Genomic DNA, 72,089 nt, shown 5'->3' with positions numbered 1-72,089 from the left:
TTCCTTCCTTCTTTCCCCTCTTATTCCCTTTCTCATTCGTCTTCCCGGTGATGCAGTGGTCAGAATGCAGTATTGCAGGCTAACTCTGCCCACTGCCATCAGTTTGATCCTGACCAGCTCAAGGTTGACTCAGCCTTCCATCCTTCCGAGGATCCAGATTGTTGTGGGCAATAGACTGAGTTGGTTAACTGCTTAGAGAGGGCCATGAAGCACTCTGAAGCGGTATATGAGTCCTAGTAATATTGCTATTGTTGTGTGTGAGACTAAGTCTGCCCTATTATCTCCATTACAGCTTCTCAGCAAGGCCTTTGGATTTATCCATGCATGTTGCAACCCAGGGGCTGAAATGACAACACAAGATCCACTGCTTTTCTTACTGAGTTCTCTTCATCTCCACACAACAGTTAATTCAGCAGCGTACGTTGGATTTTTGATGTCAGCCACTGTTGCAGTGGCAACCAGCCATCCTTCCCTTAAAGTCTGTAAGGGTATTGCATGGCCAGTGTCCAAACGGTGTCAGAGACGCTGACACAAACTTGTAGCTTCATATCAATAAATATATTTAACATCAATATTTAGAGAAAACAAGATAGCCGGGTGCATCACTAACATCATGAGGTAAATCACAGAGCCCACAGAAGAAAAAGGCGGGAAAAATGGGAAACTCCCCCTCCACACCCACAGCAGCCAATCACAGCACAGATTGCGTCAGGCAGGAGCCCAGACTTTGGTACTAATCAACCACAATTGTGTGTCTGGCTCACATTTGTAGTTGGTCGCCACAATGTAGAAAAGATGTGGAGACTCTAGAAAGAGTACAGAGAACAGAACAAAGAGGATTAGGGGACTGGAGGCTAGTTTAATGAAAAGAAGGACTAGGCGAGACATGATAGCAGTCTTCCAATGTCTCAGGGATTGCCACAAAGAAGAGGGAGTCAAGCTATTCTCCAAGGCACCTGAGGGCAGAACAAGAAGCAATGGGTGGAAACTAATCAAGGAGAGAAGCAACTTAGATCTGAGGAGAAATTTCCTGACAGTTAGAACAATTAATCAGTGGAACAGCTTGCCTCCAGAAGTTGTGAATGCCCCAACAATGGAAGTCTTTAAGAAGATGTTGGATAGCCATTTGTCTGAAATGGTATAGGGTTTCCTGCCTAGGCAGGGGGTTGGACTAGAAGACCTCCAAGGTCCCTCCCAACTCTGCTATTGTATTTGTATTTGTACATTTAATATCTAAGTTTAGAGAAAACAAGATAGTCAGGTGCATCACTAACATCATGAGGTAAATTACAGAGCCCACAGAAGAAAAAGGCGGGAAAAATGGGAAACTCCCCCTCCACACCCACAGCAGTCAATCACAGCACAAATTGTGTCAGGCAGGAGCCAGGACTCTGGTACTAATCAACCACAACTGTGTGTTCTGGCTCACAGAACATCCTCACTGTTCCAGCTAATAAATGGAAATATCTTAACAAAGTCCCCTGTTCCAAGTGAGATGTAATGTTTCTCTTCCAGTGGACATCATCTCTCCTAGCCAACTATCTTTTCAGAAGTTGTAAATGCTCCAAAACGTAAAGTTTTGAAGAGACTGAAATAGGATAGGATCTCCCACTTGAGCAGTTGGCTGGACTAGAAGACCTCTGACGTCCCTTCCACCTCTGTTATTCTGTTCTGTTCAGCATCCCTATGGTCACATGATCAAAATTTGGAGGTTTGGCAACTGACTCATATTTATGACAGTTGCAATATCCCGGGGTAGAACGATCACTTTTTTGCCGCCTTCTGACAAGCCAAATCAATGGAGAAGCCAGCTTCAATTAACGACCGTGTTACTAATTTCACAACTGCAGTGATTCAACAACGATCGTGGCAAGAAAGGTCATAAAATGGGGCAAAACTCCTTCAACAGCGGCCTCGCTGAGCAGCAGAGATTTCGGGCTCAATCGTGGTCATAATATGTCTCTGTGTTATGCCCACTGGTGGGATTCAGCTGGTTCGGACCACTTCGGGAGAAGCGGTTGTTAACTTTCTGAGCAGTTTGGTGAACTGATTGTTGGAAGAAATCGTTAGGATGGAGAACCGGTTGTTAAATTATTTGAATCCCACCACTGGTTATGCCCCACATCATCACCATTTTCATTAAAAGACCTACAGATTCTGCATCTGTAGTTTTGATCCCTCCAAATCTTTAAAAAAAAAAACACCTCTTAAATTATCCTGCTATGAGTTTTGGGTTGCTTGTTCTCTTTCTCTATCCCAATTCTTCCTGACCTTTTCTCTTCTGCTAATTATCAAAATGCATTTTTGATGCAAGAGGCAGGTCTGCATCATTTTAAGCTTTGGATGACAGGGGAGGCTTAAGGGCTCATAATTGTGTATTAAGTCATCCCCCTTGAATGCATGACCTTATTACTTGGAATTATTTCACATCAGGCCCATTATCTCTTTTACTGGTTTGCTTTAAATAACAGGGAAGGAGAGAGAGAGAGTTTTTGGCCAGCCAATACTTGCTAATGGAAAGGGTCAGGGATGATGATGTGGAATGTCCATTTTAGAGGTGGCACCTCCCTGAGTCCTAGCGGCTGGGGATACAAGTGCAAGGAAAATTTAGTCTAATTGTGCTTTGCTTCTAAGGGGATGAAGAAAAAGAAGAAGAAGAGGATGGAGTAGAAGAGGATGATGAAGAGGGTGAAGAAGACAATGAAGAGGATGAACTATAAGAGGTGGCGCAGTGGTTAGGGTGCAGTACTGCAGGCCAGTTCAGCTGACTGTTATCTGCAGTTCAGCGGTTCTAATCTCACCGGCTCAAGGTTGACTCAGCCTTCCATCCTTCCGAGGTGGGTGAAATGAGGACCCAGACTGTGGGGGCAATATGCTGACTCTGTAAACCACTTAGAGAGGGCTGAAAGCTCTATGAAGCGGTATATAAGTCTAACTGCTATTGCTATTGCTATTGCTATTGCTAAATACGATGATGAAGATAATGATGAAGTGGATGAAGCAGAAGATGAAGCAGATGAAGAGGATGCGTAAGATGAAGAAGAGGGAGAAGAAGAAGATGGTGATGAAGAAAAGGATGAAGAAGAAAATGAAGAGGATGAAATATAAGAGGACAAAATAGGATGATGAAGATGAAGTAGATGAAGATTGTGATGAGGAAGAGGATAAAGTAGAAGATGATGATGAAAAAGAAGAAGAGGATGACATAGAACAGGATGAAGAAGAAGAAGAATAACAGAGTAGGAAGGGACCTTGGAGGTCTTCTAGTCCAACTCCCTGCTCAAACAGGAAACCCTATACTATTTCAGACAAATGACTGTCCAATCTCTTCTTAAAAACCTCCAGTGTTGGAGCACCCACATCTTCTGGAGGCAAGTCCAACATTTCTCCTCAGTTCTAGATTGGCTCTCTCCTTGATTAGTTCCCATCCATTGCTTCTTGTCCTGCCTTCTGGTGCTTTAGACAAGGAAAGGAGACCAAATGTGCATTGGCTTTTGATACAGATTGGAGAGCTTCAAAGGACAGATTAGGTATGAATTACATGCATACTGAAGAGAGGGGGAAAAATAAGTAAAAATTTGGATTTCCATGGAGGATGTTTACCTGGATTATGTTTTTTTCTCCAGTTTAGGATCTCAAATGTATTTGTCTTTCAGAGTTTTGCTTTAAATCTTAAAAATAGAAATGGACCTGAGATAGCTACAGAGACAGAGAGACAGGCAGAAAGAGACAGATGACAGAAATATTAGATAGATAGATAGATAGATAGATAGATAGATAGATAGATAGATAGATGAAAGATAAATGGACAGATGATAGACACACACACACAGAGAGAGAGAGACCTACAGACACAGACAGACAGAAGACAGACATGAAAGAAATTCATAATATTTCAACTGCAATAGTATCGGATGAAATCATCTTTTTTTCTCAAATGAAAGAGTATAATTTTTATGTAGGCAACTTTTCACGCGAAAAGAAAAGCAGGCTGCCTGCCTTAATACAATGTTCATCATAGAGAAGACAAGATTAAACAAAATAGAGTCCTTTCTCATCTGCTCCAATGGGGCACGTGGTTAGATGATTTGCTTTAATAAAGTATGATCTGATTCTGCAGAACGTCACAAAAAGAAAATGAATTTTTTATCGTAATAGGGAGAGAAGGATGGGTTCATTTTGCATTACACAGTATCTCGCTGGCCAACACTGAATTCCACTGATAAGCTGCAAAACAAAATCTCTCTCTCTCTCTCTCTCTCTCTCTCTCTCTCTCTCACACACACACACACACACACACACACACACACACACACAAAGAGAGAGAGAGAGAGAGAGAGAAACAGACAAACACACACACACACACACACACACACACGTGTTTTACCCCTGCACTATGGACACAGTGATGACAATATCGGATTGCCCATAGTGTTCCCAAAATATTGCATTTCAACATCATTTATCATAAGGAATTTATCTGCAGCATTCAGGGCAATGCAATTATTTTATTTGATTAGTTTCAATGCCTAGAGATAGGGACTTAATCAAGCATTTATTTATTTATTAAGCAACCCTGGGCAGCCCTCAGCAAACAACTATGCCACAGGACTTATGTATGGACGTATTTATTTATTCACATATTTAATTTACATCTCACCTATTATTTTTATAACATGCATGCGGGTGCGACCCCCGCACATGTGCCCCCGGTGCATGCATGGCATAGACACAAAAATTAGCTGGCCGGCATGTACAGTGGAGCTGAGCTGGGGCAATGGCTTGCATGTCTGCAGCGAGAGCTCTGCATGCCACCTGTGGCATGCATGCCATAGATTCGCCCTCATGGTCCTAGGCTCTCTCTGTCAGCGTCTCCTTCTCCTTTAAAACGTCAGTATGCGATAAAGTCTTTGGATGTTCAGAGCAGACGTACCGTATTTTTCAGAGTATAAGATGCACCTTTTTCCCTCAAAAAAGAGGATGAAAATCTGGGTGCGTCTTATACACTGAATACAGCATGTTTGGCCTCGCACCCTTTGCAAAAATGAACATGCATAGCCTTTAGGAGGCTTATAGAGTGCTCCTGGGGGCTGGGGAGGGCAAACGTGGGGGAAAAACAGGCCGTTTTTCTCCCCCTCAGCCCCCAGGACCACTTTATGAGCCTCCTAAAGGCTATGCATGCCCTTTTTTTGATAAAAGATGGGCCCGCTTTGATGCAAAATGAGTCGGGTTTTTTGCTCGTTTCCCCCTCCCCAGCTCCCCCAGCCCCCAGGAGCACTCTACAAGCCTCCTAAAGGCTATGCATGCCCTTTGTTTGACAAAAAGCATAGGCTTTCCAAGCAGAGGGAAGAGTGCAAGGCCAGGTACTGGCTCCCCTCCGACCCCCACAAAAAGACCCCGAAGGGGGAGACTCTCTGCAGCAACACAAGCGTTCATTGCATGTATCCCTCCCAGGGGCCGTAGTTTAAGGACCCCTGATTTAGTGCAATATAAAAAATGCAAATAATTTTTCTAGGACCACCAAAATTTTGTCTCGGATCATCAGTGGTCCACAGACCACCAGTTGGTGACCGCTGATCCAGAGGCCAACTTAGACCCTCATTTTCCTCCAGACTTTCTTGAACACACCAGTCATTTATACAATACAATACAATACAATAAAATAGCAGAGTTGGAAGGGACCTTGGAGGTCTTCTAGTCCAACCCCCTGCCTAGGCAGGAAACCCTATACCGTTTCAGACAAATGGATAACCAACATCTTCTTAAAGACTTCCAGTGTTGGGGCATTCACAACATCTGGAGGCATAGCCTTTAGGAGGCTTGTAGAGTGCTCCTGGAGGGGTGGGCCCCCCCAAAAACGAGCAAAAAAGGTAATTTTTTTGCAAAAATGGGCCCATTTTTGCCCTCAGAAAAAGGGCATGCATAGCCTTTAGGAGTGCTCCTGGGGGCTGGGGGAAAAAGTGAGCATAAAATGGCCTGTTTTTTGCTCATTTCTGCCCTCCCCAGCACCCAGGAGCACTCTGGAAGCCTCCTGAAGGCTATGAACGGCCATTTTTGTGAAGGGGACGGGGTTTGGAGAGGCCAAAAATGCTGTATTCAGTGTATAAGACGCACCCAGATTTTCAGCTTCTTTTTTGAGGGAAAAAGGTGCATCTTATACTCCGAAAAATACGGTATTCGGTCAAACTGTACCGTACAGTACTGGTAGGAACCCACCCCTTGTGGCAGGCCTGGGTCACTGCCAGTTCCAGCGACCCAGGCCGCCAAATCACTACCGGTTCGGCTGAACCGTTCCGAACCGTTAGGAACCCACCACTGAAATGGGTCCCTCCAAGGAAAGAGGCCGGGATCTCGTCACAGGATCACAGATCTGAAGATCCGCCGAACCCAGATTCTGCAAGGGACCCACACATAAAGAGAACAAAGCCATTTTTTTTAAAAAAAAAAATTAAGCTGGAAACCACTTGCAGAGAACTGAACTGTCTGTGTGCACGAAAGCCTAGAAATTTAGCAAACAATTAAGAATCCTCTCCCACCCCCCCAGAAAAATCGATCAGGTTAAATTATCTGCCACAAGAGAAGCTGATCTTAATGGGATTTTTTTGCTGTGGGCTGCCTTGCTCGTTCGTTTGGGGGGTGGGGGGGGGGTTGGATAGAGGAAACATCTCCAGAATGGGAAAGGCTTCATCCAATAGAAAGCTGTTGCAGAAATAAATGTCACGTCGGGATGCAATTACAAAGCCAACATTGATTGCTGCAAGTAATCAATAAGAGACACTCAAGTGTTTCCCCCACTGCAGGACTCCGAAACAATAGATTGGATTCACAGAAAAAATAATCCTCCAATACAGAAGACCCTGGTTCCATTTTGAGAGGGGATTTTTTTCATTCCATACACAGGTAGTCCTTGAATTATGACTGCAATCAGGACGGGGAGGCCTGTTGCTAAGTGAGACAGCTCTTAAGCGAGCTGTGCCCAGTTTTATGAAGTTTTTGCCAAGGTGGTTAAGTGAAGGACATATAGTTCTTAAAGGTAAAAGTAAATGTTCCCTTGGCACATATGTGCTAGTCGTTCCTGACTCTAGGAGGCGGTGCTTATTTCCGTTTCAAAGCTGAAGAGCCAGAGCTGTCCGAAGACGTCTCTGTGGTCATGTGGCTGCCACGATTCAACGCCGAAGGTGAACAGAACACTGTTCCCTTCCCACCAAAGGTGGATCCTATTTTTCTACTTGCATTTTTACCTGCTTTCGAACTGCTAGGTTGGAACAAGCTGGGACAAGTCACGGGAGCTCACTCCATTACGCGGCGCTAGGGATTCGAACTGCCGAACTGCCAAACTTTTTGATTGACAAGCTCAGCATCTTAGCCAGGATGTCTGATGCCTTGAGTTATTTTTTAAAATATATAAATAAATTCAAATAATACAAAATAAATAAAATTTTAAAAATTCTTGGAGTTGAAGTCTGCACACCTGAATAGTATCTTTGTTGGGAAAAATTACTTTAGCACAAGAGCATGATGCATTCATTTAATTTCACCCCCTTCCCTATTTTGGAATGTTTATTTAATGTTTATTAAACATGAAGGGACTTGGGGCGGCTAACAACCAAACATTCTCTGCTGTAGCATCTTCAGTTAATAAATGCTTGGTATTTGATAAACATTTTTAAAAGCCGAAAAGCACGGTACCCTTGTGTAAAATTTCTCAACTAGATCAGTTTTTTCATATGTCAAGGAGACCATGATTAAATTTCATTCAGATTCAAAATGCACTGTAGCAATTAATTAAATCTTACAAATTGATTTTTCAGTTGATTTTTTTTCTTTCTCTGTGGCAATTATCAAATTCGTGATGGAAGAAACTGGGAAGGCAAACCTACTTCAGATTCTTTCCTGGATTCCTTGGTAGATGATGAAAAATAAAGGAAAAAGGAAAAAGGAAAAAAAAGAAAGAGAGAGGGAGGGAGGAGGGAAGAGGAGGAGCAGGAAGAGGAAAGAAGAAAGCAAGGGAGAAAGAAAGAATGAAAAGAAAAAATGGGAAGAAGAAAGGTAGGGAAGTGGAGCAGGAAGAGGAAGGAAGGAAGGAAGGAAGGAAGAAAAAATTGAAAGAAGAAATCTGACTTTGCGGGTCAGAAGTTCACAAAAGCGGAACACATGACCCCAGGACACTATGACCGTCATAAATATGAGTCAGTTGCCAAGCGTATGAATTTTTATCACTGACCATGGGGATCCTGCAACGGCCTTTAGTGTGACGTCTCCGTGGTCATGTGGCCGGCATGACTCAATGCCGAGGGCGCACGGAACGCTGTTCCCTTCCCATTAAAGATGGTCCCTATTTTTCTACTTGCTATTTTTACGTGCTTTCGAACTGCAGAAAGCTGGGACAAGTCACGGGAGCTCACTCCGTTACGCGGCGCTAGGGATTTGAACCGCCGAACTGGCGACCTTTCTGATCGACAAGCTCAGCGTCTTAGCCACGGAGCCACCGCGTCCCTGGGTCACCGATTAAAAGTGAGGAAATTTCAGCCCTTTTGTTGTGGTGCTTGTTTTTTTGTTTCTTTTTTGCATTCATGACAAATTCAAACGATTGGACAGTTGATTGGCGTGCTTCCAGATTAAATTGCTTTGTTTCCTCAGAGACATTCACACCACGCTGTTTTCTCCATCAGCGTTTATATACTACCAGGGGCTCATTTCTCAGCATGGTTGCATTGTGCGGGCACATTCTCCCCACTCGAAAGTGTATGCTAAGTGCCTAAAAATTAATGCAAAATTACTTGGCATTGGTCTCCACAGAGTCCCCGCATCTGAAAACGGCTACCGGATAAAAACAATGCATGCAAAGAGAAATAAGGCAGGATTAGCACGACGGGGGCCGCAAATTTTCTTCTTTCTTTTTGTTTTCTTTCAACACAGCGTGATGGGATGGCCACATAGACCGAAATAAATGAAATATTTAGCAAGAGAAAATGGAAAGAGCCAGTTGTCAAGAAATAAGAGAGGTCATCGACAACACACAATATAAGGACTGTAGCAGCCACTATGTAGGACAAGTAGTAAGCAGAAGACTAACAGGGTGCATCCATGAACACCAGCTAGTATTAGGAAGACACACTGAAAACTTCTTCATCTGGCAACACATGCAGAGATTCAGTCATAAACTGAAAAACTATGAGCATCCTAGACCCAGCCAAGTCCAAAAATACGAGAGAATCCGTAGAGGCCTGGCACTCAGACAAATCAGCCATCAGCAGGCACACAGAGATAAATGACGTGTACACACTATTCAAAAGAGACAATCAAAAAGCCAAAAAGAAAACACCCCCTCACCAGCATTCAACAACCAGATGAGCAGAATTTACCACAAGTAATACCACATCAACAATCAAGCCATAAACACTACCCAAATCAAGGAATTGCCAATTCTGATAATTAAGCAGTAACAACAGCCTAATGAATGAACTACCAAGAAGAAAACAAAACTCGGACCAACACTGACAATGCAAGCCACTGATTATAAACAGAGATCAAACCCACTCCTTTCAGGCACTGATGTTGTTACCTAGTTGGGTAGGGAAACATCTGCAAGAAAACCACCAAGCTCAGAGAGCACCAAGGACCCCACAGTTCTCCTCCTCCTCCTCCTCTCTGCAAACCACATTCCCTTCAGTGTTTCCTAATTGGGTAGTGAGACATCTGCAAGAGAACAACCAAGCTCTGAGAACACCAAGTAGCCCATAGAAAAAGAAAAGTAGGCCACACAGAAATCAACAGAATGCTCAGGAAAGATTATTCAATTTTGTTAAGCAGGTGGTTGTGTGAGACGCAAGAAACCAGGATAAAGTAGTAGTAGTAGTAGTAGTAGTAGTAGTAGTAGTAGTAGTAGTAGTAGTAGTAGTAATTCTTCTTCTTCTTCTTCTTCTTCTTCTTCTTCTTTTTCTTCTTCTTCTTCTTCTTCTCCTCTTCTTGTTCCTCCTCCTCTTCTTGTTCCTCCTCCTCTTCTCCTCCTTCTTCCTCCTCCTCTTCCTCCTCTTATTCTTGTTCTTCTCTTATTCTTGTTCTTCCTCCTCCTTCTTTTTCCTCCTTTTCTTTCTCCTCCTCTTCTCCTCCTCCTTTTCCTCTTCCTCCTCTTTTTTTCCTTTCTCCTCCTTCTTTTTCCTCCTTCTCTTCCTCCTCTTCTTGTTCCTCCTCCTCCTCCCCTCCTCCTCTTCTTCTTCTCTTCCTCCTCTTCTTCTTGTTCCTCCTCCTCCTCTTCTCCTCCTCCTTCTTCCTCCTCCTCTTCCTCTCTTATTCTTGTTCTTCCTCCTCTTCTTCTTGTTCTTCCTCCTTCTTTTTCCTCCTTTTCTTTCTCCTCCTCTTCTTCTCCGCCCTCTCCTCTTCCTCCTCTTTTTCTTTTTCTTTCTCCTCCTTTTTCCTCCTTCTCTTCCTCCTCTTCTTGTTCCTCCTCCTCCTTCCCCTCCTCCTTCCCCTCCTCCTCCTCCTCCTCCTCCTCCTCCTCTTCTTCTCACCCCCCTTCTCCTGTGTTGGAGCACCCACAACTTCTGAAGACAAGCTGTTCCACTGTCTAATTGTTCTGGCAGTTAGGAAATTTCTCCTTAGTTCTAGCTGGTTAGGGGCAGCCGTGACAATGGCAGAAGCCACTCAATTAGGCAGCAAGAAGACTTGGGGGGGGGGGATTGTCTTCCAAATATAGTTAAGAAAATGCTCATTCCTCCCCCCCCAATCCTGCTCTCTTCTAACAGAGAGGTCAGCTTTTCTCCCACAGCTTCGCATTCTCTCTTTCAGAGACAGATTCTAAAGAAGGCCACTAGGAAAAATTTCCTCTACCGTCGAAGTCTCCTGCATATTTTGCTTAGATGTGGAGCGCTTTCATCTTCAAGCGAGAAAGGCGGGGGGGGGGATGTCGTGTTTGACTCTCATCTCTGGTCTCCATAGTTATCGCTTCTTTTATGCATTTGTCTGAAACAAAAGGCGGCTCAGTTATCGTGAATGAGATGCCTTGCCTCCAGCGGGTCTGAGTTCCTTAAAAGTAGCCCATTCTTTTTTTTTTTTTTAATTAAAGATTCTCCATCCTCAGTTCTCCCAAAATAAATACTTGTTCCCCGAGAGAAAAGGCTTTTTAAGCCGATGATTCTTAGGTCTGTCTCTTCCTCCACATTTATTGCATTCAGAATAACAAAGTTGGAAGGGACCTTGGAGGTGTTCTAGTCTAACCCCCTGCTCAAGCAGGAGACCAGTGATATTTTTTGTCATCGCACGCCAAAAGTGCAACCCTCCCACACCCCATTTTGGGCCTGGTAGGCCTCCCTGCAGCCTCCTGGGAGCAAAAACAGGCCGTGTGGGGTGCGCTACCAATTCTGACCCCCTCCTCCGTCCAGTAACGAATGCCGAGACAAGCTTAACTGGAATTTCACAGCACTTTAATTAACAGGGAACATAAACTTCGGTGGCTGAAAGCCAAGCACAACAAACAGATAAGAACCTTGGCAGCAACTCCGACTTCGACAGAGGCAGATAACAGCTTCTCCAGCGTTACGAATGAAGTTGAATCCTGCAAATCAGACTCCTCCCCGAGTCCCTCCTTAAATACAATCTTGAGAGGAGCCTAATTACAACCAGCTGGGTCCAATTATCTTTTGTAACTGTGTAGCTGTTTTCTATGTTGATCTGCCCAGCATTGCCGGGCATCCAGGACCACCTCCCTTGTCTCCTCGTCACTACTCCAAGGACTGACATCATGAGCACCCTCCCTTTGACCCTCACCACTGCTCCATGCCTCAGGCGCCTCCTGGTGGCCAACCAGCCTTTCTGTGCCATGCTCCAAGTCGGAACCCTGTCCAGGGTCCTCCACCTCTTCCAGAGCTGACTCATAAGGCCCCTCACTATCGGAGTCTGTTTGCAGCTCCAACGGCTCCTGCTGGGCCACAACAGCTACCCCTCGCCCTAGGCACATGAGTGTGCTACCCCCATGCATGCACCCTGCCCCCCTGCATGCGTGGCACAGAACTGAAAACCAGCTGGCCGGCAAAAGGCACATGCACATGTACAGTGGAGCTGAGCTGGGGAAACGGCTCACATGCCCGCAGAGAGGTTCACCATCACAGGCCTATACCATTTCACATGAATGGTTGTCCAGTCTTTTCTTAAAGCACCCACAAATTCTGGAGGCAAGTTGTTCCACTGATTAATTGTTCTAACTTTCAGGAATTATTTCTAGGTTGGTTCTCTCCTTGATTAGTTTCCACACATTGCTTCTTGTCCTGCCTTCAGCAGCTTTGGAGAATAGTTTGACTTCCTCTTCTTTGGGTTAGCCCCTCAAATATTGGAAGATTGCTGTCAAGTCACCCCTAAATCTTTCTTTTAACTAGACTAGACATATCCAATTTTGCAGTTCTCCTTCAACCGGCCACAGACTATTTCATATAACAAATTAGATTAAAATTAACTTAGCACATTTAAGGAACACGTAGATTAGGTCTTTGTTTGGCTTGGTTGAGAAGGTTGGTTGAACGGGGTTAATATAAGCTTCTAAACATAACATCCACATTAGTAAAACACACCTGCTGTTTTAATGTAGCTTACTTCGCCCTCCAAAACACAATCGGATTAATGTTTAATGCGAACCACACAATTTGCAAAAGTAATGGCTGCCTCCACGCAAACACCTGCGTTTTAGACATTACCATAGTTTCAATTGGGAGACGGTGAGCATCTTAAGTCCAAAAGTGCTAGAAAATTCCTGGAAGCTTGGCACTCAGATAAATCAGCCATCAACAGGCACATAGAGATAAACAACAACTACATGCCTGTCATTCGAAAAGCTGAAAGACCACAACTCCTGACCAGCAATCAACACCCAGATAAGCAGAGGTTTAATATAAGATTAATACTAGACCAACAATCAAGCAATAAACAATATCCCAATCAAGGAATGCCAACTCAGACAAACAATCAAACAATAAACAACAGCCTAATCAAGGAACCATTAGCAGCACTCCCTCCAACACTAACAGGGCAACCCACATAAACAGAGAGAAAACCCTACTCCCTCCTAGCACTGATGATGTTACGAAATTGGGTCATGAAATGTCTGCAAAAAAACTGTCAGAGTTTGTTGCAGCAATCACATCCAGAAAGCTGATTCAGCAGGCTTCATTAACTTCTCTTTATATGTAATATAACACATGAAGTAAATATACAATACCAAAAGCAGGTTTTCCAGCATGGTAGCAAATACAAGCAAACACAAGAACAGGAGAGAACAGTTTCAGTTTCAGTTCAGAGCAGCGGATTAGTTTTTGAGCTCAGCACAGACTCAGAGTTTTCGTACAGAAGTTAAGCTAAGCCACACCCAGGCTCCTTGCGGTCTCCTTGTTGCTCACACAGCAAATACCGTTTCCGTTTCCAAACAGTCCCCATTGGCTGATCTGTGGCCTATTCCAGTCTATGAATATTTATAAACTACAGAGTTCAGGGAGCACCAAGGAGCCCATCGACCCCTGAAGTACAAATTATCCCCCTCCCTCAGTTATCCCCTTGCAATTCGCTTCCTAGAAATACAAGGTGATGCCCAGCCATTTGAAGCCGCTGGATAAAATAGAAGAAGATCCTTCTTCATGAAGGAAATGATTTATAGAGTCCATTCTGACAAGAAGCGATGATGGGAAAGAGCTTGGAGAGATGAACGTGGATTCATCAAATTAAAGGAAGTGGAAATAGCTATCAATAGTTCTTAGTCATGATTCATGAGGACTCTGTCTTCTTCATATTCTAATTGTGGAGTTCACCCCAAAAACTGACTGGCCTCCGTAAGGAACAGAATGATGGATGAAGTGAGCCTTCGGCCTGATTAAATAAAGTTCCTCTCTTCTTCTCTTCCTACATGGATTGAGGATGCTGTTGTAATGGCTGAGTTTAAATGGCTTTAAAATACTCCCCTCAGTCAAACTCAACTGCACGTGGATATCTCAATAAAGGAGAATATTTGTAGCTCGGAGTCGAATTGTGGCGTCCTTGGTGCTTGGTGGTTTTCTTGAAGACGTTTTGTGACCAAACCAGGCCACATCATCAGTACTAGAAGGGAGTGGGATTTGAAAGTGGAAAAAAGAGGGAGGGGGAGGAGGAAGACCGTGAGGTCATTGGTACTCTCTGAGCTTGATAATCCCAAAGTTGCTTTTTTTTTTCCCAAGAGGCAACTGGACTTTCTGGTTTTTCTCTGAAGACATTTCACTTTTCATCCAAGAAGCTTCTTCAGCTCTGGCTGGATGGTGGGGAAGGGAAGGATTTATACTCCTTGCAAATGACACCTGGTCATTTGCATCCTTTTAGAGAGTCGTTGAGGCCACCTGGAGGTTGGTCTGTGTCCTCCGGGTCACCTGAGTGGTGCCAATGGGCGTGGGGCCTTCTTGGGACTGTTAAAAGGACTGTGTTGTAGACTGGAGATAGATGATACCGTATTCCCTCCCCCGCCCCCTGTTGCAATAGGGCTATTCAATTTTGAACATAGATGGCCTTTTTGACCCATCTTTCAAACCAGCAATCCTCTCTGACCAAAATATGGACTTTGTTGTCTTCAAAAGAGTGGCCTATGTCTTTTAGATGCAGATGGACTGCTGAATCTAGTCCCAGTGTGTTTGTTCTCCTATGTTGTGCCATTTGTTTATGAAGTGGTTGTTTTGTTTCCCCAATGTACAGATCTACACAAAACTCGCTGCATTGTATTGCACATAAACACGTTTCTCAGTTTGGGTCCAGGTGCTTATCATTGGGGTATCCTCTGAGCTCGATTGTTTTCTTGCAGACGCTTCATTACCTATCTAGGTAACACCATCTGTTAGGAATATAATCTAACGGTTGGGTTGGCAATATATAAATCATATTGCAATGCTGTACCTGTTTCTTTAAATCATACTGTAAAATGTGATTGGTTGCTGTTTTTCCTCTATCAGCCATAAGAGGGAGCCAGAATGACTGTTAGCTCTCTGTTTGTTAGATGCTGGGCTGATCTGATCTGAGTGTTTTGGAAACTGGCTGTTAGAAAGTGCCGTGAGCTATTGTAAGTTTTGCAAGTGCTAACAAACTTTGAGTACCAGACTGTTTGTATGATACTGGACTATTATTTGGATTATCCCTTAACTGAAAGACATTGATGACTGTCTGTCTTATCCATGTATGGCTTGGACTGTTTGATGGACTCTGATACCTCTATTTCCATGAAAGTAAAAGCCTATTTAAACTGCTGTGGCTCTGTATGCTGGTTTGTGTGTTCTCCAACGCAACTCTCACAACACTTCTCTGAACACACTCGCTCTCCCAATGGGGAGCTTACCTAATACCACCAATGCTAGAATGAAGTAGGGTTTGTATGTATACAAACAGAGAGTAAACCCCACCAGCTTTATTTCAAATAAATACACTTAGAAAAAGCAGCAGAATAACAGTTGGAAGGGACCTTGGAGGTCTTCTAGTCCAACACCACCACACCCTGCTCAAGCAGGAAACCCTAAACCCTTTTAGACAAATGCTTGTCAATCTCAAACAAGTCATTCCGCTGATTAATTGTTCTAACTATCAGGAATTTTCTGATCGTTATAATGGCACTAAGAAAAGAGACTTGTGACTGTTTTTCACACTTACGACCGTCGCAGCAGGATCCCCATGTAACAACCGTGTTACTAATGTAACCACTGCAATGGTTGTCTTAACACCTGTGGCAAGTAAAGTTGTAAAATGGGGCCAAATTCACTTAACAAATATCTCGCTTAGCAACAGAAATGTTGGGCCCAATTGTGGTCATAAGTTGAGGACTACCTGTATGGTCAATATTCTATTCCCCCTTCCCCACCAGCCCCCATAGATAGGCTTGGCTGGAGGCCCCCAAGGCCAGGTGAACCAATTCCTTCTTATATTTCTGCATTGTGATTGTCAGGGTCCAAATAGCACCCAAAAGTAAATCAGAGTCCAAGGCAAAGTATTGTTCAGAGTTCCAATTGATTAAGAGAGCCATGTTGGCACATCTGGGGAAACCCAAATCTGAAAGCTTCCCGGTTTTCCACACCCTGTTGAAAGTTCAAGATCTTGCCCCTTCACTCATAAGTCCATTGCATGGTCCAATTTCCCACTGCCATGCTGGCAGCTTCCACCCATCCAATTCCAGTCAGGTGCAAGGACAAAGGATGACCTTGGCTTTCTAGAAAGAATGTTCTTATGGCTACATAGCATCTAACTCCGTACAATCCCCCCTCCCATTTTCTCACAATAGAAAAAATGCATAGTGGAATAAGAGGAACTGTGGCAGGCCAAAGATCCGAAAGAAAAGGTGGCTGCAGGGCTGACAATGATTTTATCTAGGAAACAAGAAAATGGGACAGTAAGACCTGCTCTCATAGAATCTTTGATTTTTAGCAACTGACAAAATGTCACAATATCTCGCTTTTCCCCAGCAAGTTACACACAATAGGATTTAAATTTCTCTGCATGGTCTCATTAGTGGCCTTTTTATTCTTCCCCACCACATACCTCCATCACACCACAATTCAGTATATTAGTCCCTGATTGACTTGATATACACGCATTTAGATGAATGGCCCAATGATTGCATTTCGCTTTTGTTGAGCGTGTATGTGTGTTCCCCTCCTCCTCCCGCCCCCCCAGCCTGTGCAACACACCACTACATTTGCTGGCTCTCCATTGTCAACATCCTTCTAAAAGCATTTTGGAGAGCGAAAGGGAGGTGTGTTGATTGCGACGACAAATCCATTTGTCACTTCGGTAGAAGAAACAAGAAGTGGATTTGGAAAAGATATGAACAATAAGGAATTCAACTTACTCCATATTCGGGTGGATAGGGAATCTGTTGCATGAAAAATATCGACCCTGTAAAATCCCCATTTCCTCCAGATCAGCTGGGACTCGGGGGGGGGGGCAGAGAATAGATGGGGATGGGGCCAGTCAGACGTACTATTTACCAGTTCTCAAAATTTCTGCTACCGGTTCTCCAGAACTGGACAGAACCTGCTGAATACCAACCTCTGGACTAAACCAGGGATGTCCAAGCAATTTTAAGACTCATGGACTTCAACTCCCAGAATTCCCCAGCTGCCAATTCCCCAGTCAGAAGAGTGCTGTGAAAAAGATGACTTGAAGAAGCAGTTTGAGCTCCTGAAGGAAATGTGAAATACTGACATTTATCCACACTTAGACAAATAAATAACATTCTCTAGATTTTGATTGTAGTCCAAACAGTGAAATTCCATAAATTGCCAGAAGTCTTGCCACTCTTTCTGTGGCTGCAACGCACAATCCCTCATGCATGTTGCTATAAATAAAAACCTGATGGTCGGGGAAAAACCATTCCTATTAAAATAATGAGCATTTCCTTGGAGGAAAAGGACAGATCTGCTGAGACATATGCGCAGAAACCTGTGCAATCACACTTCCAGCAGGAGTAGGAAATGCAAGGCACATTGTCAACAAACATCAGTAAACGAAACCATTAATTTTCTGGACATACTTATTTTTTTAAAAAAATAATTCAAACAAACTCCCTAGGAAGGGTGACATTGACTGACGCCTATCGGAACGATGAAATAGAAACAGAAAGCTGCAGCCAAAAAGAATGTCAGAGGTCATCATCAAATCAAAATATTCCCGGAAATGATGCCTCTGTTCTGATGCCTCTGTTCTGAGTAATGCTGTTGTTGTACTCTAACTCAAGTAATTGTAGGAGAAGGCATGGCAGAACCTGAGGGTGGAGTCAAAAGAGGAATCAGCCTAGAATCCCTCTGTAGCCACAAGTGAAATACCGTATTTTAGGGACTATAAGACGCACCTTTTTTGTCTCCCAAAAGGGGGTGAAACACTGCCTTTGGTAAGTTGGTTATACAATGAACGGTTGCAGGAACTGGACATGGCTAGTCTAGTGAAGAGAAGGACCAGGGGAGACATGATAGCAATGTTCCAATATTTGAGGGGCTGCCCCAGAGAGGAGCGGGTTCAAGCCATTTTCCAAAGCACCCGAAGGCCAGACGAGGAACAATGGATGGAAATTGACCAAGGAGAGATTCAACCTGGAAATAAGGATAAATTTTCTGACAATGAGAACAATCAACCCATGGAACAGAAGTTGCCTTCGGAAGTTCTGGAAGCTTCATCACTGGAGGCTTTCAAGATAAGATTGGACTGCCATTTGTCAGAAATGGTGTAGGCTCTCCTGCTTCAGCGCAGGGTTGGGCTAGATGACCTACGGGTTCCCTTCCAACTCTATTAATCTGTTAAATTCCAATGCCTGTGAACTGACCGTTTCCAGAAGGGACTTTGCAGCATAGACAGTTGCTTTCTGCAATATGCTGATGGCGTTAAACGTGAAATAGAGCAGACAAAGAGAACAGTGGCTCTGTCAAAAGTGACAGAGCTTTTCAAGGCCAGAGAAAAGGACAAGCGAATTTGAGCATCACGTTTCCAATAGCCCAGCCGTTGCCAGGTTTCCAGTAGCAACCAAATAGTAGCCAGGATTTTTATTTTTATTTTATTTTTTTGCATTCAAAAGAGAGATTTGTGTCTGGGGATACAACAGGATTAGCTTTTCCTAGAATGCTGGACACCTTTGTGTTTTTATAAAAAAAGCTCTCTTGAATTTTTATTCCGAGAAGGTTCCGTGCAACTAATGGATTATTCATCCACAGTTGATTGTTATTTTATTTTATTATATGGTTGATGCTGGTTTATACCAAGCTGTGAGTTTCATTGGTATGTTTCTATGCTAGGTATAAGGTAAAGGTTCCTGTCGCATATATGTGCTAGTCGTTCCTGACTCTAGGGGGCGGTGCTCATCTCCGCTTCAAAGCCGAAGAGCCAGCGCTGTCCGAAGACGTCTCCATGGTCATGTGGCCGGCATGACGAAATGCCAAAGGCGCATGGAATGCTGTTACCTACCCAACAAAGGTGGTCCTTATTGAAACATAAATTGAGTTTTGAAATATTTCCATTTGGCTTCCATATTATTTCTAGCGTCTTTCTCCCAGCTCAGAACTGAAGCAGAACTGAAACAGTCAGCAACGCCCGGGGTTTATATCAGAGACCAAACTTTATCTGGGCAATTTTATTCCTGCGATTGAAGCCTCGCGGCAGACCAGATAGAAAGCAGGGTGCCCAGCATGATTCGCAGCATATTAAAAGGACCTGTCATGTTCTTGACGTAGGAAATCTGTATTGGTTTTTTTTTACACGAAGAGACTGAAGTTTTACTCCGTTCCTTTAATAGCAATAGCAATAGCAATAGCAGTAGACTTATATACCGCTTCATAGGCCTTTCAGGCCTCTCTAAGCGGTTTACAGAGAGTCAGCATATTGCCCCCAACAATCTGGGTCCTCATTTTACCCACCTCGGAAGGATGGAAGGCTGAGTCAACCCTGAGCCGGTGAGATTTGAACCGCTGACCTGCTGATCTAGCAGTAGCCTGCACTGCTGCATTTAACCACTGCGCCACCTTGGCTAATTAGGAGCAAAAGAAGAGCTTTGGTGGCACAGTGGTTAAATGCAGCACTGCAGGCTACTGCTAGATCAGCAGGTTAGCGGTTCAAATCTCACCGGCTCAGGGTTGACTCAGCCTTCCATCCTTCCGAGGTGGGTAAAATGAGGACCCAGATTGTTGGGGGCAATATGCTGACTCTCTGTAAACCGCTTAGAGAGGCCTGAAAGGCCTATGAAGCGGTATATAAGTCTACTGCTATTGCTATTGCTTTGCAGACGCCGGGTCCTTTCACAGCAGGGATTGTAAACAGATCTCTTGACAGAAGTAGGAAACACTCCTACGGGCTCTTTGAGAATCTCAGAGTTGGAAGGGACCTTGGAGGTCTTCTAGTCCAACCCCCTGCTCAAGCAGGACACCCTTGACCAGGGATAGCTGACCTTTTTGTCCTCGTGTCCCAAAACCGTGTTCATGTGAGAGCATGTACGTGCATGCCTACACCCATAATGCAATGCCCCCTGCACATGCCCCCCCCTGTGCTCCCCCTGCGCATGTGCACGATCCCCCTGCGCTCCCCTCCTGCCTTGTTTTGGGCCTAGCCGGCCCCCCTGAAGTCTCCTAAAACCAAAAATGGAGCATGGGGGGGGCACACTTGTGACTTTCAAAGTCCCTTCGAACTCTGCTATTGTATTGTATTATTGTATTAAATAAGGCAGTGGAATGTGTGGTCCCTGAAAATTAGTCTCTAGACTTCAGGATGCTCTTGAGCCTTCATTCTGAACCAGTTCTATCCCCGTCACTTGCAAATTTTAATAAGACCTCCCTCCTTCTTCCATTATATATATATATATTTTAAATCCAGCTTTTCGGTGAGAATTGATGAGAAAGTGTCTGTTGCTGCCCACTAAGGACATGCCTTCCTCCCATTTTTCAAGAGAGGGAGAGAAGATTTCAGATGAGTCCATGATTAATGTTATTGTTGTTGTCTAAAAGTCAGGGGCCTTTTTGTAAATGGATAATTTTTTTTTTATTAAGAGAAGGTTTCATAAGTCAAGTGTTGACTCCTGATGACTCCCCCCCCCCTTGCTGTATATTGGGGTCATTTTTTTTTCCAGAAGAGGTTTGGTTCTCCCCAGGGGCGAGAGAGTGGGACTGGCCCAAGGTCACCCCAATGGCATTGTGCCTAAGGCAGTGTTGGCAAACCTTTTCGGCATAAAGTGCAAAAACAGGAGCGTTCACATGCACACATGCTGTAAACCGGAACACTGCCCCCCCATGCGCAAGTGCACACCGGACTCCTGGTATTCCAGTTCCTGTCACGCATGCGTGCGCAAAGACCAGCCAGCCTTTACACGCATGGGAGCACTGGAAACTGGAAGAGCAGCCACTCGGTGTGCACGCGATGATCTCTTGGTTTCTGGTGAGCGGCCAGCTGGTCTTCGAATGCGCATGCATACTAGAAATTGGAAGACCAGATGGCCAGTGCACATGCACGCGCACTAATAGAATCACAGAGTTGGAAGGCACCTTGGAGGTCTTCTAGTCCAACCCCCTGCCTAGGCAGGAAACTCTATACCGTTCCAGACAAATGGCTATCCAACATCTTCTTAAAGACTTCCAGTGTTGGGGCATTCACAACTTCTGGAGGCAATTTCTGTTCCACTGATTAATTGTTCTCACTGTCAGGAAATTTCTCCTCAATTCTAAGTTGCTTCTCTCCTTGATTAGTTTCCACCCATTGCTTCTTGTTCTACCCTCAGGTGCCTTGGAGAATAGTTTGACTCCCTCTTCTTTGTGGCAACCCCTGAGATATTGGAAGACTGCTATCATGTTTCCCCTAGTCCTTCTTTTCATTCAACTAGACATACCCAGTTCTTGCAACCGTTCTTCATCTGTTTTAGCATCCATCCCTAATCCTCTTTGTTGCTCTTCTCTGCACTCTTTCCAGAGTCTCCATATCTTTTCTACATCGTGACAACTAAAACTGGATGCAAATATTCCAAGTGTGGCCTTACCAAGGCCTTATAAAGTGGTATTAACCCTTCACCTGATCTTGATTCTATCCCTCTGTTTAAGCAGCCTAGAACTGTGTTGGCTTTTTTGGCAGCTGCTGCACACGGCTGGCTCCTATTTAAATGGTTGTCCACTAGGACTCCAAGATCCATCTCAGAGTTACAAATTCAGTTTCCAGGGATCAGAGATTCTTTTGTATAGATGGCAACATTAAAAAAATAAAACCCATCATCCCTAGCTCTTATCTCCTTTCTCAACTTGGTTTGCCTGCAGGAAACTTATCTTCCCTTGAAACATAAATCCCTGTATATGAATGCCATTTAAAAAAAAAAAAAACCAAACCTAGAATCAACTTTGGTGCTAATGTCACCGAACACAACATTTTGCAATTCCTATAATACTCAGCGCCTTTTTGTTCGCCAATTCCCCTTGTCCATAGCGAAAGGAAGGCAGGTGCTTATTTAATATATGAGTTCCATTTTGAAACGGCCCGAACTGTCGCCTGAAGGCCTTGTAGGGATAAAAACAAAATCAATATGAGGTGGCAGAGAAAGCTAATTCGTGAAGCTATAAATTGCACATGGAATGAATGAATAGTCTCTCTCTCTCTCTCTCTCTCCCCACCTCCATCCTCTAAATTGTTAGGAAAGTTTCCCCCCCCTCCATTTCTGTTGGAGCTTTATATTTATGATTGGTGCCTTCACGGGCCTCCCTGAAGTTCCAGGAGGCAGGAAATGGGCCCATTTCCTTCCTCATGCCTGCAAACCACCTTTTCTTTGGGACCTTAAGCCTGCCACACTTTCGATTATTCTATTATTCTACTATGCATTTTCTATTGTGGGAAAATAGGAGGAGGGATAATACGGAGTTAGATGACATGTAGCCATAACAACATTCTTTCTAGGAAGCCAAGGTCATCCTTTGTCTTTGTACCTCTGCACCTGACCGGAAGTGGATGGATGGAGCAGCCAGCATGGCAGTAGATGATTGGACCATGTGATGGACTTGTGGGTGTGGGGGCAAGATCTTGAACTTCCACCTGGGTGGGGAAAACCGGGAAGCTTTCAGATTCGGGTTTCCCCAGATGTGCCAGCATGGCTCTCTTAATAAATGAGAACTTTGAGGAATGCTTTGCCTTGGACTCTGATTTAATTTTGGATGCTATTTGGAAGCCTGATACTCTGGAGGGCCTCCAAAGCCCACGGGAGGGAGTTTTCGCCCTCCCAGATACTCGAGGGAAAGCCTCTGGAGCTTTGGGAAGGCGAAAACTGGGGGGGGGGGGCTCCGCCATAGTGCAGAAGGCTGACTAAGCCAAGCCCACCATGGCTGAAATTTTTGAAGCCCACCCCTGGGCATCTGTCTCTTGGCCATTCCCAGACTTTAAACGTGGTTAAGATTCTGCTCTACCTTCTTTTCAGAAAGCAGGTTGCAAGGGCACCCAGGGGAAAACCATTTTTTATCAGTAGCGGAACACATTTGGGCTGGAAACAAAAGAGTCTTTCGGCAGTCCAGGGCCAGCTCGAACACAATTTAATACATTTCCTTGGGCAAAGCAAGCGACTCAGGGATGTAGCACCATATAATCTCTTCTCTCGAGGGTTAGACTGAAAATTGTACGTTCAATATATTTGAATAAAGGGCCAAAAATTCACTCTCCCATTCAGATATTTTAAATAAGCACCTGGGTAGAAATCGCCATGGGCCACTCACTGCCATCAATCTAGTTTAATGAAAAGAAGGACCGGGGGTGATGCAATAGCAGTGTTCCGATATTTGAGGGCCACACAGAAGAGAGGATCAACCAGAGGTGGGTTCCTACCAATTTGGACCAGTTCGGCTGAACTGGTAGTGGTTTGACGGCCTGGAACCAGCAGCGATTCAGGCCTGCCATGCCCCTGAACAGGTTCTCTTGGCGGCGCCGTAGGCTCAGCAGAAGCATCTCACTGAGGACTAGGATCATAGGCTTTCCAAGCAGAAAGAAGACCTGCAGGAGTGCAAGGCCAGGTGCCGGCGCCTGGAGGCTCAGCGGGCTGAGATGGTCAGCCAGTTCCAGGCCATGATGCAGTCCCACTGGAACGAGGCCCTCCGGCTCTTCGCCACTAGCGGCTCTTCCCTCCAGCCTTCGGCCAAAGCCCCCCACCAGGAGGCTGAAGCAGACCCCAAGTTGGAATTTCTGCCCCTCTCCGACCCCCACAAAAAGACCCCAAAGGGGGAGACTCTCTGCAGCAACACAAGCATTCATTACATGTATCCATCCCAGGGGTCGTAGTTTGAGCAGCCCTGATTTAGTGCAATATAAAAAATGCAAATAATTTTTCTGCGGACCACCAAAGTTTTCTCATGGATCACCAGTTGGTGATCACTGTTGTAGAACACATGGAGCAACAAGAGGTTAACCAAGGTTTAAATCAATCAAGCTCTGTGTGTTCTTTAATTGACCTGGTTATGTACTTTCTGCTTGTGCGAACACCACCATAAAGTACTTGTTCTGGTGCTCAGTTTTAGACTTTGTCTAATTCATCAACGGGGCAATATAATTATTCTCAGAAACCCAGATGCACTCATTTACTCTGAGAGCTCCTGATTGACCATGACTTTGCAAGGCTGATTCCCCTTTAATGGTCCAGAACGCATGATTGATGTTTCTTTTATGAGCAAATTATTCAGAGGTAGCTAGGATATCTATATTCATTTGAAAACATAGTCAGCCTGATGTAGGTGATATGGCAAAGGAAGGAATGGCCGAATCTGGGGGTGGAGTGAAAAGGGGGAATCGGTCTAGAACCAGAGGTGGGTATTCAGCAGGTTCTGACCAGTTCTGGAGAACCGGTAGCGGAAATTTTGAGTAGTTTGGAGAACCGCTAAATACTACTTTTGACTGACCCCGCCCCACCTATCCTCTGCCTCTGAAGCCCCAGCTGATCGGGAGGGAATAGGGATTTTGCAGTATCCTTCCCCTGGAGTGGGAAGGGAATAGGGATTTTGCAGTATCCTTCCCCTGCCATGCCCACCAAGCCATGCCACGCCCACCAAGCCACACCCACAGAACCGCTAGTAAAACTTTTTGAATCCGACCACTGTCTAGAATCCCTACATAGTCACAAACGAATTACATCCAACATCCCCTTGCTGGCAAAAATGGTCTTTCTTTCTTCTTCTATTCTTTTTAGTCTTCATTTTTTTTAAAAAATCTCCCTTTCCCCCACTCAACTCCTCTTTCCTTCATTCCAAAAATGAATGCTGCCCTAAGGCATAACAACAGGGTTTATTTTAATTTTTCTTTCTTTTGCATCTCCTTAAAAACAATTCGGGGGGCTCGTTTTTCTATTTAATGGCACCCTTAACGTTAATTAAAACGCGTGCTGTTCAGAATCGTTTGTCAGAACAAATCGAGTTTAATACAGAAGACCTCACCTGGGTTAAGGTTTCCTATCGGTTCCAAAATTGGACTAGAAACGCAGTTCCCACTGAACTGCTTGGAGTAGGTAAGCAACTGTTTTCTTTTTCGACTTACAACCGTTCATTTACTGACCATTTAACGTTGAAACGGCACAGAAAAAGGGGTGGGATTGAAACATTTTAGCAACCAGTTCTCTGCCGGGTTGCTGAGTGGGCGTGGCCATGGTGGGTGTGGCCTACCTTGCCCCCTCCTCCATGGCAGGGGGGGGCATTTTTGCCCTCTGTAGGTTGCTGAGCAGAAGTGGGTTGCTGCCGGTTCGGCCCCAGTTCGGCTGTACCGGTAGTGGAATTCAGGCCTGGGTCGCAGAACCGATTCCCTTGCGGTTGCAAGGGAATTTTGAACGTTAGTGACTGCACGTGTGCAGTTCCCTGTAAATTAGCAATAGCAATAGCAGTTAGACTTATATAACGCTTCATAGGGCTTTCAACCCTCTCTAAGCGGTTTACAGAGTCAGCATATCGCCCCCAACAACAATCCGGGTCCTCATTTTACCCACCTCGGAAGGATGGAAGGCTGAGTCAACCCTGAGCCGGTGAGATTTGAACAGCCGAACTGCAGAACTGCAGTCAGCTGAAGTAGCCTGCAGTGCTGCATTTAACCACTGCGCCACCTCTGAGCCTGTGCTGAGCTCATCTGGCGTGTGTGCACGCATGTTGCATGCGGGTTGTTGGCAAACAACCAACACCTCTGGCCTAAGGCAGGACTGGAACTCCCCACCTCCTGCTCTCTAGCCTGGTGCCTTACCCATTAGACCAAACTGCTTTGGCCACGCATTGGCACCACCCCAGAGTCTTTGAAGGTTGAATCTAAAGTCTCCTCTGGGTCTTGAAAAGATTGCACGGATCCACACATTTTAACGTCAGAAAGTAAACTGAAAATTTAAATCATAAATCTACGCGTAAAGTCCTTTTATCCTCTCCAGTTTACCCATCATTTTGAGCAGCAACATAAATTATATAATTTTGGAGATAACCTTAAAATATTTCAAGGTTTTCTCTGTTTCCCTTCCCCGTCTTGTTTCTGACCTGCTTCTGAACATATCCAAAATATTTATATGAACTCGATATACAGATGATGTACTGCATGCCTCTCTATTACTTATTAATAAAAACATAATCCCCTTGGCTCAATAAATTCCATTCTAAATGCAGAAAGTGATTAACAGGCTCTGTTCTCTGTGGCTATTTGAAAATTAAATCCTCTTCAGCTTTGTTGGAATGTTTTGAAGTACATATTTCTTAGCTAGCTCAAATACCCAAAGGCCGGCTTTTGTGCCCAGTTAATTTATTACGAATTTATTTATTACCTAAATAAATAGACCAATCTCTGGGTCTCAGTGTGTGAATTGTTTACCAACAAGTTAGATGGAGAATAATCAGGACTGTCCCTCTAAATTATTTTGCCTTGAGGAATCGAGACCCTATTTGGTATAGAGGTGAAGGTAAAACTAGGAGCCTGAGAGTTCTAGTCCCACTTACGCATGAAAGCTGGCTGGGTGACTTTGGGCCAACCACCAGGAGACAGTGAGTTCTAGTCCTGCCTTAGACATGAAAACCAGCTGGGCTACTTTGGGCTAATCACCAGGAGATGGTAAGTTCTACTTCTGTCTTAGGCACGATAGTTGGTTAGATGGTTTTGGGCCATTCACTAGGAGACAGTGAGTTCTAGTCCCACTTTAGGCATAAATTTGTCCTAATAGAAGAGAATATTTGTAGCTCAGGGTTGAACTGTGGGCTCCTTGGCCAGAGAGCACCAAGGACCCCCATAGGAAATTTGTCCTTCACAATACATGTCTCATCACCCAGATGTTCCTGGGGTTAGGAATGGACACCTGTGCTTTCAACCATTGTAGCCCAACCTGAATTTTGGTAAAACTGTATTTTATGCACAGCTTCTAGGAGACCTTTGGCCAGTGTTGGTGAACCTTTTCAGCACTGGGTGATGAAACGGGAGCGCATGTGTGCAGGGGAGTGCCAGAACCTGGGAGAGCAGCTCCTTGGCATGCATGCCAGCCACCTGGTCTTCTGGTGCACATGTGCATGCAAAGACTAAATGGCCAGCGTCCATGCACACACCGGAAGCCAAAAGCTCAAGTTCCCAGTGCTTCTTCTGGTTTCTGGAACTCCCACATACGCGAAGACCAGCTGGCTGGCGCACATGTGCGCGCCGGAATCTGGAAGAGCAACAAGGGATGGCTGGCATGCCCAGAGAGATGGCTCTGCATGCCATAGGTTCACCATCACGGCCTTAAGCTCAAATTCTCTTGAAGCCCAATTAAAGTGATCAAGAAACAAATTATGGGAATTAAAGTCTTTCCAGCTTTCATGAGTGATAGCCCAAGGAGACCTTTTGGAGAACCCTGGAGAACCACCGATCCTAGTTAGCATTGGCTTAGGTGGATTAAGAACCTGTCAACCTCCTGGCCTTTTATCTTTTATCTTTTCTGCAGAACCTCAAAATCCACCAGGAGTCTAAAAAAAGAAAACATATAGAAATAAAGAATTGTGAAAGAGGGATTTGTTTGGAGCAACTGAATTAGGGAGAACTAGCTGGATACCTGTGCTCCGTGACAAAACTACGTGATCAAGCTATGCAGAAAAATTCGGTACACAATCCGTTTGGCTCAGTGGTGGTTGGTGATTGAAACACATAAGGGAATATCGCTCCCGCTGCCTTGAATCCGGAAGCAGTTCCATAGGTGGAAAGGTGTAGATATTTTGCTGAGGTCCTGACGTTTAGTACTGTAAGGAGCCCCAGACAGCTCCTGAGTGAAGGAGTGGAATGCCTGCCAGTTTGAACTGAGGTAACAGAATGTGAGGCAACTAGCAGTTGGAACAGAGTTCTTTTCAGGTGGGGAGGGGGAGTAGAATGTCTACCTCCTTAGCATCTGAGTGTGTTAATTACTGTATAAGAAATATGAATAATCTGATGGTCATTTCGACAAATCCTTTCTTAGCGAGCACCTAGAAGCCAAGAGGAAAATATGTGCCAAATTTCAAGTTTGTAGGCTTTACGGTTCTGGAGATTTTGTGATGCTGTGTGAGTGGCATTTCACTTTTATATGTATAGATTCTGGTTGCTTGCACCTGACATTCTTCATTTCATCACTTTCACTTATAGTCAGGGTTAGATTCATTTTACTATTTCTACTGACAATTGGGAATGAAATCTTTTCACACCAAATCCTTATAATCTGATAATCCCTAAACTCCCCCCCCCCCCACCGCCCCGAAGAATTCCCAGGAGTAACCTCAGACTTCTGGAATATGTAAGCACCTGGTGCTAAATTCGGAAAAATTAAAGAAGCGAATGCAGATTTAACTTCCGCCAACATCTGGCTAGGAAATGCAACTCTGATAATATGCTAATATGATTGGTTTGCTTGTGCCTAGCATACTATATGAAGCCGGCAAGAGTGATTTGTAGAAACTGGCTTATGATGCACTTAGCCCAGCAATGATGAACTCTGGGAATAATTAAAAAAAAATATTGTTTGGTCGCCACGACATTAAAAAAAAAGGTGTTAAGACTCTAGAAAGAGTGCAGAGAAGAGCAATGAAGATTATTAAGGAACTGGAGAGTAAAACATATGAAGAACGGTTGCAGGAACTGGGTATGTCTAGTTTAATGAAGAGAAGGACTAGGGGAGACATGATAGCAGAATTCCAATATCTCAGGGGTTGCCACAAAGAAGAGAGAGTCAAACTATTCTCCAAGGCACCTGAGGGTAGAACAAGAAGCAATGGGTGGAAACTAATCAAGGAGAGAAGCAACTTAGAACTAAGGATAAATGTCCTGACAGTTAGAACAATTGATCAGTGCAATGACTTGCCTCCAGACGTTTTGAATGCCCCAACACTGGAGGTTTTTAAGAAGCGTTAACTTTAACCAACATCTGGCTCGGAGATGCAACTCTGATAATATGGCTCAGTAAACTGCTTAGAGAGCACTGTAGAGCATTATGAAGCAGTATATAAGTCTAAGTCAGGGGTGTCAAACTCAATTTCATGGAGGACCGCATCAGGGTTGTGTTTGAACTTGTAGGGCCGTTGTGTGTGCGTGTACGTGTGTGGCTGGGAACATGGTCAGGGTGGGCATGGCCAGCTCAATGTCACTCATTAATGCTCCATTTTTGGCCGCGTCGGCCTCCTGCATCCCTTTGCCAGTGAAAATGAAGCTTAGGGAGCTCCACCTGGGCTCCATTTTTTTTGCTGGCAGAGGGCTGCAGGAGGCCGTTGCAGCAGAAAATGGAGCCTTGGTAGGCCCAAAGTCACCAGCCACTTTCACTGGCAGAGGTACTGCAGGTCGGCCCTTCGCTGTTTCCAGGGCGGGCCTGGGGGCCAAATCTAAGCACCCCGTGGGCCAGATCCAGCCCCCAGGCCTTGAGTTTGACACCTGGTCTTAGTGCTATTGCTAAATGCTATTGCTTAGGGACTGGACAACCATTTGTCTGAAATGCTATAGGGCTGTGATGCAAACCTACAGCACATGGGCCACAAGTGGCACATGGATCCATTTGTTAGGGCGCGCAATGTGTTGCCCTGTTAGCTCCAGTGTGCATGCGCGTGCTGGCCAGCTGACTTTGGCCTTCTTTTTCAGCCCCTTTTCACTCTCCGGAGGCTTCCCTCAAGTCTCCAGAGGGCGAAAAACCACCCAAAACCCAAACCAGAAGTTGGGGAACAGACTTCCAGTTTGTGCACTGGGCCATTTTTCATGCTCCAAAGCCTTAAGGGAAGCCTCCTGAAGCCTCCCGAGGGCGAAAGATGGCCCTATGTTCAACCCAGAAGTCGCCATTCCTGAACTTCCAGTTTGCCCATAGCAATAGCAGTTAGACTTATATACCGCTTCATAGGGCTTTCAGCCCTCTCTAAGCGGTTTACCGAGTCAGCATATTGCCCCCAACAATCCGGGTCCTCATTTCACCCACCTCGGAAGGATGGAAGGCTGAGTCAACCTTGAGCCGGTGAGATTAGAACCGCTGAACTGCAGATAACAGTCAGCTGAAGTGGCCTGCAGTACTGCATCCTAACCACTGCGCCACCTAGGGCCATTTTTCACCCTCTGGAGCCTTCAGGGAAGCCTCCTGAAGCCTACGGAGGGCCTCCAGGGGTGGGGCGGTGTGGGGGAGGCCATTTTCGTTCTCCCCAGGCTCCTAGAAAGCCTCTGGAGCCTGGCGAGGGCGGAAAACGGGTCCATGGCATGCCAAAAAGTGGGGAGAGGGCAGGGGTCGCACGTGCATGTGCTTGAGGGGGTCGCACGTGCATGTGCTTGAGGGGGGGGTCATGTGTGCATGTGGATGGCGGGTTGCACACATAGTATTATGAGTGTGAGCACATCCGCATATACGACCCCCCTGTGCTCCCCCCCCGCATTTGGCACATGATGGGGGAAGGTTTAGCTGTCACTGATGTAGGGCTTCCTGCCTGAGCAGGGGGTTGGGCTAGAAGACCTCCAAAGTCCCTTCCAACTCTGTTATTCTGTTTGGGCCTTTTGAAGCCAAGCAGCGGTTTAGTGTTTTAACAAACCAGGGTTTGTTCAGTGCAACAAACCCTCTTTTCGTTTCTCAGCTAAACATAGCCCATATAAACCAACATCCTCTGGGCATCTGATGAACAACTTAACAGCCTTTTAATTACTGGTTGCCAGTTATCCCTCTACCTCGATCTTGCAAAGAATAGTAGGTGGGCCATGAAATATGTCCAAGATGAAGCTGCATAAACACCTTAGCATTATTAATTAACCCTTGGGGGTCACTATAGCTGCACATTAATAAGGCATAATGGCAATTTGCAGTATTTATAGGGATGTCTAAAGCAAGAATTGTGCTCTCCCATCCACCCCCCCGGGAACCATCATTCCGCGTTCTAAAAAGGAAAAGCTGAAATTTCATGTCCTTCTCCCTCCTCCATTCTTTGCAGCCCTAAAGTATCTTAATGCCTCCCAACCGAAGCCGCAGCACTCAAACCGTCTTTTCAAGGACTTCGCATCGCTTTTGATCCACTAGGTAGAACTTCCCTTCAAAGTTGGAGTTGGGCGGAGCGACACAAAAGGGGATCTTTTGTGGAGACGTAACTTGAAAGTAGCTTTCTCCAACCAGGCATCCTGGCTCTCGTCCTGAATACAATTCGCAAAAATCCCACACAGCAGGGAAACTTTGCAGACTGAAGTTGGAATAACTAATGTTAAGCGGTTACCGTATTTTTCAGAGTATAAGACGCTCCAAGATTTCGAAGAGGCAAATAAAAAAAAAAAATTGCTCTCTGCAGACCTCCCAAAAACGGCATGTCGTGGGTTTTTTGGTCAAAAAAAGTGCATGCATAGCCTTTAGGAGGCTTATAGAGTGCTCCTGGGGGCTGGGGGAGGCAAAAATGAGAAAAAACGGCCCGTTTTTCACTCATTTTTGCCCTCCCCAGCCCCCAGGAGCACACTGGAAGCCTCCTAAAGGCTATGCATGGTCGTTTTTGCAAAGGGGGCAAGGTTTCAGGAGCTGAGGTGGCGCAGTGGTTAAATGCAGTACTGCAGGCTATTTCAGCTGACTGCAGTTCTGCAGTTCGGCTGTTCAAATCTCACAGGCTCAAGGTTGACTCAGCCTTGCATCCTTCCGAGGTGGTAAAGTGAGGACCCGGATGGGGGCAATATGCTGGCTCTGTAAACCGCTTAGAGAGGGCTGAAAGCCCTATGAAGCAGTATATAAGTCTAACTGCTATTGCTATTGCTATAAATACTGTATTCAGTATATAAGGCCATAAATACTGTATTCAGTATATAAGACGCCCCCAGTTTTTCACCCTCTATTTTGAGGGGGGGAAAGTGCGTCTTATGCTCCGAAAAATACGGTAGTTAATTCCTAAGAGTTTTTTGTTTTTATGGCTACTTTCCTTCCAAGGCTCTTTTTATTAGGAGTTAAAGCTCTGGAGCAGGAACCCTCCGGTGAGCTAAATTGATTATTTCACTGCCAGCAGAACCAGGGAAGCAAAAATGGTAGTTGCAAAAAAGTAAAGAAATAAATAATCATCATCCTGCAATATTGGCTGGTCCTTGGAAAGTATCTCTGGTAAGAGGTAGACAAAGGTTAAACTTATTTTCTACATAGAATCTATCTTCTCTCTATATAAAAGCCAAATACCACTCACTCATTCCTAAATCTCCAGAAGCGTAAATTCTACAAACTTGAAATTTGGCACGTATGTTCCTCTTCGCTTCTAGGTACTCGCTAAGAAAGGATTTTTCAAAATGACCGTCAGATCATAAGTATTTCTTATACAGTAATTAATACGCTCTGATGCTAAGGAGTTCTACTCCCCTTCCCCACCTGAAAAGAACTCTGTTCCAACTGCCAGTTGTCTTATATTAACATGCTCTGATGCTAAGGAGTTAGAAATTCTACTCCCCCTCCCCACCTGAAAAGAATTCTGCACAGTTCCATGAGCAGCCCAGGAAGTGCTATGAGGGGAAAAAATAAAATAAACCTTCACTCTTTTTAAAAAAAAATTAAAAATTTTGTTTATGCAAACATAACATCTTTGCAACCCATTGTCCTTCTTTTACATATCCATTGTGCTTCCTTTATCGGCGCATGTAAATCTTGTATAACTGTATCTCTCTTTTTTGTGTTGCATTTATGCTGATAAATAAATAAAGGGAGACTAGTATAGATCTATTTCAAGCTATTTAGCTCTCATCAGCTAGCCATACCCTTACTGGGATTTGAACCTGGGCTGTTTTTACATATTAGGCAATTGTATTAGCCTCTAAGCCACAATCTCTCCTCCCTTATCAGCTGAGCCAAGGAAATGATTAAGTGTTATGTCAAAACACCTAGTATGCCCAAATAGAGGCTATGTCTTTTATTTCCTATTATTTTTGTCTATAATCTATTTTGTATTTCCACTTCTTATTCATTCTCTGGTTTTTTATTTGTTTTGTAGTTTCTTGATCTTTCTTCTTTTCTTTATTGCCTTCCTACTTCCCTCCCCCTCTTTCCTCTAGCCAATTATACCACTCTTAAGAGAACAACTGGTGATGTTAAACCAGATCAGGGTATAGGTCACTCCTTGGTCATCTTGAATGTTTTAGCAAATGTAGCCCCACCACCACCACCACTTAACCTTGAATCTGATCCGACTATTTTGCCTGCAGATTTTTAATTTAAAAAAACAGCGTGAACATTTTCCAGAGCAGAAATCTTTCCCCAGAGGTAGAAAGTTAAGTAGAACAGACCTGCCTCATCTGCTAATTTATACTTAGCACGCTGCCATACATCCCTCAACCCAGATCCTGCTGCTGGGATAACTCTGCTGGAAAACAGACATGAATATTCAGATGTGGGTTGCCCATTGCATAAATCTGTCCCTGTCCCACTGGGGGAGCAAATAGCCTTGATTTGCAAGAAATTCTAGGTTGTATCCCAGAATTAAAAAGGGTAGATTAGACATTTCCACGACAAGATATGGAAGACGTGACGTTGATAGCAATGTTCCAATATTTGAGGGGCTGCCCCAAAGAAGAGGGAGTCAAGCTATTCTCCAAGGCACCTGAGGGTAGGACAAGAAGCAACGGATGGAAACTAATCAAGGAGGGAAGCAACGTAGAAATAAGGAGGGACTTCCAGATAGTTAGAACAATTGATCAGTGGAACGATTTGCCTCCAGAAGTGGCGAAGGGCCACAAGTTTGACAGCTCTGGTATAGAATCTCCTGCCATGAGCAAGGGGTTGCACTAAGACCTCTGTCTGTTAGGTTCCCGAAAGATGCCCTAATTTGATTCATGAGCCTCGAGCCAAGTTTCAAAAGAAAACCAGTCATTTATCAGGAGCACCATTTGGGCAATACCCTATTGCAGTCAGATCTGAGCCTCATTTGAATTATAGCTGAACTTTGCCCCTGTTTCTTCCCTCCCCTCTGTCTGTGTCATGAATCACATTTCCCAGTGAGGTGCACCCCTCCCAAGCCTGCTGTAGTAATCTGAGATCCGACTCTACCCGAAAGTATGCACGGAATGCGCTCCGCACTTTTCCTCACCCTGGCAACTTTATGAATTGAACATTAGATCCTTTCTAGCCCTGGACGAACTGAAGAAGCTTCTTGGATGAGAAGCGAAACGTCTTCATGGAAAAACCAAGAAAGTCCAGTTGTCTTTTGAAAAACAACAAAAGACAACAGAATACACATTTGGGACAGCCTTGACCTGGATGACTGAGAATCTCCGTAGACATTCATTAAATGAATGGTTGCAAAACGAGGACTTCCTGTATGGTAAAGCTGTAGTCAACAGAACAAGTCAAGACTTTGTTCCTGAAGGCTGAAAACTAACAAAATAGCTTTGGTTCATTTCTAGAGCAGAAAAGTCACATGTTGTGTAATACACACATCATGTACTAAGTGAGCTGTGGAGCCCTTTTTTCAGATTGTTGAGTTTTTCCCCGCATGACACAATGGACTGCAACGGGCCTTCCTTCCAAACCCAAACTTGGTACCACGGCGAGCTTCCGATGGGGAGCATCTACAAGGACAATTAGCATCTAAGCTTGCAGCATTTTCAATTACCCTACAGACCACGGTGGAATTAATTATTTTATCACTGTCGTTTGGTATTTACAGAAGCAGTTGCAGAGTTGGTGATGATTACACTGACTTTTTTCTCTCCCTCCAAAGTGTAATGAACAATGTCCTTGATAGCTTAGATCCCACCCCTTTTGTTAAGCAGAGTAAAAATAAAAAATAAAACCTGCATTAGCCAGGATACAATTTTTCAATGAAAGGATTCTAACTTATGAATGAAGGGGAACATACCTGTGGGGTCCTTGGTGTTCTCTGAGCTTGCTTGTTTTCTTGCAGACGTTTCATTACCCTAACTAGGTAACATCATCAGTGCTAGAAGGGAGTGGGGTTTGTGGAGAGGAGGAGGAGGAGGAGGAGGAGGAGGAGGAGGAGGAGGAGGAGGAGGAGGAGGAGGAGGAGGAGGAGGAGGAGGAGGAGGAGGAGGAGGAGGAGGAGGACTGGGAGATCCTTGGTGCCCTCTGAGCTTGCTTGTTTTCTTGCAGACGTTTCATTACCCTAACTAGGTAACATCATCAGTGCTAGAAGGGAGTGGGGTTTGTGGAGTGGAGAAGAGGAGGAGGAGGAGAAGTGTGGGGTCCTTGGTGCTCTCTGAGCTTGGTGGTTTTCTTGCAGACATTTCATGATCCAACTAGGTAACATCATCAGTGCTAGAAGGGAGGGGGGCTTGTGGAGAGAAAGAGCATAGAGCAGGAGAGGAAAGAAGGAGGGGAAAGAAGGAGGGAAAGGAGGAGGAGAAGTGTGGGGTCCTTGGTGCTCTCTGAGCTTGCTTGTATTCTTGCAGACATTTCATGATCCAACTAGGTAACATCATCAGTGCTAGAAGGGAGGGGGGCTTACAAGCGAAGCGGTAACAGACTTCAGAGACTTTCCCCCCTGCTGTACATCGAGGACTTGCCCGCATATATTTGGGTCCCTTCCGCTTTGCAGAAATGGGATGCATCCATTTACACTTTTGTGTTCATCCAACCTACGTACCCAGCCATTCAATTAGAGAGCCCATTTTCAGGAACAGAGTCTTTCTGTAATTAGTTATTGTTGATCCAATTGGAGCTGCAGCACACGGAGCTTCCTCCCACTGCTGGAATAACAGGGAGAGGGGTTACTTTTACAACTCCGGGGGGGCTATTTAAAGTAGCGCTCACAAATTAGGCAGAGAACCCCTATCCTGAAGAGCCCCGAATTGGATAATGCACCTTCCCTTTGGATTTTCGGATGCAAAGTTGTCTTATGTAGGGCTTAAAGAAACTCCCTCCGCTCAGATGTCTGAGGATCCAGGATGGTCCCAGGAGATTGAAGTCAGGAACTTCCGCCAGAGGAGAAAAGGGAGCCCTGTGGAAGGATCAAAATAATTGATAGCAAAAAAGAGAGATTTGCTTCTGCCGTTCCCTTTCCAGATGGCCGTTATTAGAATGCATTGGAATATTACTGTAGATGGGTGATCACATTTCTTTTCTCTTTAGTCCTTCTCCTTCTCTTCCTCTTCTTTTCCCTTCTTTTCCCTCTTCTTCTTCCCTTCCTCCTCTTCCTCTTCTCCCTTCCTCCTCCTCCTCTTCTTCTTCCTTCCTCTTCCTCCTCCTTTTTCCTTCTTCTTCTTCTTCTTCTTCTTCTTCTTCTTCTTCTTCTTCCTCCTCCTCCTCCTCCTCCTCTTCTTCCTCCTCCTCCTTCTTTTCCATCTTTTTCTTCCTCCTGTTCCTCTTTCTCCTCCTCCTCTTTTTCCTCCTCCTCCTCCTTTTCCTTCTTCTTTTTCTTCCTCCTCCTTCTGCCTCCTCCCCCTCCTCCTTTTTCCTTCTTCTTCATCATCTTCTCCTCCCTTCTAGCACTGATATTATTAACTAGCTGTGTCATGATCTGTCTGCAAGAAAAAAAATCAAACTCAGAGAGCACCAAGGACCCAGTCCGCTCCCTCCTTCCTGCTAACCCCATTCCCTTCTAAGCACTGATGTTATTACCTAGTTGGATCATGAAATGTCTGCCAGAAAAATCACCAAACTCATTATTCTATTCTATTCTATTCCATTCCTATTAATTCTATTCTATTCTACTGTACTCTATTCTACTCTATTCCATTCATTATTCTATTCTATTCCATTCCTATTAATTCTCTTCTCTTCTATAAAATCTGGCCATCCTAACTGTTTCAAACTATCACTGCCATAAACCCAATCAGTGTGTGCATCGCACACGAATCAAGGGAGCTGTGATCCAAAATGTTTGGCTGGCTCTGTATCGGCCCTGACATTTTCTCCGGCCAAATTTTGAAATACCAACAGCATTGAAAAAATAAATTAGTGCCCACAAAGGAGAAAAAACTCTTCATTTAATGAACTCGGCTCCTAATTCTCGCAAATAAAGAACTGCTGTCAAGGTAGATTACTGTGGCTTGCAACTGCCATCTCTCACCAGGCATTTTAAATTATCTTTCATAAAGCCTTGGCAAGAAGGAAACGGCCCAAAAAGCTTTTCGCTTCTCAGCAGGAGGGGTAGCATTATCTCCTCCTAATGAACAGTTAATAGCAACTTGATGGTTGATGCCTTCTGGAATTCGGTTTGAGGTTCTGCTCACGTTTTCTGGTGGGGTAACGCCACGTTTTATTTTCGTTTGTCAATCTATCTCACCTAAAAATGTCTCTGCTGCCTCAGGATAGAGCTGGAAGGGACCTTGCAGGACAAGAAGCAACGGATGGAAACTTATCAAGGAGAGAAGCAACTTGGAATTAAGGAGAAACTTCCTAACAGTGAGAACAATTAACCAGTGGAACAGCTTGCCACCAGAAGTTGTGGGTGCTTCATCATTGGAGGTTTTTAAGAAGAGACTAGACAGTCACTCGTGTGAAATGGTATAGAGTCTCCTGCTTGAGCAGGGGGTTGGACTAGAAGACCTCCAAGGTCCCTTCCTGCTCTATTCTGACACAAGCTTCAGTTCACACCAAATATTAACAGAATAAGAGTTCTCCTTAGTTCTCCGGTCAAGGTTTTCCTTAGTTCTAGGTGGGATTTTACTTTAAGGATCTTCCACCTGTGACTTCCTGACTTGCCCTCAGGTGCTTTGGAGAATAGATTGACACCACCACCCCTTCTCTGTGACAGCCCTTCATGTAGAGGAAGATGCTATTATGTCACCCCTAAATCTTCCCATCATTACCTAGTTATCTCAACCAATCAGAATAGAGCTGAAAACGACCTTGGGGGTCTTCTAGTCCAGCCCCCTGCTCAAGCAGGAGACCCTATATAATTTCAGACAAGTGGCTGTCCAGTCTTTTAGCAATAGCAATAGCAGTTAGACTTATATACCGCTTCATAGGGCTTTCAGCCCTCTCTAAGCGGTTTACAGAGTCAGCATACCGCCCCCACAGTCTGGGTCCTCATTTTACCCACCTCGGAAGGATGGATGGCTGATTCAACCCTGAGCCGGTGAGATTTGAACAGCTGAACTGCAGATAACAGTCAGCTGAAGTGGCCTGCAGTACAGCACTCTAACCACTGCGCCACCTCGGCTCTCTTGTGAGTTTTCTTTAAAAACTTCCAGCGATGAAACACCTACAAATTCTGGTGGCATGCTGTTCCACTGGTTAATTATCCTCACTCTTAGGAAGCTTTTCCTCAATTCCAGGTTGAATCTCTCCTGGATTAGTGTCCATCCACTGTTTCTTCTCCTGCCTTCTGGTGCTTTGGAAAACAAACTGACCTCCTCTTCTTTGTGGCAACCCTTCAAATACTGGGATGCTGCTATGGTGTTAGATGCACTGTTAGATAGGTTAGAGAACGGGGCCTGGATTGACGGATTGATTTGTACTGGAGTTTTTAAAAGAAGAGATCAGGCAACCGTTTGTCTGAAATGCTTCAGGGTCTCCTACTTGAACAGGGGAGATTGGACTAGAAGACCTCCAAGATCTCTTCCAACTCTGCGATTCTGTTAATCTCCAGGTGCCATCAGCTGGACAATGCCGGCTGGCGACGCCTCGGAGTAGGGCCTTCTCTGTTGCCGCTCCGGCCCTATGGAATGAGCTACCCCCAGAGATCCGGACCCTACCCACTCTCATGGCCTTCTGAAAAGCTATTAAGACCTGGCTATTCCGGCAGGCCTGGGGCTGTTGACCTCTGCATTGAGGTCCAGCCCCGCTTAGATTGGGTGCATGTTCTGTCTTTTTAAATTTGTCGTGTTTTATCTGTTTTTAATTTCTCTTAATTTCTGTTTCTGTAAGCCGCCCGGAGTCCCTCTGGGATTGGGTGGCCTATAAATTTAATAAACAGTTAAACAGTTAATATTCCGAGCCTGCAAAAGACACAATGCAGCTTACTTCTGCCACGCTAAATACTGTAAAGTCGAAAGCAATACAGCTCACGCCAGCTGCTTTCCAGATGTAGGACATACACTTGTGTGTGGCCCGGTTTCCCATTGGCAGGAGTGTTTGTGTCATCCTATTCCTGGTTTCCCACCATCAACCAAGCTATTTGAGAGACCGCCTACTGCCAATTACCTCCACTAGACCGATACGATCGCATCGATTAGGCCTCCTCCGAATTCCATCTACTAGCCAGTGCAAACTGGCGACTACCCAGAGGAGAGCCTTCTCGGTGGCTGCTCCGACCCTCTGGAACGAACTCCCCGTGGAGATTCGGACCCTCACCACCCTCCAATCCTTCCGCGCCGCTTTGAAGATCTGGCTGTCCCGGCTGGCCTGGGGTTAAGATTCCAACCCCACCCGAATTGTGTGACTGTTGTGCTCTCTTTTAATATGTTGTATTGTTTCCATATTGGAATACTGTTTGTCTTTCCCCCCTCCCTTTTTGAATTGTGAGCCGCCCTGAGTCCCCCCAGGGAAAAGGGCGGCATACAAATAAATGAAATGAAATGAAATGAAATGGTCTCTGTTCGCACAGCCCTAAAATGCAGAGCTGGCATAGATGCAGAGGTGGGCTACTGCCGGTTAGGACCGATTCAGGCAAACTGCTAGTCCCGACTACCAGCTGGCCCCGGCCACCCACCCTGGCACTATCCCTCCTACATATCTCACTCTCTGGCTCGCTCGCCCCGCCCACGCTGCCCAGCTGATTTTTGCGCCTTGCCTGTGGCTGCCCGAGAAGGTGTGCTGGAAGCCGCCCGCAGGAAATCGCCTGAACGAGCAGCCAGGGTTGATCTCCTCTAGGACTGACCGGTTGGATAACCTTGCAGTCCAAGGGACTCGCAGGAGTCTTCTCCAGCCTTGGGTAGGTCTAGTTTAATGAAAAGACGGAGTAGGGGTGGCATGATAGCAGTCTTTCAATATTTGAGGGGCTGCCATAAATAAGAGGGAGTCAAGCTATTCTCCAAGGCCCCTGAAGGCAGGACAAGAAGCAATGGGTGGAAACTAATCAAGGAGAGAAACAACCTAGAGCTAAGGAGAAACTTCCTGACAGTTAGAACAATTGATCAGTGGAACACCTTGTCTTCAGAAGTGATATTCTAAAAAAAACACACACACCCCCAACAAAATAAAACTCTGAGGTTTGTGGTTCCTCAAAGTTTTTAGAGATGTCATGTTGGCACATCTGGGAAAACCTGAATCTGAAAGCTTCCAGGTTTCCCCCACCCAGTTGAAAGTTCAAGATCCTGCCCCAACATCCACAGGTCCATCCCATGGTCCAATCTTCTACTGCCATGAAGACAGATTTCCCCCTCATTCACATCCAGCCAGGTGCAGAGACAAAAAGTGACCTTGATTTTCTAAGAAGAATGTTGTTATGGCTACACATCACCCAACTCCACAAAATTCCCCCCTCCCATTTTCCCACAGTAGAAAGCAAAAGTGTGGCAGGGCTGAAACCTTAAAAGAAAAGATGGCTTGCAGGTCTGACCACAACTGGAGCGCCTTTGGGACAACCATGACCTGGATGGTTGAGAATCTCCATAGTTACGCTTCCAGAACATTTTGGTTGCTAAGCAAGAGCGTTGTTAAATGAGTATCGCCACATTTTACAAGTTGGCCACTCCCACCCAGTCACACGACCGGCAAGCCACTCCCACCCAGTCACATGACCAGCAAGCCACTCCCACCCAGTCACATGGCCGGCAAGCCACTCCCACAAAGCAGGCCGCACCTACAGAAGAGGTTCTAAAAAAATTTGAAACCCACCACTGATGGTGACCCTCTATTGCACACATCTTCTACTGCAAAAGAAAATGATTTGATTTCTATTCTTTAAGGCATCGTATTGCAGGTTGAGTTCTGTTCTTAGAAACACTTCAGTCTTCTTAGCGCTATTAAATTTAGCAAAACACGAAGACAATACTCTTCCCGTATTTCTTTTTTAGTGTGGCCTCGAGCTACTCTGAAGAAGATTGAACACTTGCAGAGTTTAAGAGTTGGTGCTCGAATCTAACCCACAGAGATTTTTTCCTCTCTCTCTCTCTCCCTCCCTCCCTCCCTCCCCCTCCCCCTCTCCCTCTCCCCTATACACCTAAATATACACTTCCTCCCCCAAAATTGAATTTCTACAAGCAACCGTTTTTCCTTCCCGGAGTTGTCACAGTAATATTGAAATTATTATCCTAGCAGGAATGAAACTTAAGTTTGCCAATTTCCAACATGTGTTTTGAGAAGATTGCAAGAGCTGTGCATCTGAGGCTGAACATTTTAATAGGGGGAAAAAAAAGAGGTCTTTTATGGTATGGAGTGAGGTTTGGGTGCCAAAGAACTGTAGGAAGTTAAAACCCACCCCTCTCCTAGAAGAATGAAATATCCTAGGAAATATTGAAATGGCATAATATTATATTTCCCTGGATAAGAAATGGAGAAACATGTTTTTAGGCAGGAAACACATTCACTTTTGACAGCCCCCACCTTTGCCAATGGGCCATTAAAAGGCCTGAGCCAGTCTATTCTACATAACAAAGGTCCCCCCCTCAGCTCCAGGATTAAGGCGTGATCGTATTAGCCCTTTACCCATCTCACCGCAGGGCACCTGGGAAGAAGCCATGCTCAACCAAGCTTGGACTCAAAACACAGCCTAGAGAGTTAGCTTAGGTTTCTGATAGGTTTATTGGATTTATATTCCGCCCTTCTCCCAAGGACTCAGGGCGGCATACAACATAAAAGAAAACACATATTACAAAAATTAAAAGGGACATTAAATAAAGTATCAAAAAAAAACAATTGATATTTACAATAAAAAATTAAAAATTAAATTAAAATTAACAACCAAATTAATCCTATATTTTATTCTACTCAGGCCAGGCTGGCTTGCTGGAAAAGCCAACTTTTTAGGGCGCGTCGGAAGGACCGGAGGTCGGGGATTATACGAAGCTCCGGGGGGCAGCTCATTCCAGAGGGAAGGCGCTCCCACAGAGAAGGCTCTCCCCCTGGGGGTCGCTAGCCGACACTGTCTGGCCGACAGCACCCTGAGGAGGCCAACTCTGTGGGATCGCACTGGACGGTGGGAGGCTACCGGTGGCAGTAGGTGGTCTCGCAGGTACCCTGGGCCTAAGCCATGGAGCGCTTTAAAGGTCACAATTAGTACCTTGAATCGCACCCGGAAGACAACCGGCAACCAGTGCAGGCCGCCTAAAAGGGGTGTAACATGGGAGCACCTAGGTGCCCCCATGATAACCCGCGCGGCCGCATTCTGGACCAGCTGAAGCCTCCGGGTGCTCTTCAAGGGCAGCCCCATGTAGAGAGCGTTGCAGTAGTCCAGACGAGAAAGGACGAGGGCGTGAGTGACTGTGCACAGAGCATCCCGATCCAGGAAGGGACGCAACTGATGTACCAGGTGAACCTGGTAAAAGGACCCCCTGGTCACGGCCGTCGGTGTTCTTCTAGACTAAGCCGCGTATCCAGGAGGACGCCCAGATTGCGGGCCCTCTCTGAGTGGGGTAAAGTTTCTCCCCCTATCATCAAAGATGGAACAAGATGCACAAATCGGGATGACGGAAACCACAGCCACTCAGTCTTGGAGGGATTGGAGCTTGTTCCTCCGCATCCAGATCCGCACAGCCTCCACAGTTGCCCCATTCATGGACCCATGGGAGTCTGAACCAACCAATCAGAATACAAGATCAGGTTCAAAGGCCAGAGAGGGCATAAAACCAGGGACTTTCAGCATCTCTTGCCTCTTCTTCTTCTTCACCCAACATTTAGAAGCATGGGATCCCCCCTTTTCTGTTCAGGAGCTCAAGCCATGTGGTCCTGTCCACCATTAAACCATCTTTCCAAGCAGCCTCCATGTTTCCAGGGTTCCCCCCCCTCAACTTGGAACTGAACCCAGAAGGGCGTTTCTTAGACTTGGAAATAAGGCCACAGATGGACGGTGAATGGCCCCTCCCAGAGGAAATAAAAGAGGAGCAAAAGGGGAGTGGAGTTTGCAGGAGACAATGAGCTCACTTAATTGGTTCCTGACTCTCTGAGGCTCCTTGCCAAGATTTGCAGTTATCGGCCTGGCAGCTCTCCAAGATAAGGTCTCTCCAGATAAGGTCTGTGACTATAAATCCTCCCTCGAAAGACTTTGCTGGATGTGAATGAGCAGAATTCACAGTCAATAATAAAAGGTTTTTTGCTTCATGCTCTTGGGAAACCTCGGTCAAAACAGTGCTCCATCATTGGAGGTTTTTAAGAAGAGACTGGACAACTGTTTGTCTGAAATGGAATAGGGTTTTCTGCTTGAGCAGGGGGTTGGACTAGAAGACCTCCAAGGTCCCTTCCGACTCTGTTAATGTTGAACGCTTCCCAATCCTCCCAGGAAAAATTTGCTCATTCGAGGAAGGTTTGTGCAAATCGTACACATCTTTGTTTTGAAAGATACAAATATTCCAAAGCCGTTTGAAGACACAATCCATCTGTTTGTTTAACACTTTTCAGAAATAGTTGGGCTCCTAAATTAACTTGTCTGGTACATTGTCATGGTTGGTTGCCACAGTAACAGCAGGACCGGCGATGTCCTCTATCTCCTTAGAAATTAACTGACGGAATTTTCTTTTTTTGTTTTACATATTTCTGGTGGACTGTATGGAGATTTTTATCCACCTGCCTAACTTTGAGTAGGCGGAAAGCTAATTTAAAAAAATAATGTTTTTATCTGCACCCACAAGAATTTGTTTCTTATTGGTTTGGGTTTTGATGTCATGTTTTATTGGATGTGGAATACTAAATTATCATTTCCAGACTGTTCTGACCCAGGTATCCTTAAAAAGCGTGAAGCAGAGTCTTGGTCCCGGCAAAACCCCTTTTATTTACACGACTGTGAATTCCTTTCATTCACAGCCAGCAAGGCTTAGCAAACAGTCTTTCAGAGGAATATTCATCCACACGAACCTTATCTCGGTTGGAGATCTGCCAGATAACTAGTTTCCAACCGCAGGGAAAGGCAACACTTGGCACAGAGTCTCTTATAGTCACAAACAGAACTTTCCACTCTTGAAACGACCGAAGGAACGGATTGTTTCCTGCAAAAGCCCCCTCCCCATTCGCTCCTCTTTTGTTTTCTATGGGAGGGGCCATTCACCTCCAAGGTGTGGCTTTACTCCTAAGTCGACCCTGTTTTCTTAGTTGTTCTTGTCTTTTGGCAGCTCTGCGCATGCCCACACTGGGAACAGGCTCCAGCTGTTCCTCTGCCTCACTGTTAGCAATAGCAGTTAGACTTATATACCGCTTCATAGGGCTTTCAGCCCTCTCTAAGCGGTTTACAGAGTCAGCATATCGCCCCCACAGTCTGGGTCCTCATTTCACCCACCTCGGAAGGATGGAAGGCTGAGTCAACCTTGAGCCGGTGAGATTTGAACCGCCGAACTGCAGATAACAGTCAGCTGAAGTGGCCTGCAGTACTGCACTCTAACCACTGCGCCACCTTGGCTCTGTTGTCTACCTCCCTCTCTGCCTCCAACGCAGAGCCGTCGTCAGAGCCTTTCCCAGCCTCCGGGACTGGCCCATGTTCCTCCCCAACCTCCTCACTATCTGACTCTGCTGCCAGATCTTCTGGCCACCGGCGGGCCACAACACAGACATATCGGATAAACTCCATATGCACTTACTGTGACAGGGGTTGACTAGAAGACCTTCATGGACCCTTCCCACCCTTTGATTCTTTGACAGTAGCAAGGTTGCAGACCAATTGCTGTGCTGAGGATTTCATTTTATATTTATTGATGAATTTTTATATCTCACATTTATAATTTTTGAAAAACATCTGAAGGCAGCAAATATATCTAATACACTTACCTTCTATTTCCCCCCCCCCCTGTGAGGTGGGTTGGGCTGAGAGGGAGTGACTGACCCAAAGTCACCCAGCCAGCTTTCATGCCTGAGGGAGGACTAGAACTCACAGGTGCCTGGTGATTGGCTCAAAGTCACAGAGACAGCTTTGATGCTTAAGGTGGGACTAGAACTCACCGCCTCCTGGTAATTGGCCCAAAGTCACTCAACTAGTTTTCATACTTGGGGCAAAACTGGAATTCACAGTCTCCTGTGATTGGCCCATAGTTACCCAGCCAGCTTTCATACTTAAGGCAGGACTAGAACCGTCTCCTGGTGAATGACCTAAAATCACCCAGCCGGATTTCATGCCTAAGGCTAAAATGTTTTTCAGTGTTTTTCAATCATTATTTGTTAGCGGAAAGACTCTTTAAAAATAATTAAAATTCAGAAATGTTATCCTGGAAAGCTTTAGTAGGATTGTCTGTCCATAAGATGATAGCCACATCACCCTGAAGCTGAATTTTAAATGACAATTTGTTAAAAACACCACCATCCACTGCCACATCTAATCATGAACTAAACTAAGAATATCCATCAGTTGCAAAAATAAAAATAAAAAAATCACAGAGGAACATTTTTTAAGCTGCTTCCCTCCATCTTTCTGTCTATTTGTGAATTGCAAGTGACCTCTTGACCACCTGAACAATTGACTGCGTGGCCTTTTGTGAGTCCCATTTGAGCAAGAGAGAAAGAGAGGAGGAGGAGGAGGAGGAGGAGGAGGAGGAGGAGGAGGAGGAGGAGGAGGAGGAGGAGGAAGAGGAAGAAGAGGAGGAGAAAAACAAAAAGATCAATAGGAAGAAATTCTGTGGACATCCAGTCGATAAAGGCTGATACATCCATTCATCCCTTGGGCAGGATAGAGAGTTGTGAAGAATGACAGCTGAGAAAAAATGGAGAGGGGGAGAGAGAGAAGAGAGACACAAAGAAACAGAGACAGAGAGAGAGAGAGAGAGAGAGAGAGAGAGAGAGAGAGAGAGAGAGAGAGGAAGAGAGAGAAAGAGAGAGACAGAGAAAGGGGGGACAAAGAGACAGAAAGAGAGAGGCAGAGAGACAGAAAGAGGGACAGAGAGACAGAAAGACAGAGAGACAGAAAGAGACAGACAGAGAGACAGAAAGAAAGACAGAGACAGAGAGGCAGAGACAGAGGGAGAGATAAAGACAGAGACAGAAAGAAAGAGAGAAAGAGAGAGGGATGTGTGTATTGCACCTGACAAATACAATCATCAGAGAAATCTTTTGAATGTACCGTCCGTCCATCAGTGATTTGAAAAATGCCGTGGAGAATTCAGAAAAAGGGAGATGAGAATTTAAGCTACGCCACCAACTGTAAAATTAGAGCTGCTTGTTTAGTATCTACCCCACACCCCACTTTTTCCCTTCTCTCCCGGGAGTAGGAAAACACCAGCCATTTACATGCAGTCCTTGACTTACAACCATTCATTCAGTGACCATTCGAATTGATGCCTCAGGAAAAAAAAGTGACCTACGGCCATTTTCCACCTTTACGAGCCCCATGGTCAATGTGATCAAAACTCAGTTGCTTTACAACTGACTCATACTTACGACGGTTGCAGTGACCAGCTTTTGCCACCTTGTGAGAAGCAGAGTTCACCTGTACTTTTCAATTCTCTATTGTCTTCCCTTTTCCAAATAAATGAGAATAGCATTTGACAAACCGATTCGTCATCTCTTCTGACCGTCACAAAGTGCAGTGATAGTTCCTTTCTCTTTTCCCCTCCACTGATACGCCAACAATTTATCTGGTTTATTGCCTTCCTTGAAACAGTTCACAAAATCCTCTTCTTCATGTAATTCCCTAAGATCTACATCAGCTAATTATAAATCATCTTAATCTCTTATTCTATATTCCATTCATACGGATAGATACAAGATGGTGGACTTAGCCTAATATTGATGTTATCATAGAAACAACAACAACAATAACAACAACAACAAATGATCCATTGGAATTTGTGCAATAATTATAATATTAAAACAGCAACAAACTGGTGGGAACATCAGCCTGAAAAAGTCACCGAAAATCAGATGGTCAAGATCTTATGGGATTTTCGTATACAAACAGACAAAATACTGGCGCATAATACACCAGACATCACACTGGTTGAGAAAAATAAGGTCACAATCATAGACATCGCAATACCAGGTGATAGCTGGGTCGCCGAGAAGGAACATGAAAAAAATCGCAAAATACCAGGACTTAAAAATCGAAATTCAACGACTATGGCACAAACCAGCAGTGATAATTCCAGTGGTAATTGGCACACTGGGTGCTATTCCAAAAGCACTGGAATTACATTTGAAACAGTTAAAAATTGACAAGATCACCATCAGTCAAATGCAAAAAGCCGCACTGCTTGGATCCGCACGCATATTACGAAAATACGTTATGACGTCCTAGGCCCCTGGGTGGGGCTCGACTAGTAACCAATGCCAAATCCGGCGAAACAACTGGCCGCTGTGATACAATTGAATAATAATAATAATAGTCTGTAGAGATTCTCCATCATCCAGCTCATGGTTGTCCCAAAGGTGCTTTTTTCGGGACGCAGATGGAATTTCTTGTTTTTTTTTCTTTTGAAGACATTTCGCTTCTCATCTGAGAAGCTTCTTCAGCGTTTTCCATTCCTCACTATTCTGCCAGAGCTGAAGAAAAAACAACGGTAGGGAATGGAAGGATTTATCCTCCTTGCAGGCGGCTGCTAACTTTCCTTTTCCCCAAGCATTAAAACCAACTTCTTGGGCTGTAATGGACATCCATGCCCTCTGGTGGTTATCGTGTTCAACTTCATGGAGTAGCCTAACCGCTTGTTTTATTCTAGGGACGTAAGAGGACTCGAAGGCAAAGCAAATAAATAAACAAACTCCATAATTGAAGGTCATAAAAATGAAAGCATAGCAGAAATGAAAAACGATTGCCATCCAACCAGCAAATAAAAGAGGTGTGACCCAGGGGTAGGTTGCTGCCAGCATCACTGCAGGTTTGGTGCATGCAAAAAGTTTTGCACGCACTCGCTCGCTACCCTGGCGCACACGTCAGACACATGCTCCGTGCATATGCACATTTGCACATAAATAGGCCTTTCCATACGCAGAATGTTAAAAATATGGGGGGGGGGGGTTAAATTTGTGCAATGAAAATTGAAAACCGAAAATCAAAATGGTTCGGGGGTATGGTAGACCTGGGTCGCTGCCGGTTCCAGGCCTCCAAACCACTACCACTTCAGCCAAACTGAGCCAAACCGGTAGGAACCCACCACTGGTGTGACCAAAAAATGGCATTTAAAAAAATATATATAACAAAATTAAATGACGTAACAACAAGGCAACCCTTTTTAATCATTCCACGTTTGAAGGAAATGAATGTAGAATAATGGGATTGGAAAGGACCTTGGAGGTCTTCCAGTCCAACCAGGTGGCCAGAGCCGTATGCCAGTTATCAGCTGCCTTCAGAGTCAGAGGTAGTGGGGAAGAAGAACAGCTGGAGCCTGTTCTCGATGTGCGTATGCGCAGAGCTGCCAGGAGAACGGAACAGCTAAGGAACAAGGGCCGACTTGGGAGTAAAGCCACAGGTGGACGGTGAATGGCCCCTCCCATAGGGAATAAAGAGGAGCGAAAGGGGAGGGGAGTTTGCAGGAGACAATTAGTTCGCTTAATTAGTGTGAAGATTTGTTCGTGGCTCTCAGAGACTCCTTGCCAAGTATTTTCTGGTACAGTGTGGCATTTGGAAGATATCGGCCTGGCAGCTCTCCAAGCCTGATAAGGTCTGTGGTTGTCAATTCACCCTTGAAAGGCTGTTTGCCGGGACTTTGTGGGATGTGAATGAGAGGAATTCATATGAGCTTAATAAAAAGAGGTTTTGTCAGGAGAAGGAGCCTGCTTTCTGATTTTGTGAAGCCTAGGTCAGAACAGATTCCGTTTATATATATATATATATATTTCAAATCTGCAAATCCGATTTGTGCATTATCTTTGAAACAGTAAAATTTAAAAAACCACGCACGTGTGTGTGTGTGTGTGTTGTGTTTGCCTTTTCCCGTTTTGTAGATGAGAACGGAGTATGTAATGGGAAAATGTTGACAATGAAGCATGAAATATGCTGGCTTAATCTTCTTGCTTCGAGCTAAGGTGTGTTTCTCGTCACCATAAAAGAAGAATCTAAGAGAAGAATCTGAGAGAACATTTGCAGACAGAGAAAGGAAGATTACAGGCAGATACATCCCATCATCACTCGTTGCCCTGATAAGGAATGGCCCCAAAACACATTTGTGAATGGCTTAATCTATTTCATAAAAGAACATAACAGAATAATATGCTTGGAAGGAACCATGGAGGCATTCTAGTCCAACCCCCTGCTCAAGCAGGCGAATATCTATCTATCTATCTATCTATCTATCTATCTATCTATCTATCTATCTATCTATCTATCTATCTATCTATCTATCTACCTACCTACCTACCTACCTACCTACCTACCTACCTATTTACCTACCTACCTACCTACACACACACACACACACACACACACACACACACACACACACACACACAGTATTTGTGCTGATAAATAAATAAAGGGAGACTAGTATAGATCTATTTCAAGCTATTTAGCTCTCATCAGCTAGCCATACCCTTACTGGGATTCGAACCTGGGCTATATTACATATTAGGCAGATGTGTTAACCACTAAGCCACAGGCTCTGATCCGTTATCAGCTGAGCCAGGGAGAAAGGTATATATTTAAAGTCACAACCCCTGGTATGCCCCAATTATGGGAGGAAGCTAACTGCTTCCATTCTCTGTCCATCGGCTCGTCACAAGAGACCATCCAGACAGAAAGCCCAATATATATATTTGTATGATGTATGTATATGTGACTGACATCAAGTTGGCCACTCCCACCCAGTCACATGACCACCAAGCCATGCCCACAAAATAGGCCACACCCACAAAATAGGTAGTAAAAAGTTTGGAAACCCATCCTTGCTGCATGGCCCCATGGGAGTCTGACAACCAATCAGAATACAAGCTCAAATCCAAAGCCCAACTGAGGGCATAAAACCCAGAGACTCTCAGCATCTCTTCCCGTTTTTGCCCAGGACCTCAAACTATGAGATCCTATCCACCAATAAACCATCTTTACAAGCAGCCTCCATGTTTCCAGTGTCTTTCTCCCCACTTGGAACTGAACCCAAATGGACATGTCTTCCAACACTGTAAAAGTTTTCTTCTTCTCCACTTCGAGACTAGGTGAGTTCCAAATTCTGCCCTCGTAAGAAACTCTATTCCTTCCTACTTAGTAGTAGGAAGTATATCCCAACTGCTAGGAACAAACCGCGGGTGCATTTTAGAGGCAATTTTAGATAAATGAGGACTTTACAGAAGCTAACAAAGAACCGCTCCAATATTTAAATTAATCAGCAAATATGGTTGCAGGTAATCTTCAGCACCCAGGGACAAGAAACGAGAGGCAGCATTTTCCAATTTAGCTAAACAGCCTTTTCATTATTTATTGCAATAGAATAAATGGACCAAGAATTATCAGGGAAATGGAAAAAAATATATATGGCTACATGGATAGGAACAGCCAGCTCAATGGATGTTGCACTAGCGCACATATTTATGAGAGTTATATCCCCTCTTTTTCTTTTTTGCTTCTTTTCTAATGTTTGCATTACTTCTATTTTGCTAAAATTTTCTTTAATAAAAAATCTATATATATATATAAATGTGTGTGTTTGTTTGTTCCAGCATAACTCTGGAACACCTTGAGCAATTTCAACCAAACTTGGTACGCAGATGACTTACTCTCTGGAAAAAAAAATACTCGGGGGGGGGGGGAGGTAAGACATCCCTAAAACCCTTTGGGGTGTGTATTCTGTTAAGATACAGTCTGTTGTGCCTTAAAATGGCTTCTACTGTACTGCTGTAAAATGGCTTCTAATGTGCAGCTCAGTGGAGTTGCCATGGTGACGGCTTCACAGTGCTCCACAAGGAGGCTCGCTCTGGTAAGGGGGACAATCCAACATTAGAAATTATGTTTGGTCCAGACATTTTCCCCCTGTAAATAAATAATTACCCGGGCAATGCCCGGTTATCGGCTAGTATATTGGAAAAAAAGAAAGAGCAGCACATGAACAGGCACTAGGATTTCCTACCTGGCAACTTTCAAAGTGGTATATTTGCTTTCCAATTGTTGTAAAGTTGCACTCCAATCCAATCGTTGTAAAAAATGGGGAAGGGGATCCCTTCTCGCATAATCTGTAAAGGGGCTCAGAGCTTTTTGCACTCAGCTGTTCGTTTGTCTAACAAGTGGATCACTTTTGGAATAAAATTAGCACAATGACAACAAATTTGGCTGGCTAGGAAATACAGAGCAAAACATTCCAGGAAAAAATTTCCCCCATACATCCCTAAGGGTGGCAGGAGGGGTCAGTGATTAAAACGCTGGGTTTGACATCTGGAAAGCTGACCGCCAGGTTTCAAGACCCCAGTGCTGTGTGACAGGATGAGCTCCCATTATCTGCTGTAGCTCCTTCCCATCGGGCAGTTTAAAAAGCATGCACATGCGAGTAGGTAAATAGGTACCACTTCGGCAGGGAGGAAACAGCACGCTGTGACGTCTTGCTAGCCACATGAGGGTGGAAATGTCCTCTCATAGCGCTGGCTCACGGCCTTGAATCAGAGATGAGTGCTGCTCTCTAGAGTCAGCAATGACTAGCAGAGTAAAATATTGTCAGTGTACATCATGTATGCAACGAAATTGGTTGCGATGCACAAGGATTCCTTTCTTTTCCTTTATGCACCGCTACAAGAGACACAGTGGAATGGAAGGCTCTATTCTAAGCCTTCCTCTCTTGCCACACCTGGTGACGTGACCCCTAGCATTTTGTAGGCAGCCTGCCCTGCGCTTCCAAGTGTACACAGACCCACAAACTTGCAGAGATGCAACATGAAAGGCAGAGGGAAAATGTTGAATTTGTTTGCCACCCATATCATCCCTAGGTCACTTTGGATTCTCTCTGGATTAAAGAGAGATCATGAGATGAGTTTATGAGTTTATGAGTTTATTATTTATAGGCCGCCCTTTTCCCTGAGGGGACTCAGGGCGGCTTACAATTTATAGGGAAGGGGGGGTACAAGACAATAAAACAATAAACATGAAAACAGTGCAAGTAAAAAATAAAACACAACATTCATCATTCGGGTGGGGGCAGGTTACGATCTTTATCCCCAGGCCTGACGGGATAGCCAGGTCTTGAGGGCTGTGCGGAAGGTCTGGAGGGTGGTGAGGGTACGAATCTCCACGGGGAGATCGTTCCAGAGGGTCGGAGCTACTACTGAAAAGGCTCTCCTCCGCGTAGTTGCCAGTCGACACTGACTGGCAGATGGAACTCGGAGGAGGCCTAATCTGTGCGATCGAATAGGTCATCCTCAGGAATTCCAGACAGCTGATTTCTCTCTATATCTTTCTCTCCCTCCCTCCCTCCGTTCCTCTCCTCCCCCTTCTCTCTCTCTCTCTAGGTGTGTGAGAGAGGGAGGGATGGAGAGAGAGAGAGAGGCAGAGAGAGGGAGACAGAGACAGAGACAGACCGAGAGAGACTGAGTGGGAGAGACAGACAGAGAGAGGAGGAAGAGAGAGGAGAGAGGGAGAGAGGGACAGGGAGAGAGAGAGAGACAGAGATGGAGAGGGAGACAGAGAGAACGGGGAGAGAGGGGGTGGGAGAGAGAGGACAGCAGAAAAAAAATATTTTTGCAGTTTCTTGTGATGAGGTGGAAATCCTAGGTTCCACCATGTTTTGAGTCTTTAATGCAGTGGTGAAATCTATTTTCCCCCCCCCCCTACTGGTTCTGTGGGCATGGCTTGGTGGTGGTGGTGGGGTCATGTGACTGGGTGGGTGTGGCTACATAGTCATGTGCTGAACTGGCCGGAAAATAAATGCTTTAAAAAGTGGGGGGGAAAGCTTCCGATGATCGCATGGCGCACAGCTGAGCCGCACGATCCTCAGAAGCTATTTTTTTAAACTACCGGTTCACAGAACCAAGAACAATCGTCCCAGCTGGTTCAGCCGAACTGGGAAGATTTCACCCTGCTTTAATGTAGTCTTTAAAAAAAAAAAAACCCTCAAAAGTTCGACTTAGCGTGTTTTTAATCATCATGGAGTTTAATTTTCTTATTACATCTTCAAGATTAAAAACAAAAAAATCCTTCAGAACTGCAAGCTTTATGCTCGCCAGATAAGTTGATCTTTAATCTGTTTAAAGAGACGTGCTTCCAGCTTTGTAAGATTTTATTATTTTGTAGTGTACAGCAAAAGGGTGACTGGGGTGTTTATGGAAAGTTTACAAATGGGAAGAAATGTGAATGAAATCGATTCTCGAAGAAGATGTGGAGGCTAACTCAAACGATCCTTTCCTGCGGGGGAAACCATTTCTGGGCTGATAAGTTACTGATAAGAAGGCTTTGAAGGTTAACCACTAGAAACCGTCTGATGGTTGCATCAAAAGGAATCTATGATCTGCAGACTCCAAGACCTGTGGGAGTTGCTTCACCTTATCCTTCAACCAAGAAGTATGGAGGAAAATCAAGTTCTTTTGATTAAAATTGAAAAAAGATATTATAGAGGGTCCAAAAGGTATGACTTGCAAGAAAGAGATAATTTGAAACAAGATGAGTGGGAAATAAATTGTGTGTGTGCGTGTGTAGATGCAGATGCTGTAGATGTAGAGATAGATAGATAGATAGATAGATAGATAGATAGATAGATAGATAGATAGATAGATAGATAGATAGATAGATAGATAGATGATAGATAGAGTATAGAGATAGAGAAAGAGATTATATATGGCCAAAGTCATCCATCTGGCTTTATGGCTAAGGCGGGACTAGAACTCACCAACTCCTAGCGATTGGCCCAAAGTCACCTAGCCGGCATTCCTGCCTAAGACAGGACTAGAACTCACTGTCTCCTGGTGATTGGCCCAAAGTCACGGAGCCGGCTTTCATGCCTAAGGCAGGACTAGAACTCACCGTCTCCTGGTGATTGGCCCAAAGTCACAGAGCCGGCATTCCTGCCTAAGGCAGGACTAGAACTCACAGTCTCCTGGTGATTGGCCCAAAGTCACGGAGCCGGCTTTCATGCCTAAGGCAGGACTAGAACTCACCGTCTCCTGGTGATTGGCCCAAAGTCACGGAGCCGGCTTTCATGCCTAAGGCAGGACTAGAACTCACCGTCTCCTGGTGATTGGCCCAAAGTCACGGAGCCGGCATTCCTGCCTAAGACAGGACTAGAACTCACTGTCTCCTGGTGATTGGCCCAAGGCCACCCAGCTGGCTTTCATGGCTAAGGCAGAACTAGAACTCACCAACTCCTGGTGATAGGCCAAAGTCACAGTGCCAGCATTCCTGCCTAAGACAGGACTAGAACTCACTGTCTCCTGGTGATTGGCCCAAAGTCACGGAGCCGGCTTTCATGCCTAAGGCAGGACTAGAACTCACCGTCTCCTGGTGATTGGCCCAAGGCCACCCAGCTGGCTTTTATGGCTAAGGCAGAACTAGAACTCACCAACTCCTGGTGATAGGCCAAAGGCCACGGCGCTGACTTTCATGCCTTGGTGGAACTTGAACTCACAATTTCCTGCCTCAACCGCTAAACCAAACTGGCTTTCAATTTTGTATTATTCACTACTACAGGTGGTCCTCGACTTACGACAATTGAGCCCCAAATTTCTGTGGTTAAGCGAAACAGTTGTTAAGTGCGTTTTGCCCCATTTTGCAACATTTCTTGCCACTAGTTGATAAGTGGATCATGGCAATTGATTAGTTAGCAACACGGTGGTTACGCGAATCTGCCTTCCCCACTCATTTTGCTTGTTCAGAAGGTCACAAAACATGGACACCTGACCCTGGGACACTGCAACTTGTCATAAAAGTGAATCAAATGCCGAGCATCTGAATTCTGATCACATGATCATGGGAATGTTGCAAAGATCATAAGTGTGAAAAAATGGGCCACAAGTCACTTTTTTTCAGTGCCGTGGTAACTTTGAACGGTCACTAAACGAACTGCTGTAAGTTGAGAACAGAGGTGGGTTCCTACCTGTTCGCACCTATTCGGTAGAACCGGTTCGTCAAATCTACCGAACCGGTTAGAAGACGTTCCACCAGTGGACCCGGAAAGCAGGCCACACCTACAGAAGAGGTTCCAAAAATTTTTGAAACCCACCACTGGTCCTTGGATATGATTATTCTACACTATCATGCTCCTATTTATAAAACTCAGTGCCTCTGTGAAAGGTAAGGAGGACTACTGCGTTTGTGGTGCAATCAGAACATTGCGTGTGTTGAAGTTGTTTTAACGCAAACCAAAGATGCCTTTTAAAAAACAAGTTTACATCCTATTCTTATGCATGCCAGTGCTGTGTGTGAAGTAATTTAAGGTGGTTCTGAAAAGTGTCGTCGGCATCTTCATATCCGGTCACATGGGCGGCAAGCCACTCCCATCCGGTCACATGGGCGGCAAGCCACTCCCACAAAGGAGGCCACACCCACAGAGTAGGTTCGAACAATTTTTGAAACCCACCACTGGTTGAGAACTACCTGCATAGTATGTTTTTCTCACTATATTATTCATTTTATTCAGGAGTCGGCTTCAAAAATTTTAGCAAGGGGTTATCTGCCCGATTGCTGGCTGGGCGTGGCCATGGTGGGCGTGGCCTAGCCAGCCTCCTGCACTATAGGGGGGGGTGATTTTTGCCCTCCTGGGGCAAAATGGGGCTCCGGAGGCCCTCTGGAGGCCAGAAACGGGCCTGAACCTCCGGTAGACCCATTTTTCACCCTCCCTGAGCCTCCACGCACGTCCTGCACTTACCTGCATCCCAAACGGGCCGCGTGGGGATTCCTGGGAGGGGCGGGGTGGGTGGGGCCAGCCAGGAGTAGGATGTAGGGGTTTCTCCGAATTGCACAGAATCTTAGCTACAGGTTCGTCCCGAACCCTTGCGAACGCCCAGCAGCCCACCCCTGGCTCTTATTCCCTGCCCTTCCCAAAGTCTCACTGGAGCTGATATTTCGAGAAAGCTGCCCTATCTCTAACAGAAATATACTATTAAAATATTTGCATGTATGGAGGGGAAAGGCCTTTGCTGCCATATGTTTCTCTGCCTGTTAAATATTTTATCTCCCTCTGATTTTCCTATTTTGTAATAGGCTAAAACAGCAGGGGAGAATGTTATTAAATGGAAATGATTTGAAGTGTCAGCAGCGGCTAAATGCCAACTCTGAAGAAAGAAAATAAATGTAGTAAAAGGTTTTCTCCAAGATGGCATAGGGGAGATTATGGAACGTCCCCACAGGTTAAACTAAGATTGCTAATGAGATCCTTTTTTTTTTCCTTGCACGAACGCCTGGCTTTTTAAGTTGCAAGCTCTTAAAAAGCAATAATAACAGCGCTAGAAAGCAGCAGATGGGGCCATTCTGGTTTTTTTTATTCAAAATATTTATATCCCGCCGCCTGGCAAAATATATTACCCGCCCGCTATATTGTACAAGACTTTAAATACAATTGAGTTAAAAATTAGACAAGTAGCATCAAAGAAGAGAAGAAATAGTATAGTTTGTCTTCATAAACAATATGATGTTCCCATCACAATCCCAGAAAGAATTAAACTGCATCTACCCCGAGGGAGGCATGAAGCAGTCAGTACTCTCCAACATTTTCATAAACAATTTAGATCCAATCACACTTGGCCAATAAAGAATTCTATTCTATTCTATTCTATTCTATTCTATTCTATTCTATTCTATTCTATTCTATTCTATTCTATTCTATTCTATCCTATCCTATCCTATGTTCTATGTTCTATGTTCTATGCTCTATGCTCTATGCTCTATGCTCTATGCTCTATGCTCTATACTCTATACTCTATATTCTATTCTATTTCTCTACTCTACTCTACTCTACTCTACTCTACTCTACTCTACTCTACTCTACTCTACTCTACTCTACTCTACTCTACTCTACTCCACTCCACTCCACTCCACTCCACTCCACTCCACTCCACTCCACTCCACTCCACTCCACTCCACTCCATATTCAATTCTATTCAATTTGATTCTATTCAATTCCATCCGATCCCATCCCATATTCTGTTCTGTTCTATTCTATTCTATTCTATTCTCCTTCTACTCTACTCAACTCAACTCCATTCCATATTCTATTCTATTCTATTCTATTCCTATTCTATTCCTATTCTTCTTCTACTCTACTCTACTCTATTCTACTCAACACAACACAACTCAACTCTACTCCATTCCATATTCTATTCTATTCTATTCCTATTCTATTCCTATTCTACTCCATTCCATTCCACTCCATTCTATTCTATGATGAAATCTATTTATCTTTGCTACCAGTTTGCAAATGTGATCGTGCATGTGCCCACCCTCACTTAGCTCACCCGTGCTACCTACAGAGAATCAAAAATGGATCTGATGATGTCCGGGCAGGTGAGTGGAGCCTGATACCGAGTGTGCCTGCAAAGGTAAGTAGAACAGCGACTGTGTGTGTGTGTGTGTGTGTGTGTGTGGAAATCCTGCTTTCTAGCTAATATAAATCTCGAGTTACAGCTGATCGTCAGAAATACCGGTTCGCCCGAATGGGTAGCATTTCACCCCTTATTCTATTCTATTTTATTCTGTTCTGTTCTATTCATTCTGTATTCTATTCCTATTCCATTCCATTCCATTCCCTATTCTATTCTAGTCTATGAGGTGATAGAAGGAGAATTCATCAAATTTGCAGAAGACACTAAGCTGGGGGAATAGCCAACACCCCAGAAGCTCATAATCCAGAAGCATGTCTGGAAAAAGCGGGGGAGGGCAGGGGTCATGCGCACATGCGCAGGGGGTTGCGCACATAGAGTTATGGGTGTGGGCACGCCCGCACACGACCCGCCTTGCATTCCCCCCACTTTTGGCACTCAATGGCAAAAAGGTTAGCCATCACTGCCCCATACCATTTCAGACAGGTGGCTGTCCAGTCCTTTTTGAAAAAAACCTCCAGTGATAAAGTACACACAATTTCTGGTGGCAAGTTGTTCCACCGGTTAATTGTCCTCACTGTTAGTAAGTTTCTCCTTAATTCCAGGTTGCTTTTCTCCTTGATTAGTTTCCATCCCTTGTTTCTTGTCCTGCCTTCAGGTGCTTTGATAAATACGTTGACTCTCTCTTCATTCTTGACCATTCATCATACGATTTAGCCTCCAACTTTCCAAGTTATTTTGGAAAATAAGTTTTGGGGCAGCACCTTAGATATTGGAAGACTGCTATCATGTCACCCCTAGTCTTAATTTTTCTTAAGATAGATGTACCCAATTCCTGCAACCGTTCTTCATGTATTTTAGCCTCCAGACTCCCTAATCATTATTTTTTTTTTGCTCTTCTCTGCACTCGTTCCAGAGTCTCAACATCTTTTTGGCATCACGGGGGGGACCAAAATTAAATTCCGTAAGTGTGGTCTTCTCAAGAACATACAAGGAGGAGACAGCCCTCCTTCTAGATTCATTTTATTGCGTTGCAGTATTTAGAAGGGTAGAATGAGGTTACATAACAATAAAACAGAGCACTTTATTATGAAAGAATTACGAGCACTGAAAGGCCCTCGGTGATTAGATGGAGGGTTAATGTCCTGTTACAAATATTATTAAAGATCCCTGCATGCTTTTTGGTTTCATCTGCTGGCTGGCGAGATTAATTTCACGTCAATATTCTACACAGCCATGGGGTGTCACTCCAGCACAGATGATCAAACTTGAGAGAAACGGCATTCAACTGTGTGTAAAAAGTCTGTAGAGTTTCTCAGTCATCCAGATTCTGGTTGTCCCAAAGGTGCTTTTTCAGCAGGCAAATGGACTTCCTTTGTTGCTCTTCTCTGCTCTCTTTCTGAAGTATCAACATCTTTTTTTTTTTACATTGTGGTGACCAAAGAGAAGAGCAACAAAGAGGATGAGGGGACTGGAGGATAAAATATATGAAGAACAGTTGCAGAAATTGGGTATGGCTAATTTAATGAAAAGAAGGACTAGGGGTGACATGATAGCTGTGTTCCAATGTCTAAGGGATTGCCACAAAGAAGAGGGAGTCAAACTATTCTCCAAAGGGACCTGAGGGCAGGACAAGAAGCAATGGATGGAAACTAATCAAGGAGAGAAGCAACTTGGAATTGTAGGAAGTTAGCACCCACCCCTCTCCTAGAAAAACAAAATATTTTAAGAAATATTAAAAGGGCAGAATATTTTCCCTAAAAGGGAGGCAGAAAATCACACACACCCCGTTGTCAATGGGCCCTTAAGGCCTGAGCCAGTCTATTCTACATAACAAAGGTCTACCTCCTTCAGGCAGAGCCATAATAGGAATTGCCCAAAGCCCTTTCATTACATCGTCACTCAGCAAGAGTTAACCAAGCTTCGGACTCAGGACAGCCTACAGAGTTGCCCCTGCATGGCCCCAAGGGAGTCTGACAACCAATCAGAATACAAGCTCAAATTCAAAAGCCCAGATAGGGCATAAAACCCAGGCATCTCCCAGCTTTTTCCTCCCAGGACCTCAAGCCATGTGGTCCTGTCCATCATCAATAAACCTTCTTTGCAAGCAACTTCCATGAATCCAGGGTCTTTTTCCCCACTTGGAACTGAACCCAGAAGGACATGTCTTCCAATAGTATCATCAACATCTTTTTTGACCTTGTGGTGACCAGTGTAAAGTGCAGGGAAGAGCAAGAAAGATGATGAGGGGACCGGAGGCTAAATATATATGGAGAATAGTTGCAGAAATTAGGGTACGTCTAGTTTAATGAAAAGAAGGACGAGGGGTGACATGATAGCAGTCTTCCAATATCTCAGGGGTTACCACAAAGATGAGGGGGGTCAAGCTATTCTCCAAAGCACCTGAAGGCAGGAGAAGCAGCAATGGATAGAAACTAACCAAGGAAAAAAGCAACTTGGAATGAAGGAGGAACGTCCTAATAGGGAGAGCAATCAACCAATGGGGTTCACCGACAAATGCGCGCTTGACAAAAGCGCGCCCGACAAAACCGCGGCGAGAAAACCACAAGGTCAAAATGGCGCCCACAGAAGGGCACCGACAAATGCGCGCCGACAAAAGCGTGCCATCAAGAAACAACGCGAAAACAACATAATAATCCTAACCCTAACCCTAAACCTAAACCTAACACTAACCCTAACCCTTACCCTAACCCTTACCTTAACCCTAATTGCCCTTTTGTCGGCGCGCATTTGTCGGCACCATTTTGTGGGCGCGATTTCGAACTCCCGGTTTTCTCACCGTGGTGTTGTCGGTGCGCTTTTGTCGAGCGCACATTTGACGGGTCACGAACCAACGGAACAGAAGTTGCCTTCAGAAGTTGTGGGCGCTCATCACTGGAGGCTTTCGAAAAGAGATTGGACAACCCTATGTCTGAAATCATATAGGGCACAGGGTCTCCTTCTAGTCCAATCCCTGGTCTCCTATTCAAACTGGGGGCTGGACTAGAAGACCTCCAAGTTCCCTTCCAACTTTATTGCTCTATGTTCTCATTTAACCCCAACGGGAAAAGGAGAGCGCAAGAATTTTCATGCCGTGAATAATATAGATGGCCCGCTTTGAAGCCAGCAAGAAAGACCCCAAAAGGGTCCCAGGACCTCAGCTTAATCAAAGCGACAGAAACCTCGCCAGGAAAAGGACTGAGATCAAAAAGCCAGCGAGTGAGGCCGCCTGGAGGTGTCTCATTGTGCTGTGAGTCATCATTCCCACACACACACCCAATTCTACAGTGCGATGATGCAAACAGAGCGAAGTCTCATTTATCTTCCCTGCTGTGACTCCTAGATAAGGATCAATTAATTCTTGAAAGTATCCCGCTTGGTTTGAAAGAACGAAAATCCGAAATGAAAGGAGACGTTTTTTGCAAATACTTCATCACTCTGTACTTGATGCTGGGGTTTGGGGACAGGTGAGGCGATGAAAAATACACCAGTTGTAATTTTCTGGGCTTGCTTACTATATAGCATTTTTTATATATCCCATAGACTGTCCAAAGTCATGAAACCAAGCAGAATAAAAACCACCATAATCAATCAACATACGCCCCCCCCCCCATCCTAGGGTGGATTGGTACATCATCCTAATCCATAACTCAAGTTTTAATCTATTGCAGATGGTCTTCACAATGCTTCATTTAGTGACCGTTTGAAGTTCTAGTCCAGCCTTAGCTGTGAAAACCATCTGGGTGACTTTGGAGCAATCAGCAGGAGGCTGTGTGTTCTAGTCCCGCCTTAGCCATGAAAGCTGGCTGGGTGACTTTGGGCCAATCACCAGGAGCCTGTGAGTTCTAGTCCCACCTTAGGCATGAAAGCTGGTTTGGTGACTTTAGACCAATCAGCAGGAGCCTTGAGTTCTAGTCCCACCTAAGGCATGAAAGCTGGTTGGGTGACTTTAGACCAATCAGCAGGAGGTTGTGAGTTCTAGTCCTGCCTTAGCCATAAAAGATGATGGGGTGACTTTGGACCAATCAGCAGGAGGGCAGATTCTATTACCATTGCAGCTTAATAATTCCTTTTATTGCTTCTCCCTGGAGGAATACATCACAAGAAAGATTGGAGGGACTTTTTTAAAAATACCCAAATTTTGCATGATTAATGTCCTGTAAAGCAGGGATCCCCAACCTTTCAGACCTCAGGGACCACTAAATTCATAATTTAAAATTCCGAGGACCTCTAATATGATCTGCTAAATGACCGGCTGGGTGGGCATGGCTAGGTGGGCATATGACTGGGTGGGTGTGTCCAACTTGATGTCATTCACATCGAGGGGCGCCTTGCCAGCCTCTAGCCCCTCCCCTCCCAGCCCCTCCCGTTCCCAGTCCCACCCCTCCCAGCCCCTCCTCGCCTGCCCGCCCGGGCTCCTTAGGACCCCACCAGGAAGCAGTTGCTGGAGCTAAGCAGCCACCAGTAGAAAGAATTGGTAAAACAGCTCAGTTCAAATTGGATCTGACCGAGGAGACGGCTCAGCAGAAGCACCTTACTGAGGACTAGGAGCATGGGCTTTCCAAGCAGAGGGAAGACCTGCAGGAGTGCAAGGCCAGGTGCCGGTGCCTGGAGGCTCAGCGGGCTGAGATGGTCAGCCAGTTCCAGGCCATGATGCAGTCCCACTGGAACGAGGCCCTCCGGCTCCTCTCCACCAGTGGCTCTTCCCTCCAGCCATCACCCAAAGCCCCCCACCAGGAGGCCGAAGCAGACCCCAAGTCAGAATTTCTGCCCCCCTTCAACCCCCACAAAAAGACCCCGAAGGGGGAGACTCTCTGCAGCAACACAAGCGTTCATCGCACGTATCCGTCCCACGGGTCGTAGTTTGAGGACCCCTGATTTAGTGCAATATAAAAAATGCAAATAATTTTTCTCCGGACCACCAAAATTTTTTCACGGACCACCAGTTGGTGGCCACTGCTGTAAGGAGTCAATTATTTTACATTCTTCTGTGCAAACACCCCGATCGAGTTTTGGCGTTTCCTCATTAATCTCACTCAATGAGCATCAAATCAAGTCTCAAATCAGTTCACCTTTTTGTCTGAGATCTCAAATTCCAATCTAATCCTCTCACCGACGATTTGTTTTTAAATATTGGATTCAGTTTAGCTGGCTTTCAGCTGGCTCACACACCTGTAGAAGAGGATATGAAATTTTGTTTTGGCTTCTACCAACAAAACCATCCCTCTCTACTGAGCATCTGCATCTCTTGTATGGCTATTCTCTTAGGAGACAAGAAAATCCGAAAATAAACAGCTAATGATGCATGTTTCATGAAGTGTGTCCCTGGTATGCAGGAAACAAACAAACAAACAAAAAAAGCAATTAAAAGTTGAAGCAACTTCACAGCAATCTAAGTAACCCGTTCATGCAACATGCATATATTTATTTTTAATTTGCTTTCCATTATGGCTCGTTCCATCTTGAGGACTGAGGCCAAGCCGCATATTTTTACAAATTGTCAAGCTGTTTGTGTTGCCAATGCAATCCTAAATTGCATTAACAGAGGGATTCAATCAAGAACTATTAATACCACTATAAAGCTTTAGTAAGACCACACCTAGAGTACTGGATCCAGTTTTGGTCACCACACTATAAATAAGATGTAAAGACTCTAGAAAGAGTGCAGAGAAGAGCAAGAAAGAGGATTAGGGGACTGGAGGCTAAAACGTACGGTGAACGGTTGCAGGAACTGGGCATGGCTAGTCTAGTGAAGAGAAGGACCAAGGGAGACAAGATAGAAGTCTTCCAGTATTTGAAGGGCTGCCACAGAGAGGAAGGGGTCAAGGTGTTTTCCAAGGCACCCAAAAGACAGAGAAGGAATAATGGATGGAAACTGAACAAGGGAGACATTCAACCTAGAAATAAAGAGGAACTTTCTGACAGTGAAAACAATCAACCCATGGGACAGAAGTTGCCTTCAGAAGTTGTGGGAGCTTCATCACTGGAGGCTTTCAAGAAAAGACCGGACTGCCATTTGTCAGAAATGGTGTAGGGTCTCCTGCTTGGGCAGGGGGATTGGACTAGATGACCTCCAAGGTCCCTTCCAACTCTGTTGTTCTGTTCTGTTTTGCTTCTTCTCTCCATCATTCAGCACAAGATTGCAAGCACAGGGACAGATTTCATCTGGGAAGATTTGAATTGAAATTGCTCCACAGCTGCCAAAAAAGCCAACACAGTTCTAGGCTGCATAAACAGAGGGAGAGACTCAAGATCACCTGTTGATACACTTTATAAGTCCTTGGTAAGGCCACACTTGGAATACTGCATTCAGTTCTGGTCGCCACGATGTAGAAAAAATGTGTAGGCTCTAGAAAGAGTGCAGAGAAGAGCAACAAAGATGATTAGAGCACTGGAAGCTAAAACATATGAAGAACGGTTGCAGGAACTGGGTACGTCTAGTTTAATGAAAAGAAGGACTAGGGGAGACATGATAGCATCTTCCATTATCTCAGGGGTTGCCACAAAAAAGAGGGAGTCAAGCTCTTCTCCAAAGCACCTGAGTGTAGAACAAGAAGCAATGGGTGGAAACTAATCAAGGAGGCAACCAACTTAGAACTAAGGAGAAATTTCCTGACAGTGAGAACGATTAATCAGTGGAACAGCTTGCCACCAGAAGTCGTGGGTGTTCCCCACGGTTTTTAAGAAGAGACTGGACTCCCATTTGCCCGGAATAGCATAGGGTCTCATTACTTGAGCAGAGGGTTAGACTAGAAGACCTCCAAGGTCCCTTCCAACCATGTTATATTGTGTTCTATGTCCCGACCTTAATGATGTCATCATCTTATCTATGTTTATTTAGGGAGCAGTTCCTCTGGACTGTAATGGGGTTTTCTGATGTTAATGGACACCGAATCCCAATTAAAGAAAGCAATTTATCCATGATGGGGAAAGGAGGGCGAAGAGGAAGTTTGATGAAAACAACAATTACAGCTTCGTGGCTGTTGATGCTTTGATGTCAGTGGGCCTGTTCCTCTCTACCACCACAACATCTCAGTATATTCTGGCAAAGCTTAAGGAATCACGTAGTGTTATTTCGCTAGCAAAAACACAGTTTGTTCTTCCCGGGGACTCATCTATCTATTTTTAATGATTCACTAATTTTCTTTAAACAGCCTCAATAATAAAACAGGGGGAGTAATTTGTTTGGGTTTTTTAAAAAAAACGAAGAAAACACTAGATCATAATAATTTAGATAGGATTATTTGTGCTTTGTCTGTTGGAAGCATATCCCCCACCCTTTTTTCCCCTCCTTTTCTTGAAAATGCATGTACCTATTTAAAATGCAGATAGAATGGCTTTGCAAATGGAAAAGGCATGTGTTTAAAATGGAGTTTTAATATTTAGGCTCACCAGGACGTGGGTGCCGGGCCATCTCTGGGGAGTGACTCATTCACCGGTGACGTTTTTTTCTGACACAATGGCAGACAGTTAAGTCTCTACAGTTTGGGTGGGACGTGAACTAAATCTCCCCAACCCCACCCCCCATTTTGGAGGGGGACAAAAGACAGTGTTGGCCTGTCTGAGATGTTTGCACATTGAAATAGTAACAGTGGGATGGGATGGGATGGAATAGATGGAATGAAATAGGATAGGATGGGATAGGATAGGGTAGCAATAGCAATAGAATAGCAATAGCAATAGCAATAGCAATAAGAGTAGAATAGAATAGAATGGAATGGAATGGAATAGAATAGCAATAGAATAGCAATAGAATAGCAATAGAATAGTAATAGAATAGCAATAAGAGTAGAGTAGAATGGAATGGAATGGAATAGAATAGAATAGCAATAAGAGTAGAGTAGAATGGAATGGAATAGAATAGCAATGAGAGTAGAATAGAATAGAATAACAGAGATGGAAGGGACCTTGGAGGTCTTCTAGTCCAACCCTCTGCTCAGGCAGCAAACCTTACACCACTTCAGACAAATGATTATCAAATCTCTTCTTTAAAACTTCCAATGTTGGGGCATTCACAACTTCTGGAGGCAAGTTGTTCCACTGATTAATTGTTCTAACTGTAAGAAATTTCTCCTCAGTTCTAAGTTGCTTCTCTCCTTGATTAGTTTCCACCCATTGCTTCTTATCCTGCCCTCAGTGCTTTGGAGAATAGCTTGACTGCCTCTTCTTTGTGGCAATCCCTGAGATATTGGAACACTGCTATCATGTCTCCCCTGGTCCTTCTCTTCACTAGACTAGCCATGCCCAGTTCCTGCAACCGTTCTTCATCTGTTTTAGCCTCCAGTCCCCTCATCCACTTCGTTGCTCTTCTCTGCACTCTTTCTAGGGTCCCCACATTGTTTTTACATCGTGGTGACCAAAACTGGATGCCAGATTCCAAGTGAGGCCTTACCAATACATGTCGTCCTCAACTTACAACTGTAATTGAGCCTAAAACCTATCTTGTTAAGTGAGATATTTGCGCAGTGAATTTTCCCCTGTTTTAAAAGATAGATGCCCCCGCTGTTAAGTGAATCACTGCAGTTCTTAAGTTAGCAGCATGGTTGTTAAGTGAATCTGGCTTCCCCATTGATTTTGCTTGTCAGAAGGTTGCAAAAGGGGACCAGGACACTGCAACCGCCATAAATACAAGTCAGTTGCCAAATGTCCAAATTCTGATCACATGGGCGCTACAACAGTCGTAAGTGTGAAAAATGGCCATAACTCACTTTTCCCCCATGTTGTTTTAAAATTTGAACGATTCACTAAATGAACTATTGTAAGTCAAGGACTGCTTGTACAGTGAGAAGGGACCTTGGAGGTCATCTAATCCTGGGGTGTGAAACTCAAGGCCCACAGGCCAAATCTGGCCTGCAGGGTGCTTAGATCTGGGCATCCTGGAAACACCAAAGGACTGGCCCACGATGCTTCTGCCAGTAAATAGGGAGCTTGGTGGGGGGGGCGCATGGAGGCCCCCGAGCTCCGTTTTTGCTGGCAGAATGCTAGCAAAACAAACTACTAGGAAAAGTGGATCCGTCACGCTCCCCCCCCCAGCCCTGGCCAGGCCACCACAAGTTCCCGCTGACACAAGTGATGTCGAGCTGGCCACACCCACCTGGCCACGCCCACCTTCCCCCCCTCCCCAAGGTCAAACGCAACCCTGATGCGGCCCTCAATGAAATTGAGTTGGACACCCCTGATCTAGGGACGTGGTGGCTCAGTGGCTAAGACGCTGAGCTTGTCGATCAGGAAGGTCGGCGGTTCGAATCCCTAGCACCACGTAATAGGGTGAGCTCCCATTATGTCTCCCACATTCTGCCAACCTAGCAGCGCGAAAAGCATGTAAAAATGCAAGGAGAAAAATAGGAACCACCTTTGGTGGGAAGGGAACAGCGTTCCATGCGCCTTTGGCATTTAGTCATGCCGGCCACATGACCACGGAGACGTCTTTGGACAGCCTTGCTCTTTGGCTTTGAAATGGAGATGAGCACCGCCCCATAGAGTCGGGAACGACTAGCACGTATGTGCGAGGGGAACATTCACCTTTAGTCTTAAAAGAAGCTGTTAGACTGTTCAAAGTAGCCCATTCTTAGTTTCATGATGGTGTTAAATAGCAGATTGAATTTCTTTCCAAAAACAGGGTGATTTGGTATTCCTGGTAGGGAAAACATTCAGAAATGGTAGGGTTTCGAAGACAGCGGGATCCACCCCACATTTGGGATTTGTCAGTCACTGGTAAGGACAGCCAGGAGATCGAGAGACACAAAGAGCCGAGATGTTAATCAGGGTGACATTTATTGCTATTTACAATGGATTACAATGAAGAATCGGTGCACCTTGTGTTCAAACACCATGTTCTGTTCCTATTCTAAGGGAAAGCACATGTGAATATCAATGCTGGACATTAGCAAAAAAAGAAGAAGAAGCTTGCAATGGGTTTCTTTAGTTTTGGTAAAAAAAGGTTTCCTTAAAAATGTCTTAAATGTCAAATGCTCACAGCTTTTATCACCTTTCTTTCTTCCTGTCCCTTATCTAATTGTAGGCTTTGAAAGGCTCATCCCTTCCTTAGGTAGCCAAGGGAGGCGAATCTTGTCCTTACAAAGGAGTGAAAGGACAAAGCAGAATAACAGAGTAACAGACTTGAAGGGACCTTGGAGGCCTTCTAGTCCAACCCTCTGCTCAAGCAGGAAACCTTACACAATTCCAAATAAATGGCTGTCCACTTTCTTCTTAAAAACTTCCAGTGATGGAGCGCCCACTGGACTTCCGGTGGCAAGCTGTTCCACTGGTTAATTGTCCTTACCGTTAGGAAGTTTCTCCTTAATTCCAGGGTGCTTCTCTCCTTGATTAGTGTCAAGATTGAACCGCTTTGCTTCTTTCAAACCTTCATGCTTTTTAACTTGACAATTAGCTTCCGTCCGTCGCAATTCCCGCAACCGTTGTTTATATGTTTTAGTCTCCAGACTTTTTACCATCTTAATTGCACTTCTCTGCACTTTCTCCAAAGTCTCAACATCTTTTTGGGGGGGATAATGTCTTGTTACTATTCCCATTACAAGCGCTGTTCTAACTTATCTGCAAGGCCTCCAGGATCAGCGTGACATGATCTTCTCCTAAATTCATTCCTTGGAGGCAGAAGAAATGTCATCCAGCTGTTGCCAACTTCCTCCTCCATTCGCTAGCCTGGCTGCAGATGTTGGCAACCGTAGTAGCGTAATAATACCTGGAAGTGTAAATATTCTCCATTCCTCACTTCAAGGAATTTGCAGCTGCCCGTTTCCATCTGCTGGAATTAAGTATGATGAGCTGTCGCTGCAAGTTGAACAGACTTCGGGGAGCGCAAGATTGTGCAAGGAGAAAACTGGACACTCAGGCCAAATTCTGAAGAACTTGGTGACCAAGGCTTTCCAGATGACAATAAACCATCTCGTTACACGAAGGTGGGAATCCAAGGAAAACTGGACATTGTGTAAGAATAATTTTATAATCACGTTCCAGCTTCTCTTTCAGAGTTAGGATAAATAAGGGTGATGTTTGGGGGGGGGGATCTAAGCAGGTTGGCTGGGCCACAGAATGTCTCTATTTGCATTATTGTTCTTTTATTTGATTTTATTTTTGTAAGGAAGAAACCAAAAAGTTTTCTGATGGTCCTCTGTCTTAACCTTCGGAGTTCTCCAGAAATACATTCATTCTTTCTATCTGTCTGTCTGTCTCTCTATCTCTATCTCTATCTCTATCTCTATCTCTATCTCTATCTCTATCTCTATCTCTATCTCTATCTCTATCTCTATCTCTATCTCTATCTCTATCTCTATCTCTATCTCTATCTCTATCTCATCTCTATCTATCCCTCTATCCTCTCTCTCTCTCTCTCTCTCTCTCTCTCTCTCTCTCTCTCTCTCTCTCTCTCTCTCTCTCTCTCTCTCTCTCTCTCTCTCTCTCCTCTCTCTCTCTCTCTCTCTCTCTCTCTCTATCTCTATTTCTCTATCCCTCTAGAGCCGAGGTGGCACAGTGGTTAAATGCCGCACTGCAGGCGACTTCAGCTGACTGCAGTTCTGCAGTTCGGCTGTTCAAATCTCACCGGCTCAGGGTTGACTCAGCCTTCCATCCTTCCGAGGTGGGCAAAATGAAGACCCGGATTGTTGTTGGGGGCAATATGCTGACTCTGTAAACCGCTTAGAGAGGGCTGAAAGCCCTATGAAGCGGTATATAAGTTTAATTGCTATTGCTATATCTATCTATCTATCTATCTATCTATCTATCTATCTATCTATCTATCTAGATTGAGAACAAAAATCAGAAAACCAAATACAAGCTGGGCGGATATGACCTTGTAGACGACCCTCACTCTGTCGAGAACCTTGGAGTACTTGTCACAAACGACCTAAGCCCCAGAGTTCACCGTAACAGCATTGTCAAAAAGGCATTCAGAGTTGTCAACCGAATCTTGCGAAGCTTCTTCTCCGGTAACGTTGTACTGCTGACTAGGGTATACAAAACCTTTGCCAGACCAATCCTCGAATGCAGCTCGTCTGCCTGGAATCCACACTGTACATCGGGCATTAATACGATTAAGCAAGTCCAGAGGTATTTCATGAGAAGAGTCCTTCACTCCTCTGCTCGCAACAGAATCCCTTAAGCCACCTTAAGGGATTTGAAATTTTAGGCTTGGACAACCTGGAACTACACCGACTAAGGTCCGACCAAAGCGTAGTGCATAAAATTGTCTGCTACAACATCCTACTTGTCAACGACTACTTCAGCTTCAACTGCAATAATACACGGGCAAACAATCGATACAAACTCAAGGTAAACCGCTCCAAACGTGATTGCAGAAAATGAGACTTCAGCAACCGAGTGGTCAACGCCTGGAATGCTCTACCTGACTCCATTGTTACATCCTCAAACCCTCAAACAGCTTCAACCTCAAACTGTCTACGTGGACCTCACCCCATTCCTGAGAGGTCCGTAAAGGGGGCGTGCATAAGCCCACCAGCTTGCCTTCCGTCCCTGTCCTACGGTCCCCATTTATTCATCCCCATTTCTTGTGTCCGTGTCCATGCTTATACTTATACCTGTTATCTCATACATGTTTGACAAACTAAATAAAATAAACGAAACATTTGGCCTGAATAATCCTACTTCTTCTCCATAAGGCTATTCCGTTCACTTCAGTTTTTTCCCTGCTAATGCTCTTCCTCCCCCAGCGAATGTCAATTACCATTATTAAAACAAGGAAAGCAAGTTTGAGACTAAACATAATGACATGTTATGCAACATTTTGGCTGCCACTGTGACATATAATAATTTAGGGATATTTTATGGTTTACCCAAGCTGTCCTTTTTTTTTAAACAAAAACATGTGCATATACACAAGCAAATACACCCACCTATTTTTTTAAATAACACAACAGTTATGTTTGAAATAAATCTGAAGCAAAGTAAAACTTTGACCTGAAAGAACACAGTTGACGAGGTGTCAGGCCTGATGAAACAATAGTGCTGAGTGGCATCTTCCAGCTGTCGATGGTTGAGTGAGATGAGATCCGGTTTATTAAGCACTAGCAGATAACCGGACGTTGCCAGGGTATTTTTTTATAGGGGGAGTGGGTGGGGAAATGTCTGGACCAAATGTAATTTCTAATATTGGATTTTCCCCCTTACCAGAGGGAGCCTCCTTGTGGAGTACTGTGAAGCCGTTACCATGGCAACTCCACTGAGCTGTACAGTAGAAGCCATTTAAGGCACAACAGGCTGCATCTTAACTACCCCCCCCCCCGAGGAGTGTTAGGGGTGTCTTACCCCCACAGTATTTATTTCCAGAGAGTAAGTCATCTGTGTACCAAGCTTGGTTGAAATTGCTCGAGGCGTTCCAGAGTTATGCTGGAATACACATACACACAACCATATATATATATGGTTCCCTGTATAAGAAATGGCGAAACATGTTTTAGGCAGGAAACAGACTCACTCTTAATAATCCCTGCCTTTGTCAATGTGCCATTGAAATGCCTGAGTCAGTCTATTCTACATAACAAAGAGCCCCCCTTCCACACCAGGGTGATGGGACTAAGACATGATAGTATTAGCCCTTGACCCATCTCATCATAGGGCAACTGGGAAGAAGCGATGCTCAACCAAACTTGGACTCAAAACACAGCCTACAGAGTTGCCCCTGCATGGCTCCATGGGAGTCTGACAACCAATCGGAATACAAGATCAAGATCAAAGCCCAGAGCTGGCATAAAACCAGGGATTTTCAGTATCTCTGCCTCTTTTCTTCTTCACCCAACATCTGGAAGCCTGGGATCCCCCTTTTCTGTTCAGGATCTCAAGCCATGTGGTCCTGTTCACCATTAAACCATCTTTCCAAGCGGCCTCCATGTTTTCCAGTGTCTTTTTCCCCACTTGGAGCTGCTGAACCCAGGACATTTCTTCCAACAATACGTAGTAGGGTTGCATAACTATTCCAATATTTAAGGGGCTGCCAAGAAGAAATGCGCGGGGGGGGGGGGGGAGGTATCAATCTATTCTCCAAAGCACCCGAATGCAGGACAAGAAACAATGGATGGAAACCAGTCCAGGAGAGAAGCAAGAACTAATGAGGATTTTTCTGACAGTAAAACAATTAATCAAGGGAAAAACTTGCCTCCAGAAGTTGTGGTTGCTCCATTCCTGGAGGATATTAAACAACCATTGGTCTGAAATGGTGTAGGTACTTGTGCCTGAGCAGGGGGCAGGACTAGAAGACCTCAAAGGCCCCTTCCCTCTCTGTAAAACCATGCTAATATCTGGAAATGGTTCCAAATTGCAGGGTAACAATATATATTTTTTTTGAGGTGGGATGGCCAGCGAAGTCTCATGTCTCCTTCTTCTTCCCTGCTTCGGAATATATGCCGCTCTACTCTCATCTCAGTTGGAGGCGTGAAGTCAGATTTTCAGTAAATACAGCTTTCATCAGGATATGAAATATACTGTAAGTCCCACTGCTTTGAAATAAAGTACTTTGTTCTTTGAGCTGTTTTCCTTTTCGTCTGGTCCTTTGCCACAATGATAGATTTCTGGATGATAACAGGACAGAGGCAAAGATGGTCGTTCATCCCACAGCGAAGGCAGCGACCCTTTTCCCATTAAAGTGATCAAAGCAAGACTAATATGCTCCTGCCCACATCGGATTGCTAGGCTCTTTGTTAATTTCCATCCGCAACTTTGAAGTGGCATTCGGGGACTGATAGGAATTAGAACTAGCACAAGAAAGTGCCTTGAAACAATGGTTCATATGCATTCCCCCCCCCCCCCTTCTTCATTCCTTTCGCTTTTTCTT

This window comes from Thamnophis sirtalis, unplaced genomic scaffold, assembly GCF_051295495.1.
Source record: "Thamnophis sirtalis isolate CommonGarterSnake01/CBP01778 unplaced genomic scaffold, rThaSir2_p1.2 scaffold_10, whole genome shotgun sequence".
NCBI lineage: Eukaryota > Metazoa > Chordata > Lepidosauria > Squamata > Natricidae > Thamnophis > Thamnophis sirtalis.
This window is presented reverse-complemented; position numbering follows the sequence as displayed.